The sequence below is a fragment of the Silene latifolia genome, chromosome 8 (assembly GCF_048544455.1).
Source record: "Silene latifolia isolate original U9 population chromosome 8, ASM4854445v1, whole genome shotgun sequence".
Taxonomy (NCBI): Eukaryota; Viridiplantae; Streptophyta; class Magnoliopsida; order Caryophyllales; family Caryophyllaceae; genus Silene; species Silene latifolia.
In genome coordinates, this window is record NC_133533.1 from 45,692,541 (window position 1) to 45,764,629 (window position 72,089).

Below are 72,089 nucleotides of genomic sequence, written 5' to 3' on the forward strand. Positions count from 1 at the left end.
ATTACAAGCTACAAAACAACAAAGAACAAATGATAATCAAGAAAAGAAAAACGAAATGAGAAAGACGAGAGACATGGCCAACTCACGGCCCAAACCACGGCCACCCTCACGGCCAAGACAAGGCCATCCTAGTTCCTAGGTTAGGTTCATTAGTTAGATCAATTGATTGCGAAACGAGCTCGAAACAAATTAGAAAACAAGTTAGAAACGACGTTGATCGATTTGAAAAGATACCTTGCAATTGTGTATTCTACACGGCTCAAAAAGGGGTCAAATTGGGTCAAGTTCGCTAATTAATTTAACTCATCGAGTGTTAATAAGAAGGTGCTAGTCACGCACTCTTATACTAGCGAGAAATTAGGTGAAAGAGAGAGATGCATTCATTAAGTTACAGAATCGTCGATTGATTTTAAAAGCTATGTCGAAGCCACCTATCGTGTCTAATTAGGTTATTAAATTGATCTAATGTCATCTAAATGAGTTATATGTTAACAATCAGAGGTCATACTAACATGCAACGGGTCCTAAGGTGGTTCGAATTGGCCGAGACAGCAAAGGGTCAAAAGCGAGGAACGGAAGTTAGAAATTCGTTTTATTTATGCCCTACATTGAACACGAGGATATGTAAATGAGACGGGGGTGTACGACCGACTGATGTAGCGGTTTCTTTTCCCATCTCAAGTCAACGCGGGTGTTCATGGTGGTACTTTAACTCATACTCGGACTAAACTAGTTTCATAGTTAATTTAAACGATAAATAAAAGCGATGAACAAACAAAAATAAACTATAAGAAAAACAAACATAAAAAACGAAATAAAAAAGGAGAAAGAGGAGGATTTGATGCACCCTCAACCTACATGTATCGTTGACACCGTCTTGGGTCATAATCGATGGTAGATTTTATCTCGAGAGGCCGTCGTCGACGAAGAAACAAAGCAAACACGCGTTTTTGGCAAATCTGGACAGCAACTTTCAAACAATGGTTTCTCCCTCGTTTCACGATGAAAATTAGATTTAAAAGATGTTTTGAAAACTAGAAAGAGAGAAAAACAGAGATCTTAAAGCAACCCCTGCTCTTTTTGGGTTATTGGGCACGAAAAACGAGCACAAACAGAACTGGACAGACAAGAACAAACCGCGAAAACAGAGTGTATAACACTCTGTTTTTCGAGGGATTTCGTGTACTCTCAAGGGAAATTTGGCTCGTAAATCTTTGTCTAATGTGTAGATGGATGTTATGTGGTTAATTAGGAACAAGAAACTCGAGTTTTGATGGAGGTTTGAGGGAGGAACGAATTGTTTTTCGAGGAGGACACACAAACAGTTTCAGTTTGTATGTCGGTTTTGTGGAGGGTTTTTGAGAGGCAATTAGGGTTTGTTTCTGAGGTTTAAAGCTTGTGAGTGATGGTAGGATGTGGGGAGAACTTAGAGGAATGAATGTATGGTGAAGGGTGGGTATTTATAAGGAGTTAAAGTAGGGTAAAAGAGAGGGAGAGGCAGTCGGGCCTGCTCACGCATAGCTGCTGTCCAGCAGCTTTTGGGGGGGTTTGAGAGGGGTGTTCTTGGTGATTAAGCTAGGGTAATATGGGTAGGATACTAGGGTATGGGTTAGGGTTAATGGGTACGGGTTTTGGTGGTGTTTGGAGCGGGTTTTGGGCTCGGGATTGAGCTGCCAAAACAGGGGGGCTGCTCGTGTATATGCGGGCTGTTTGGGGGGTGTTTGGGATGGAATTTGGGCCGTGGATAGGGGGTTCGAACTGGGGTGGATGGGTATTGGTCTAGGTTGGTTAGTGTACTCGAGATTCGTGCCAATTCGCAAAGAAAACGGGCTCAAAAACCGAGCTAAAATCGAGCTCAAAAAAAGCATGTTTAAAACGAGTTTTCTTCGCTTTTAAAATCGATTTTTTAAATCAATTAACCCATTAAAATAAATGACTTTTCAAATCAAATATACTCATAAAATGATTTTTCAAATCAAATATTTATTTTATTTTCAATAAAATAAACTTAAGAAAATAAATTCAAAATAAAATAAAATAAATTGAATTCACCTCAAAAAAAACCATAATTTAAATATCATTTAAAATAATAAAATGAACTCACTAAAAAAAACATTAATTTAAATATCATTTAAATTAATAAAATGAATTCACTTAAAAAAAAACATTAATTTAAATATCATTTAAATTAATAAAATACTTCAACGACGACGCCCATTCTACATCGTAAAACGAGCTCCAAATAATGACAGTGACAACTAAAGAATACATGTGTCCTATCATCATCGGGTGTTTGTCGGGTTCTCTATAAATTCCAATATCGACGGATACGGGTATCTACAATATTAATAGACTTATCCCTAGTTTCAAATAACCCACACAAGCCAATATTATTAAGATGCAAGAGATATCTAACATCTCCTTGCTTATTGGGCTTGTTTATTCCTCTAACATTCCAGAAGGCTAAACTAGTCATTTTCAACAACCAATCTATTCCTCCTTATCCCTGTTCCATGACCATTACTTCTCCCCAAGCTCAAAATCACTTTATCCATGAAAGATCTACCTTCCCCTGGTGCCCTATCCTAACCAGGCCTAAGTAGCCTAGTGAGAATACGTGCATGAGTGATAGTGTTCAAAATATGACCATTGACTGGCATAGGTGTAACAATAGCAGTAGGGTCAATAGTAGGTAGTTGTTGTTCTTGTTGTTCCTTCACAGGAGCAGAGGGAGCAGAGGGAACTTAAGGAGGTATGACAGGTTTTGGTCTCCATACCATCCTTTGTTTGCCCTCAGCCTGAACCACCTCCTTCTTCTTCCTGCAGACCATTGCATCATGTCCTATACCAGAGCATTCAGTACAATTCACAGGTTTCCATTCATAGTGAACAATCTGTCGATGAAGAACATCCTTCTCATCCATGAATTCTATGATATCAGGAAAAACCTGTCTCATGCTTACGTCCACCATAACCCTAGCAAAGCCTAAATAAGACTTTGTTTGGGTAGCAGTATCCAATCTCACAGGCTTACTCACCAGACTAGCAATCTTATTCAAGGCAAGCCCCAAAATTTCAGGTCCAACCCATAAAATCTAATCCAGATAGGTACAACCTCCAATTCAGACTTAACCATCTTAGTATCAGGAGTCCAATCTTTAACAACCAAGGGTTTGTTGTCAAAGAACACTGGTCCTGGACGTAAAACAGTCTGTTTACTAGCAGCAGTCTTAAATCTAACAACACATATCCCATTTGCAAGAGTGGAAACAGTGTCAATGTCATGAAATTTCCAGGCTCTTTGTACAAATCCCCCCAGAACATACCCAGGCGGGTTTGCACCCTAAACATAACAGTAGATAGCATTTGACCAGTACTCAATTTCCGATTGAACATCCTCTAAGTCTAGTTTGAGAGTTACCTTATCAGACACGCTAGACGAAGAATTCTGGGGAGGAGAATGAGTCTCCTGTTCCCAATCCTCTTCACCGTCAACGATTTCCTCAGAGATCGTTTCCATTTCTTGCTGCAAATCAAAAGGCTGAATCACAGAAGCTGGGTTATCATTCTCCGAAGAAATCGATCGACTCGATGATCCTGGTTCCGAAATTGATTGATCCTGCTGATTTATAATATTTGACGTAATAGTATTATTTTGTGAATTATTAGGAGATGAACTATTATTATTAATGATGTTATTCTTATTTTTATTTTTTGTATTAGGTGAATGTGTAAGAGAAGACTTAGAATTGCCTTTTTTTTAATTTTAGCCATTGCTGAAATTTAGGGATTCTCTAAGCTTTCTCTCTCTATCATTTATCTCAGCTAATCAAATTAACTAGACTATTACATATTCGGAAAACAACTCCTTGGTCCCTAGCATCTTTATTGGAACATCTTCCAAGCATGCACCGTCTTGTGGGATTTGGAACCTCTTCCAAAATAGACTCCGTCTCGATGTAAATTCTGTCTTTTGGAAACGCCGGTAAAAATAACTATTACAATAAAATTACCTAGCTATTCTTATTATAAATTAATTAATTAAATAAATGAAAACTATTAATTAATTACAAACCGACGATACGAGATCGTATTTAAATTACAAACAAATCGTCATTCCCGTACATTTTGGGTAATAACGATTAAAATAAAATAGGTCATACTAGGTACAAAAATTTGCATAAATAATTAAATAAATGACGTTCATTCATTCAACAATAAAAATAAATAAAATGCTGTAACTTTCATGGCTAAATCGCCCCTTTTAGCATAATCTCTTAAAAAGCTCGGTTTTGCGGAATTTATCGATTTTTACCCGTTAAAAATCAATAATTAATACTTAAATCTCATTTAAGCTCAAAGTAATTGTCTAAATTGATTTAAAACTCAAAATTAGTCCACACTAATTTCTTAATAAGAATTAGTTTGAATTGATATTATACATGTGCTATATAAATCGGTTTTTTATCACGACCTTGATAAACAATTCAAAAATAATTTTAACCATTACAAAATTTTGACACAAAAAATTTGTACATTCTGGAACTCTTCCAGAGACCTAAAAAGGTCAAAAAATAAGTCCAAAATTTCGAATTAGTTTTATGAACAAAAACATCCATATTTATCGGTTTTTATCGAATAAAATCAAATAAACATCAAAAAGTGTGAAAACGTTTTTTAAATTTCACTTTTATCATATAAAACATATTTTGGAATATACCAAAAATTTTCATACCCATAAAATTCCGTTTATTATTTTTGAATCAAATAATCGATTTTTAACCATTAAAAATCATTAAACATGCAAATCTTCATAACTTTTTACGAAATTTCACAGAACATTTGTAAATATTGCATGTGATAATATATAAAAATTCAAGGTCAGAATCCAAGTTTAACTATTTTAGTTAACCTCTTAACCAAAATACGGTATTTTCGACTCGGTTTTCTATAAAAATGATAATAAATAGCAAAATAATTCCACAACTCACCAAATTTGACCAAAAATCATTTGAAATCAGAAGGTATGCATGCAAAAAATTTCATGCAAAAATATTCATTTTAGCACCATTTTTGATTTTAAAATTATCTCATAATTAGATTAAAATGCTTAAAATTAACATGCATAATACAAGCCAAATCTCTGATACCACTTGAAAGTCCATAACCCAAAATTAAACCTCTCTAATTAGGTTATCAAAATTTCTTTATTTTAGAAATCTTTGGATCTATGCATTATGCATGTAATATATAAGCCTATTAAAATAAAAGATGAGGAAAAACAAATTCTCCTTACATTGAGAAATGGTAGTATTTGGGCACAACAAGATCTCCTATCTTGTTGTTCTTGAGCTTAAAATAAATGACAAGATCCTCCATCTTCAAGTGTCCAAGATAGAACACCTCCTTTCTTAAGCACCCAAGAACTTAGCCCAAAATCTTACTAATATTAACTAGATATTATGTAAGATTGCCCTTGAAAAATATACAAATCTATTACTAACACTCTTAGTATTATTTTTTGAATTATTAACTCTTAATAATATTCTTTTGATTTTTAGACAGATCAACTCTTTTATTTTTCTCCACATGCAAAAGATAAAGTGAAGTCAAAAATTAAAAATGAAAGTGGAAAAAGAGGAGTGTGGGACGGTTGGAAGATGGAGGGTGGAGTGTCAAACTCGAGACACCGTTTCCAACCATAATGTAAGCCATAACCCATTGGCCTTAGCACCAAAAAATGAACCTTCAGAATGACGGTTCACAATTCAAGCTTTTTGTTGCCAAGCTCCACATCCCTGAAAATCACAGCCTCCTGCACCAACCTCAGACACGGGATTTGACGGTACCTTTAAAGGCTAGGACGGGATATAGTATGATGTCTTAGGTGAAACCTTTGAGTGTTACAGACAAATCAAAATGACTATTTTATGCACCTGTTCGAACTACGTCGGATTTGATTTCGCTCCACGCGAATACGTAGGCAATCCTTCAGAATAAGGGATTCAATCCACCCATCATCTAAGTCGTCATCTTCTTGGTTTCTTTTGGGTCTTAGACAAGTCCAAATGAAGCCACCTTTATTTGAGTTAGTCTTAGTACTCGGTTTAGGCTAGGAGAAAAATGTAGATTCACGATGAGTAGTTGTCATGTCTCGTAATGTGTTCTATCCAATGATGTTTGCAAAGATGCTTGGTCACCCGTGCAGAGTGTTGGGTCCATTTGAGTGAATTGATGAGGATTGTGTCGAAGACCGAAAAGACGAAAGCCCGCTGAAAAGAAAGAAGGCGGAGGCAAAATTGAATAAGCCCGCTAAAAAGAAAGAAGGCGGAGGAAAAAATGATATGAAAACCCGCTGAAAAGAAAGAAGGTGGAGGTGAAAGATGAACGATGGGGTAAATGATGGTTCCCGATAACATTGATGAGTGATTATGCAGATGTTGTTTCCATTCGGAGCGATAAATAATGATGTAGAATCTGTTCTTGAGGGAAGAACCAACGATGTTGTAGTAATGATGGTGTAGAATCCGTTCTTGAGGGAACAATCAATGATGGTGTAGTTTTAGTTTGGGCCGTAGTAACAGAACGCTCAGTGCCAGCTGTAGAGGTTCAAATTTGGGTCAGTGTCTTTTTAGGCCAATGCTAGTAGTCGAGAAGTTAACCATTCATAAGCGATGTTGAAGAGTTCTACCCCATTGAGTCGATGTTTGAATTAAAACTCGTACACACTTAAGGATTTTTTATTTTGAGATCGATAGCAGGCTATGCCCTCTCTATTTGTGTCTATGGGTCAAATGTTCGAGTCAGGTCATGTCTATCCATCCAATCCAAAATGTGAAATTTCAAAAACTTTTTTTCAAAATTGTTTTTGAAATCTTAGACTTCGATGAGGGTCCATTTCAAATGTATGCGGGTTAGTTAACCCATTTCAAAGATATGCAAGGATCGGGTGGGCAACCCACTTCTTTTCAAATGTTTAAGTTTTCGGGTCGAAGGCCCATTCAATCAAGGTTTTCGCGCTATAGGCCCATTCAATCAAAGTTTTCGGGTCAAAGGCCCATTCAATCAAAGTTTTTGGGTCAAAGGCCCATTCAATCAAAGTTTTCGGGTCGAAGGCCCATTCAATCAGAGTATTCGGGCTGAAGGCCCATTCAATCAAAGTTTTTGGGTCGAAAACCCACTCAATCAAAGTTTTTGGGCTGAAGGCCCATTCAATCAAAGTGTTTGGGCGAAAGGCTTATTCAATCTAAGTTTTCGGGGCTGAAAGCCCATTCAATCAAAGTTTTCGGGCTGAAGGCCCATTCAATCAAAGTTTTCAAGTGTCACGGGAATTTACATGTTATTAATTTGTTATGATATATGCATGTATGCTCCAACATGAGGCTCTAAAGTTGGAGACTTTATAACCCATTGCAACTGGAGGCTCTGAAGCCGTTAGCTTCAGAGACTATTTTTGAACAGGAGAGTTCTCTGCCAAGTAAAGTGATCCATAGCAGATAGCAACAGATACAGATGAATCGCCCGACAGCGGAGCACACATGGAAATGTACCCCGACAGAGATGCAGTCGATCAATATTCAATTTGGTAACGTTGCTCGGGTTTGAGCATCGATAGTATGGAGATGTATCTCCAATGTATAACGGCAACCTCCTTTTGGAAAGCTTCGTTTTGGGCCGGGAAGTGCAGAATGCCGAGACCACATGGTTGCCGAACTACGATGCGAGTTTGATTTCGTCAAAAACAGATACGTCGGCCGCCTTAAACGAGGCCCAACCCACCTTTGATTCGAAATGAAAAGAGTTTCGTAGAAGTTGAGGCGTCCAGAACCGTGTTTTAGGTATGATCTCTACTTATGGTCGGCGAACTTATGTACACAAGTCTAATGGACTATAAACGATCCGCGGAATCCTGAGGTCGAGAGAGACTTGGGCTATACTTTGACTTTTGCCTTGTCCAAGTCTCAGTCAAAGTGGGGGCTTTGTAGATACCTGTATCTGTCGATATTGGAATTTATAGAGAACTCGCCAGCCACCTGATGACGATAGGACACACGTATTCTCAAATGACGTGCTCGTGATACGGATACGTCACATGGATGCCAAGCAAGTTTACGTCAACGGTTTCTGTTAATTTAAATTGTTATTTAAATTGGCATTTTGATTTGTTTTGAAATAAATGGTTGTTTGTTTCTTTACATTTGTGCTTTGGAAATTTATGAAAAAAAAGTTTTTATTTCATTTATTTAAGATTTGATTGGTTTTGAAATAAATGTAATTTATTTCATTCGATTTGAATGTAATTCCAGTCGGGAGTTTTTATTTACGATTTATCGTTATACATTGTTTTTAAAAAACTTTTAATTGATTTTGTTTTAAAAATCAAGTTTGCTTATTTTGATTTTTTGGTTTAAAAAGATCAAATGTGATTTTTGTGACGGATTTTATTTAATTCGAAAGTTCGAGTTTTTTAAAGCGGTTTTTAAACATGTTTTTGAAGCGTTTTAAGAAGCGATTTTTGACGCGATTTTGGGCCGAGTTTTGGAAGGAATTTCAAGGCAACCTTTGACCCAATCCCTTCCCCCATGGTCCAATGTTTGAACCCCACCATAGCCTAGCCAAAACCCTTCTTTTCTCCTCTCCAAAACACGTCCCAAGCAGCCCCTCAGCCTAACTCGCGTGCTCTGTTTTTCGAGCCCAAACCCGCACCAATTCCTCCCTTATTTGACCCAAATCCTAAACCCTTACCTAGCCCAAATATCTAACCTTAACCATGCTCCATAATCCATCTAAACCAACCCCAAAACCATGCCCAACGAGGTACAACCAACCAAACCCGAGCCTTCCCCGTGCTCTATTTTTGCGTGAGCTTTGGAGCTCTTTCTTGAGCTCCAAGCTCTTTCCTTTCCTTTCCTTGCCCATCAAGTAAGAGATTCCCTATATCTCTATACTTACCATTTTCAGCCAAAAAGATTGGAAAAAGATAGAGAAATTGTGCATTAGATAGGTTACCAAAACCAAGTTTTTGCAACTTTCCTAATCTTCAACTCGTCTTTGAACCCTATTACCTAGCTATATAAGCTGCGTTTGCCTCATTCAAAAGGGGGGGACAAAATTGATATATCATATATCACAAAGAACATAAGCCATAGCCTCAAGCATTGATAAAAACTCAAGGAAGATCTTCATCTTATTCCTTGAGCACGAACCAAGAAAACAGAGCACATCACATGTACCCATCGAAAAATGCCTCGAAACCACCTCCAATCTCCATTACAATTCACCAAATTTTGCATACACAATCTAGATAGTGCCCTTGATTGATACCTGACCACTTACAACAGCATAGGTAACGTTTTGAGCATTAATTTGCTCGATTCTTGACCCTTGCTCGCGTTTCTGTCAACCCTTATTCATCGTTGTTTTTAATCATTTTAAAAGTAATTTAGGTATTGGTTTTTGCCAACGTTGTAAACTTTGCTATTCATGGATTTCAAAACATCTTTCGGTTTGAAAAATAGTTGAGTATTGAAGTCGTGGTGATCGTTTGAAAATTGCTGCGCAAGTTCGGGAAAACACGTGAAACGTGCTTGTTTATTTCAAAATTGGATTTCGATTGTTGATTTGAAAACCGTCGTAGGCGTACCAAGAAGCTTGCATCCGAGTTACATGTAAGCCGAGGGTGCCAAAATTTACTCTTTTCTTTTTTTAAGGTTATTTATTTTCATTAATTATTATTAATTATCACTTTTTATATTTATCGTATTAATTATATTTAATTTACAGTAATTATTTTATTGTTGATAATTATGAAGTAGAACGGGATTATAGTATAGAATATGCCGATAGATGTCCTCTTAGTTGTGTGGATTAATTTCTGTTAGTAATTAGACGATTTATATTGTTATATGAATTGTTTTCACATGATTATAGTTAATTACGCTAGATTTATTCGAATATTTAAATCTATGCTCAGTTTAATGTTAATGTTTAAATCTAAGATTATAACATGCTTTTTATGTTTAATTTGTATGTTTATAATTAAAGTTTGCATCTTTATATTATTTTGTTAATTTATGATTAATTGAATTAAATAATGAAAATTGTTTAATTTTAATTCGTATTTTAGCATGATTTATGAGATGTATGCATGAACATGAGGCTTACTTGCTTGAATTAGATTATGCATATTTGTATGATTTAATTTGGTTGTCTGTTCACATGTTAGTTTAATTAATTAGAACTGCATGAAATCGCATGAATTAGAATTGTTTGTGTCGATTTATTTGTCATGCATGTATGTCGTGAGTTTATCATGTATGGCTTGAATTTCTAGGCTAAGATTTAATCTATTTTATGTATGATAAGTATAATTCACATGATTAGATAAGCATGTTTAGATTTAATTGTTTTAATTAAGAATTAATTAAAACCGTTAGCATGTTTGTTCAATTATCGTCAGGCTTGTTTGCTTTGTCAATTGATGTCGTGTATGATGTCCTTAGGCACGGTTTTATAGGCTGTTTTAGACTAAGAATTAGTCCTTTAATTTGCCTAGTACATATGCCAATCGTTTGTGAAACAATTGTTTGATTTGGATCCATGTTTGCTTCTTTTTCATTTGCATATGATTATGTCATCGCATGTCTCTTGTTTGAAACCCGACTTGACTTAGAGTAGGTCATGTATGCACCCTTTCGAGGCCAAGATGGCCGTGTGTTCTATTTGGCCAAGAGGCCTTGTTTTCGTTGCTTAGGTGTTTGTTTATAATGCCTTCTTTGTTTGTTTACGGTTTTATTGCAAATGTTATTGTGATCTAACCCATGTTTGTTACAGCGCCGCTTGAGTAAGAAGTTTCTTTCTCTCCTCTTTATTTGTTTGTTTGTTTGTTTGTTTGTTTGTTTGTTTGTTTGTTTATGATAGAATAGCTAAATGAACTCACATGTTTAAATCACTTGACGAAGTTACGTGTATTTAAACCACTAGAATTGATTGTCACATGTTAGAGTTTAATATGAATGGATGCATATCGACAAATAATAGTTCAGTTAATATTGGCCAATGTTTGACATTACTAGAGGCCGTTGTTTACAACTGGCGGAGTTAGGTGTTTGGACGAGCTTCCCAACACATAATTTCACACGAATCCTTTTTCTCTAAAACGGTTTCTGAGTTTTCCTTAAAATTCGGTGGCGACTCTTTGTGTTTGAAAAACCCCAGTGGATACATAAAAACCCCACATCCACATTTTGGCCTACATAATAGGCTTTATTCGCATATTTTACACCTAAAGGGAGATCTAGGGAATAAAGAAGGAGAAACTTAGCTTTTATTATCATCTCAAGGTAAGATCGTCTCGTAATATAAACTCATGTTTTATAGCTTGTATTATTTATGTTTTAGACCACCGTATGACTAAGTCGTGACTATGACCTTGACGTGACCTTGTCCGTGACCACCGTCTGACTGATCGGACCTTCTGTTGACCACCGTTGACCGTTGACCGGTAAAGGAAAAACTTAGCTCTAAGTACTTTGTTAATTAACCTTATTATCCAAAAAATTATTCCTAATTTCTGGAGAAATAGGAACATATATCGGATGTATTACCTCAGTGCTTATTAGTTTTTTGAGCTTATCTGTATTTTTTCTAAGCTTTTTAAAGTTTATAAGTTACATTTTAATTTTTTTCCACCAAAACTCAAATTTAAGTAAGCTTATATGTAATGTTTTTGAGTTATATTGTAATTTTTTGAGTTTAATGTCTAATTGAATGAACTCGGAAACTTTATCGTAAAACTCATAAACTTTAAAACAAAACTCGAAAACTTTTTATTATAATGTTCAAAAACTAAGCAATTGGTGGTAATACATAGGATATAATCCACCAAGTGTAATTTTTATTGCTCTACATCTTATTTTTCGTCTTTGCCATCTTCATCATTTTTGATCTCGTTTATTTTGGGATTTTGCTGTATCCATAAACCCTAGAATTCTCAAGATTAATTTCCATCATCAATTGACTAGTGGGAATACTAATGACCAACATAAACTCGTCCCTGAACATCTAATTCATGACAACATTTTGCCAAGACTTACTGTAAAATCCCTGCTTCGCTTCAAAACTGTATGCAAATCCTAGTTTGTTTCAATTTCCACCCCTGCATTTCCGAAATCCCATTTACGATTCTCGTCTTCTGCCCCTAAATTTATTTTGTTTTATGGTCAAGATCATACCGATGATGAACGCAAGATATTCTTGCTATCTTATGATGAATCCAAGACAATTGCAAGTGATTTGGTACAACAACAACAACAACATCAGAGCCTTAATCCCAAAATGATTTGGGGTCGGCTGACATGAATCATCCTTTCGAACCGTCCATGGGTGAACGCACGCCTCAAAATGCGAATAAAAAAGGGAAGATGAAAAACAAAAAGGAAGAACGAAAATGTAATGGAAAGTCAAGGTAAACTTAGGGGGTTTTAAAATCGAATTCCGGCTTTCTTTTATAAAAACTTAAAATTTAAATCGAGAGAAAAGATTAAAACGATTTTTAAAAACCGAAATAGAATTAAAGATCCGAAATGAACCAGGTAAAATCTATAAGAAAGTGGTTGGTAAAAAAGTGTAATAAATGAGAGAAGAATAAATAATTTAATTTCTTTAAATTAGATAAAAAAAACACTAAATATGTCAAAAAAACAACAAATATTAAAAATCCACATGTATCCTTTCCCTCCATAGTGCCCTCTCCGTCACCATACTCTCCTTAAGCCCCAGAACTCTAATATCGTGCTCTATCACTCTCAACCATGTCTGTCTCGGTCTTCCTCTACCTCTAGGGACCTTTTCTGTTCTCCAAGTATCCAGCCTCCTAACTGGTGTGTCCATAGGTCTCCTTCTCACATGGCCAAACCATCATAGTCGGTTTTCCATCATCTTGTCCTCTATTGGCGCCACTTTTACCTTTTCCCTAATCACCTCATTCCTTAACCGATCTTTCCTTGTATATCCGCACATCCACCTCAACATGCGCATCTCCGCCACACTCATATTTTGAATGTGACAATGCTTCACGGCCCAACACTCGGAGCCGTAAAGTAAGGCAGGCCTAATTGTCGTGCGATAAAATTTTCCTTGAATCTTTGGGGCATATCTTTATCGCATAGAAACCCTGAAGCACTCTTCCATTTCAACCATCCCGCTCTAATTCTGTGAGCCACATCTCCGTCTAACTCCCCATCTTTTTGAATAATAGATCCTAGATATCTGAAGAAATCCGAACCCTCAACAACATTCCCATCGAAAATAATACTCCCCGCCTCTGTCGATCTCAACCCCGCCACCTTAGTGAACTAGACTGTAATTGTCTTAGTGAAGAATCTGATTACTTTTTCACAGTAGGTTCTCAGAATGGGGTCTTGTGTTGGTATCTTGAGGCGTTGGATTCCTTTACTGTTTGGAACCCTGCTACCCATCAATATAAGACAATCCCGCACTATAGCGAAACCATCAAAGATGTTACTTTTGAGTCGTCTCTTCAAGCTTCTGGATCCGGTTATGTTTCATCTACCGATGATTATAAGATTTTTGCTATGGATTTGAGCTCGCCCATTGATGGATTTGTTAGAATTGTGCCCCAGAGCAATCGTTAGTTATGTAACATTTTGAACATATTTCATACAATGTAATTATTAATGGAGATTATAATTAGATGGCATTTTCTTATTATCTCATTATGGTATTAATACGATGATAAGTCCTTGATTAAACCGGTATATTTGACATCATAATGGAGATTATGATAATGAGAGTCGAGTATTATAGAGTTTAGTCTAAAAGTGTTCTTGGTCATGTGATTATCAGAATGGGACTATGATAATCCGGATAGACCAATATATTGATAACGGTACTCATTATATGAGTATTAATGGATCTCATTCATTAAGTTATAATATAGATAATGCATATGTGTAACACCCCGGTTTATGAAGGAGCCTTTAGCAAGACATTCCCTAATAAACCGGACTGCTACCATCCCGGTTTCCCGAGGTAGTGAATAACAAATTAAACTCCAAGGCAAAATTATATAATTACTTTAACTTAATTATTACAAAACCTCTTTTATGTCAAATTACAAAGAACTAACATAAATAAAAGTGAAAGTCTTCTAGATGATGATCGAGCTACTAAGTCTTCTGATCCAGTGTCTCACGCCCACCAAGCTCCCGTTCTATCTCTTAAACCTGTCAAGTCTGCTCGCCAATATTTGGGTCATCACAGGTGTTCACGAATACACAAGGTCAACCACGAGGTTGAGTAGGGAAAACAATGAAACAACAAAAATATGATATGCATGCTCCTCCGTCACCTCCATCTCCATCTCAACTCATATCTCATATCTCATTTCTCATAACTCATAACCCGAACGCCCACCATACCGATCCCCCTTAGACTATAGATATCGACCGTAGCCGATCTGCCCTCGCACTGAGGACACCAGGGCAAGTCCTGCAGAACCCGCCTGGGCCTTATCACAACATCGTCATCACCACACCACACCACCACAACATCCTCCATCTCCAATGCATATGAATGCTCAAAAGAAATTAATGCAACACAATATATATAAATCATCGAATCGATAAATCATAAAATCATGCCGGTTACCCGATGTGATATCATACTCAATACAATCAATTCAGTCAAACACCTTCCCGTATATGAATCATAACGTAAATCAAAGAACCATGAATCAAGTCAAGACAATTTAACAACAACGATAATAGGTCAAGTGTATTTCCCTACCTCAAAGTGCCAAAGAAATCCAATTAAGCGATTCAAGCGAGTCCGAAAATAAAGCAATGAATCTGATTATCGATCCTTCACGAATCCGTCACCTAAAACAATTATAATATTTATAATTACTAACTACTAAATATAGAAATCTCCCAAAATAGAAGCTTTCCCGAAATACAATCCCGACACCAAACTTATGCCCAACTGATAACTAAAATAACCCGATTAGTATTTGCCCCAACTTCCCAAAATAGAAAGTTACTAAAGTAGAATTTCTTAGAATGGAAACTTTCCCGATTTAGTAGCTTTTTCATTTTAACAAACCCGACTCAAACCTGACTTGAATTACTTAACTGGCTCGGGAATTAAATTGAATAACTACTATGATAAATAAAAGATTACACGAATTATGCGATTAAGAAAACCGAATCAATCATTAATAAAAGTAATCTAGTGACGACAATTAATTTGTTCACTAATAATAATATTAACCCTTTATTTTATAAATGACAAAACCCGACTTATGCACTAATATTAAACACGTTTACCAACTATCACAATGGTTATCGTCCCGACTCAAATTACGAACTTGAAACAATGGTTTGTAACCCATTTCAACTCGGCCCCAACTACCCTTACCCATGACCGGATGCAGCCACCAGCAGTGGCCGCCGCCACTGCCACCGTGGTCCCCCAACTGCCCTGGACCCCACTGGCCCTCACCACCGTGGTCGACTCAGGCAGGTGAGTCTGACCACGGTCACCAACACCACCGGACGCAGACAACAACCCCACAACCACGGCCCAGACACGACTCCCCATGTAACCCACCACCACCGTGGCCTTGCCTGACACACGGAGGTTCTCACTACCCTGGCACGACCTTGTCGACCTCCCCCTAGTCGACGTTGGCACCACCCAAACCTAACCATCTAAAACACGTCTGAAAACCATATAAAAACCCGTTTAACTACCCCTGTCGACAACACCTCCTGCCGCCATTTCCACCGCCTATAACCCACCTAACCACTACCAATAGGGGCGACTCCAACCACCCATTACCATTACCCCGACACCAACCACCCTTATCCCCTCCCTAAGACACGAAACAACAACCAATCAACTCGACAGAAATGCGAAACCAGAGGAAAGGGTTGAACTCTTACCTTTTCTGCCACCACAACAGCCACCAGGGCCACCCACGGTCGTCGACAAACACCCTAAAGCCTTCTTTGCTGCGCCGTCTACACCCATGCTCTCTCTCTCTCTCTCTCGTTTTGCGTGAAGGTTGAGGTTCAGCTGATGATGTGAGGGAGGCGGGCTGAGGGAGTGTGCAAAAAGGGAGGCGGGTTGAGGGACGGTACTATTAGGGTTTAGGGTTAATTGGGCTGGACATGTTAATTGGGCTGAACCTGATATTGGGCCAACTCAAAAGGGTCAGCTCACATTTCGAATTCCATATAAACCCGTCTCAATTAACTTACGATAGCTTAACGTAATTATCGACTCAACAATTAACCCGATATAATTAGTAATATAAAATGTATAATAATTAATATATATGAATATCCGTTTAATTGATTATATAAAATACGGGGTATTACAATCTTCCCCCCTTAAAATGAACTTCGTCCCGAAGTTCGCTCCCGTACTCAAACCTCAGAAGGGTATTGTATATCGTACATACGGACGTCACACATTTCCTATACCGTTAACACACACTTTTGACACATCAGTTAAACATAACAGACACGGAATGTTACATTCTGCCCTCCTAAAAATAAACTTCGTCCCGAAGTTTTAGCTCGTCTTTACTTAACCCAACTAACTACAACTACAACTACCTGAGAACACTAATGTATAACAACTAAATATTCACCTGAGAACACCGTCATCTTCCATCTAAATTCCGATCTCAAACTCAAGTAACTCGATAACCATGGTCTCACTGGACCGTAAACGTAACACGGCACAAAGGCCCCACAACTCATAACTCAATACCAGTAGTTTAACTATACTCTTCTTTTACACCTCAACCAACTACCAGAGGTATGAATAAAACATATAGAACTAATTTGCATAGGTACCCCACAACGAAACATCTACTTGATCAAAACTACCATCTACAAACAAGTGCAATATAAACATTAAGATTTTACAATCCTACCCGACTAGAAACATGGTTACGTCCTCGTAACCTCTTTTCAATTTTCATATACCTATGTAACAAAATCATTATCAACCACATGTGACAGGAAAGAATACATGATAAGAGATTGCGCATCAACGTTAAGGTCGAAAAAGGTTTTATTAAGGAATTAACTGATTGTCAACAAGTAACATTTATTACTAGCTCATGCTTAACTTAAAAACACAACATCAAACTAAAAGAACAACAAGAAAGGAACCAAGGTTTACACGGTTTCACAACTAAACAAATTTGATGATCAATTATAGACTATGAACGAGCGAGAGCAAAATCAACAAAACAATTTAAGAACTTCTCACATTTGTAAACATACCACAGAAATAGATCTACCACTACTATCTATCACAATCACAGGATCTTATTGACATGTCCATACAACCATTTACTCACTCACTGGTTTAGGTCATGAATTAGGTCGATGAATTTAAGCAATTAACAACATACTCATAATTCATATTTTAAATTATAAAAATTGTTTGCACGATATCAATTCTGAAAACATGTTTCCCAATAAAAGTAACTACATATGATCTATGACAACGACAACATTACTTCCATATCACACCTATGTTTCACATTTAGCAACCATATCATTCAATTGTGTCCAGCCACTTAGTATACTCATTTTCAGCAAAACAAAAGATATCGTATAAATGGCTTAAACATATACATTTGCCATCATATACTTGTAGAACACTAGCTATGATTAAAGATTAGCAACTTGAACAACTTCTCTGATTTGCACGATTTGAATAATTAGGCAACCCGTAGGCTCAATTAAATGTAACTATAACGACTATCATTTAAACCAATGCATATCATGTGAATCATCAAAGGGTTATCCTATTATAATGGTCAACATAGTTATCATAAAATCTTTATTATAATATAATTCATAGTAACGACTCGAGAATATAGATATGTCAAATGTCGTGCTACAATTGTAAGAATCACTTTAGCATTTTATGACAATATAATAACGAACATATTCAATAAGGAATAACAACACACTTTTATTACCATGTTATAGGTTTTAGGTTCAACTGAAATAATTTAATGCAATGAAAGTAATATGTATGACTATAGGCACACAGACTCATATAAAAGACATTAGTACTCAGATGACATCCTACATGTGTGAACATTTAGACATAATCCTTACTACTATCCATGTGTAAACATTTAAACATAATTATTGTAAATATTCATGCGAGTATATTAGACCAATCAAATTAACATTTAACGCCATCAACTTTACCAAGATATGACAATATAGTTTTATATTTATATATATCCGACCACTATGCAACTATGATGAACACACCAGAGATATTACAACATGCCAAACGTATGTAAAATATGCAAACAACTGGACTCGTATAAAATATTTCACCCTTGATTAAGAATCAATTTAAGCTATTCAATTTTACTCATACTATCATGCCAATAATGTTATCAACTAAACTTTAATTTTATCATTGGTTAAGATACATAACTACTGAACATGCCTGCTACTATCATCATATAAGGACATTATAAATTCACATTACTAAAGCTCATGAATTAATCAAACAACTATATGAAAACTCAACCTAGAACACACATTTTACAAGTCATGATTCACGTTGTAACTTTCAAAGATCACGAATAAATAACCGTTCGATTAAAACTTGATTCCTATCATTTTTATAAAACACGGAGAGTTAAAACACAGGGGAAAAAGAATTAGGTCTAAAGCACAAGAATTCCATTTTTAAAGAATTTCACAACTTAGTTGGTCCAAACAAACATGTGACAGCAATTGGTCCAAAACTTGGGTCAGTTTGCAAAACTTACCGTTTAATATAGAGACATCGAGAATTTCCGTGGTTTATCAATTTGAAAACATATGCGAATATTCGGATCGATGGAGTTGGAATTATGCAAAGATTATTAGTATAATTTAAATGAGGATTTTTACAAAATTGTTGGTCAAAACATCACCGTACAGGAACTTCTTGACCACAGCCCACTAAAATATTTATTACTCCTAATCCGTATATCCTATAAGCATGAAACCAACGCCAAAGGAACATTAACTCACAAGGCTATCTCCCATAAATTTTTCATCCATAGGCAATAAACAGAAAAGAAATGGCAGTAAGGTCAATTAAAGAGTAAAATCAAGCAAAACGAGTTTCAGCACTAAGTCATTCATTTTCTATGTTCCAAACTCTTACAACCATACTATCGATACTAACTCATCCTAACTTAAATCTCACACTGTACTTACGTGAACATCTATCCCATATAATCCCTTCGCATCTCGATCTACTCCGTACATCTAATCACGATTATTATGACTATAAACATGCAATTCAATAGTGTTTCTAATTACTATCACAATACTATACTAGTATGGCTTCGGGATCACATAACCGCATATTACTAAACATAATAGTACTATCAGCACATCATTCAACATCCACCTAGATAAATATCATCAACTCGCAATTATTTTCACGCTCACGACTACCACAACACTTCATTGATTATTAACCTGAATTCGAAAATTTATTTCTCATCTCCACAACATCATATGATCACGTCATCATTCATACAAAATACTTACCGTAGCGTTGTCCTACAGAATGGTTAGAATATATGGGTCTCAAGGTATACATCAACTCGATTATGCAATAATCAATGTATCAATCAGTTAACACTTAGGCAACGATATATGAATTTCATGTTCAACCTCAAGCAACTTTTCTACCCTTTCTCTCATATACACTCAGGGTTTCCGGGTCAACTGAGAGGGCCACTGGTTCGGTGTGAGGGGGCCCCTAACTCATACCTTACCTTAGTGTGCTCCTAACAGTTCTATCCCGAGGTTCATTTTAATTAGACACATCCTAGGTTCATTGGGCTCATTGGTTTAGGCCTGAGGATCGTTCGCTCTGATACCACTTTGTAACACCCCGGTTTATGAAGGAGCCTTTAGCAAGACATTCCCTAATAAACCGGACTGCTACCATCCGGGTTTCCCGAGGTAGTGAATAACAAATTAAACTCCAAGGCAAAATTATATAATTACTTTAACTTAATTATTACAAAACCGCTTTTACGTCAAATTACAAAGAACTAACATAAATAAAAGTGAAAGTCTTCTAGATGATGATCTAGCTACTAAGTCTTCGGATCCAGTGTCTCACGCCCACCAAGCTCCCGTTCTATCTCTTAAACCTGTCAAGTCTGCTCGCCAATATTTGGGTCATCACAGGTGTTCACGAATACACAGGGTCAACCATGAGGTTGAGTAGGGAAAATAATGAAACAACAAAAATATGATATGCATGCTCCTCCGTCACCTCCATCTCCATCTCAACTCATATCTCATATCTCATTTCTCATAACTCATAACCGGAACGCCCACCATACCGATCCCCCAGTAGACTATAGATATCGACCGTAGCCGATCTGTCACTTTCGCACCGAGGACACCAGGGCAAGTCTGCGAACCCGCCGGGCCTTATCACAACATCGTCATCACCACACCACACCACCACAACATCCTCCATCTCCAATGCATATGAATGCTCAAAAGAAATTAATGCAACACAATATATATAAATCAACAACCGATAAATCATAAAATCATCTTTGGTTACCCGATGTTGTGATATCATACTCAATACAATCAATTCAGTCAAACACCTTCCCGTATATGAATCATAACGTAAATCAGCAACCATGAATCAAGTCAACACAATTCAACAACAACGATAATAGGTCAAGTGTATTTCCCTACCTCAAAGTGCCAAAAATCCAATTAAGCGATTCAAGCGATCCGGAAAATAAAGCAACGAATCTGATTATCGATCCTTCACGAATCCGTCACCTAAAACAATTATAATATTTATAATTACTAACTACTAAATATAGAAATCTCCCAAAATAGAAGCTTTCCCGAAATACAATCCCGACACCAAACTTATGCCCAACTGATAACTAAAATAACCCGATTAGTATTTGCCCCAACTTCCCAAAATAGAAAGTTACTAAAGTAGAATTTCTTAGAATGGAAACTTTCCCGATATAGTAGCTTTTTCATTTTAACAAACCCGACTCAAACCGACTTGAATTACTTAATCGCTGGGAACTAAATTGAATAACTACTATGATAAATAAAAGATTACACGAATTATGCGATTAAGAAAACCGAATCAATCATTAATAAAAGTAATCTAGTGACGACAATTAATTTGTTCACTAATAATAATATTAACCCTTTATTTTATAAATGACAAAACCCGACTTATGCACTAATATTAAACACGTTTACCAACTATCACAATGGTTATCGTCCCTACTCAAATTACGAACTTGAAACAATGGTTTGTAACCCATTTCAACTCGGCCCCAACTACCCTTACCCATGACCGGATGCAGCCACCAGCAGTGGCCGCCGCCACTGCCACCGTGGTCCCCCAACTGCCCTGGACCCCACTGGCCCTCACCACCGTGGTCGACTCAGGCAGGTGAGTCTGACCACGGTCACCAACACCACCGGACGCAGACAACAACCCCACAAAACCCCCTTGACCCCTTCTGATTTTACCATCAACCACGGCCCAGACACGACTCCCCATGTGACCCACCACCACCGTGGCCTTGCCTGACACACGGAGGTTCTCACTACCCTGGCACCACCTTGTCGACCTCCCCCTAGTCGACGTTGGCACCACCCAAACCTAACCATCTAAAACCCGTCTGAAAACCATATAAAAACCCGTTTAACTACCCCTGTCGACAACACCTCCTGCCGCCATTTCCACCGCCTATAACCCACCTAACCACTACCAATATGGGCGACTCCAACCACCCATTACGATTACCCCGACACCAACCATCCTTATCCCCTCCCTAAGACATGAAACAACAACCAATCAACTCGACAGAAATGCGAAACCAGAGGAAAGGGTTGAACTCTTACCTTTTCCGCCACCACAACAGCCACCAGGGCCACCCACGGTCGTCGACAAACACCCTAAAGCCTTCCTTGCTACGCCGTCAACACCCATGCTCTCTCTCTCTCTCTCGTTTTGCGTGAAGGTTGAGGTTTCAGCTGATGATGTGAGGGAGGCGGGCTGAGGGAGTGTGCAAAAAGGGAGGCGGGTTGAGGGAGGGTACTATTAGGGTTTAGGGTTAATTGGGCTGGACATGTTAATTGGGCTGAACCTGATATTGGGCCAACTCAAATGGGTCAGCTCACATTTCGAATTCCATATAACCCCGTCTCAATTAACTTACGATAGCTTAACGTAATTATCGACTCAACAATTAACCCGATATAATTAGTAATATAAAATGTATAATAATTAATATATATGAATATCCGTTTAATTAATTATATAAAATACGGGGTATTACAGTCTTCCCCCCTTAAAATGAACTTCGTCCCGAAGTTCGCTCCCGTACTCAAACCTCAGAAGGGTATTGTATATCGTACATACGGACGTCACACATTTCCTATACCGTTAACACACACTTTTGACACATCAGTTAAATATAACAGACACGGAATGTTACAATATGGAGATATGATTATTGAACTGACCAACAGTAAGATTTCCCAAATGGTTATTATTACCTATGCACTGTCAATGTGGAAATTCTCTTAAGGAGTAGTTGTATATTTTATCCTTTGACCTGAGATCATCATTGTAGTTAATAGACTACTTATTTTACTTAGATACCGGACACCTAGTGTGTAAAAATGCTAGTTGAATGGTCATTGGGTATAATTAAGTACCTATGTAATTAGTGGTGAGTCAAGATGGAATCCGTCAACTCAGGGTAATGAGTTTGAACTCTATGTTGTCATTAATCTTATTGGTCATATACAGACCTTGGCCAGGGCATACGAATGTTTTAAGAAAGGAGTTTCTTAAAGTCATTCTTGACCGATAATAATTGACATGTAACATAGTGGTCGTCTCGTGGGGTTTGACAGTCAAACCATACCCTAGGACGATCCGGAGCTAGAACGACGGAGGAAAATAAATACAGTATCCTTTACCAGGTTCGAGTGCAGTGAAGTACAGTGAATATTGGTATTCACGTTATCCGGCCGTCGGGGAGTGTTGTTAGACGCCAACCTCGATTAATAGTTAATGAGATTAATTATTACCGGTTTAGCGATGAACCTATGTGGTCACACACTTACGGTGTGATATTTAACGTTTACAGTTATTTAATTTATTATGAGATGATTAATTAAATAATCTCGACGGCATATTTTTATATTGTCCGCTTACACGGAAATATAGTTAATATCGAAAAGACGTTTGTATGAGAGACAGATCGAAACGAATCAGATTGGCATTAAGATTTACACGTCCTTTTTGATAAACATGATTAATTCAATGTTTATCAAAGTTTTGCTATGTTGCTTCTCACTAATGATTGCTTAGCAAAGTTTTCACGTGAAGAAACTTAATGACCAAGTTATTTTTTACCTATAAATAGCCATGCATTCATGCTCTTTATACGTACAGAAGTAACAAGTTCGGATATCATCTTACTCTTATACTTACACAATAAAGTGAGAAAGTGTTTCTCTATATCCGAGGTCGTCTCAAGGGTTGAAAACGTTAGTCTATCTACCGGTGTGGATACACTAGAGACTCCGTATTTTCGGGGTTGAACCAATTTCTTATCTACACATAAAGTATGTGTACCTTTACTCGGTTTTTTTACAAGTTTTTAAATGCAATAGGTCTGAGAAGGACCGCGTTTTTGTCTTTCGCTGCTACATGTGATGTACCGCGGTCCCTTCAATTGGTATCAGAGCCAATTTTGCATTTAATTGTATATTAAGTCGGGTCTTGTTTTAAGGGTTTGTATGAGAAATATTCTCATTAGTTGCTATTTGCTCAATTGCACTTTAGCAAAATGGACGTTATGCATTTGTTTTAATCCATAATGGGTAGTTACTACTTACTTGTGATATATCAAATATGCATGGAATAACTCTTTCCTTTAAATGATTTGGATTATCATTAAGCATGCATATGTGTTTCACGTTAATACATCAACTTTACATTACGTCCGTATAATCATGATAGTTATTACAAGTGTTAATAACAGTTGATTGTGATTATGTTATGTAGTTGTTACTATTATTTGACGATTATATACGAGATATAATTGTTGCTTGGTTATATACGATATGAACACTTGTGAACACTTATGTTATTCAATTTGTTTGAATAGCATTAAAACTTGACCAATTAAATATTATTGGGTTTTAATTGATAAAATATAAGATATTTTGTCAAAGGTTGCCACTCAGGTTGACAATAAAATTATTTTATTTTGTTTACAAGAAGCGACCTGACAACCAGGGGGCTTGTAGTTCGGAGATATAATAATATTGTCTATTGCGGATGATACAGGGGTGAAGAAAAGTTAACTAATCTTGTACTTTTAGTCTGGACAACCCAAAGGATATGACATTTATTAATTTTCTGTCACTAGAGTGGATAAACTCAACTACACTGATAGGTACAACCTGACAATCAGGGGACTATGTAGTGTAGAGCCTGAAATGATTTTATAAGATAAAATCAGATGAATTTTAATTATGATGAGAAATGACCTAACAACCAGAGGGCTCATGCATGTTTTAAAATTTTTATATAACTTTTTGATGAAGTCCATATCATAATGATGTATGATTATGTTCTTATTTGGATTGTTTTCTTTCAGAATAAGATTTCTCAAAATGGCTGCTATAACACTGCGTGACATACTTGATGCTAAGTTGGGCAATAACAATTTTGATGATTGGTACCGCAACCTGAGAATTGTTCTCATGCATGAAAAGCTAATCGATGTGATCGATAAGCCTGCTAAGATAGAACCCCGTGAGGGAGAAGATGATGCAAATGTATTAGATACATATGCTAAGTACTTGGAGCAAAGTACTACTGCAAAGTGCATTATTTTGGCCTCCATGACTGCTGATTTGCAGAGACAACATAATGACATGAATCCACCATAGATTATTGAACATCTTAAGAAGATGTATGGGTCTCGGTAGTAGGACCGCAAGGTACCGTTATCTAAGTCCTTGTTTGAGTCTAAACTGAAATCTAAGGAGCCAGTGGGTCTCCATGTTCTAAAGATGATTGATCTGATAGAACAGCTTGAGAAGCATGGATGCACTCTTGGTAAAGAGTTATCGCAAGATTTGATCTTGAAATCTCTTAATGATACTTATTCACCGTTCATTGTTAATTTTAATATGAACAAGATGGATTGTGATCTTCATGAATTGCTCAATCTGTTGATCGATTTTGAAAAACAAATCACATCTGGGAAGGTGAATGTATCTGGTTCTGTGAACTTGGTTGGGAGCTCTTCTAAGAGCAAGTGGAAAGGCAAGAAACGGTCTAAGAAAAATCCACTTGCACCCAAGGATGTTGTGAACAAGTCCAAGGGAAAGAAGGTGCAGCTTGACCAGGCGGATACTGAATGTTTCTTCTGTAAAAAGAAAGGTCATTGGAAGAGAGATTGTCCGGAGTACAAAGCTACTCTGAAGGGCAAGAAACAAGGTGAGATATTCGTGAATAATGTTTTCATGATTTCTTTAGCAATTACTGATACTACTAAATGGGTATTGGATACCGGTAGTAGTTTTAACATCTGCAATATGTTGCAGGGTTTAAAGATCAGTAGATGGTTGAAGAAGGGAGAAGTCACCCTACAAGTTGGGAATGGAGCACATGTTGCTGCCATAGCTGTAGGAGAAATTTCTCTTGTAATGCCTACGGGCAAGACAATGTTGATAAAAAGTTGTTATTATGTTCCTAAGTTTGTATCGAATGTAATTTCCATTTCGTCTTTATACAAGTGTGGTTTTCGAACAACTTTTGATAATAATCAATGTTCTGTATTTCATGGTAATGAATTATATGTACATTGTTATTTACAACATGGTCTGTATATCTTACTTGAATTGACAACTTGTCCTATCATGACTATTTATGGCCAAAAGAGGAAGAGAAATAATCAAGAAAATCAAAGTTATCTTTGGCATTGTAGGCTTGGTCATATTGGTGAGAAAAGAGTAAACAAATTACACAAGGCTGGTTGCCTTGGACAGTATAATTATCAATCATATGAAATTTGTGAATCTTGTCTCAAAGGAAAGATGACCAAATCTCCTTTTTCTGGAACTAGAGAGAGCCAGTGAACTTTTAGGACTTATACACAGTTATGTATGTGGACCTATGAAAGTTCAAGCTAAAGGTGGATATTCTTACTTTATAACCTTCACAGACGATATGTCAAGATTTGGATTTATATATCTAATGAGACATAAGTCAGAATCTTTTGAGATGTTCAAAAATTTTCGTAGTGAAGTTGAGAAACAGACTGGTAAGAACATCAAAGCATTGAGATCTGACCGTGGCGTTGAGTATCTCAATGATGAGTTTGTTGATTATTTGAGACAAGATGGGATCTTGTCACAATGGACTTCTCCGGGAACGCCACAACACAATGGTGTTTCTGAAAGGAGAAATCGAACCTTATTAGATATGGTACGATCCACGATGGGGTTCACTGATCTTCCGATCTTCTTGTGGGGATATGCTTTAGAAACTGCTGCATATTTACTGAATAAAGTTCCCACTAAGGCAGTTTCTAAAACTCCATATGAGATATGGAAAGGACGTATGCCCAACCTGAAACATTTGAAGGTTTGGGGTTGTCCGGTTTATGTTAAACGACTGTAGTCAGACAAGCTTGATGCAACGTCTGACAAGTGCAGGTTTGTTGGTTATCCTAAGGAGATAATGGGGTACTATTTTTATCACCCTTCTGAACATAAAGTGGTTGTGGCCAGAACTACAACCTTTTTGGAAAAGGAATTCCTTGAAAAAGGAAGCCATCGTGTAGAAATTGATCTTGATGAGATTCGAGATACCAACGAATCAGCATTAGCTCAAGAGCATGAGATGCAAGTTGAGCAGCCTTTACTTGATATCTTAAAGTTGCCTCCAAGGGTTACAACCTCAAGTGTTGAGATAAATAACGTGGTTAATGAACCAGTTCAAGAACCTAGGCAACAAGAGGATCAAGTTGTACATGAACCTCTTAGAAGATCCACTAGGGAACGTCAGGCACCAGATCGATTGAATCTTATGGTGCAGAATGACGATGATCATATGGATGATATCTCAGTAGTTAATGACGATCCTAAGTGTTTCAAAGAGGCTATGACATGTCCAGACCATGAGAAATGGCTTGAGGCTATGGAATCCGAAATGGAGTCCATGAGAATCAACGAAGTATGGGATTTGGTTGATTACTCTAAGGACGTTAAACCTATTGGATGTAAATGGGTTTTCAAGAAAAAGATTGGAGCGGATGGGAAGGTTGAAACCTATAAAGCTCGTCTTGTTGCTAAGGGGTATAATCAAAAGGAAGGTATTGATTATGAGGAAACTTTTTCTCCCGTAGCAATGCTCAAATCTATTCGGATTCTATTGGCCATAGCTGCATACTATGATTATGAGATATGGCAAATGGATGTGAAAACAGCTTTTCTTAATGGAGAGTTTAAGGAAGAAGTCTATATGACTCAACCTGAGGGTTTCACATTACCATCTGCTCATAATAAAGTACGTAAGTTGCAGCGACCCATTTATGGGTTAAAGCAAGCTTCTCGTAGTTGGAATATTCGCTTTCACACGACAATCAAAAGTTTTGATTTTGTGCGATGTGAAGAGGAGCCATGTGTATACAAGAAGGCTAGTGGGAGTATAGTAATTTTCCTAGTGCTATATGTGGATGACATATTGCTGATAAGAAATGATGTGCCAGCCATGCAAAAGACAAAGATTTGGCTATCTGAACAATTCTCCATGAAGGATATGGGAGAAGCGGTTTATATTCTTGGAATAAGAATCTATAGAGATAGATCCAGTAAGCTGTTAGGGCCCTCCCAATCTTTGTACATTGATACTATCTTAAGGAGATATCGCATGGATAACTCCAAAAGAGGCTATCTGCCGATAGGTACTGGTATATATGTTTCTAGGGAGGATAGTCCTACAACCCCAGAGGAAATAGAACGCATGAGTAGAATTCCATATGCGAATGCAGTGGGAGCTATCATGTATACCATGACATGTACAAGGCCTGATGTGGCCTACGCGCTAGGAGTAGCGAGTAGGTATCAGCGAAATCCTGGTGAGGAACATTGGAAAGTGGTGAAAACCATCCTTAAGTACTTTAGAAGGACTAAGGACCAATTTCTCATTTTTGGAGATTGTGAGCTAAAAGTGTTTGGTTATACTGATGCTAGCTTTGCATCGGATAAAGATGATAGCAAGTCTACCTCTAGTCATGTTTTCACTTTGAATGGTGGAGCTGTGAGTTGGAGGAGTTCCAAACAAGGTACAGTAGCCGACTCAGTAACTGAAGCAAAGTACATAGCCGCATGTGATGCTGCTAAAGAAGCCGTTTGGATAAAAAAGTTCTTAACTGAAGTTGGTGTTGTTCCCTCTGTGGAGGAAGGTGTTCCTCTAATGTGTGACAATACGGGAGCTATTGCACAAGCAAAGGAGTCAAGATCACACCAACGATCCAAACACGTTCTTCGGAAATTTCACCTGATTAGAGAAGTAATTGAACGTGGAGATGTTCAAATTCAAAAGATGGAAGGGAAAGAAAACGTTGCAGATCCTCTCACTAAAGCGCTTGGATCAAAGGAGTTTGACAAGCACAAGTGGAATATAGGATTAAGGTTCATGACCGATTGGCTCTAGGTCAAGTGGGAGATTGTTAGAATTATGCCCCAGAGCAATCGTTAGTTATGTAACATTTTGAACATATTTCATACAATGTAATTATTAATGGAGATTAATAATTAGATGGCATTTTCTTATTATCTCATTATGGTATTAATACGATGATAAGTCCTTGATTAAACCGGTATATTTGACATCATAATGGAGATTATGATAATTAGAGTCGAGTATTATAGAGTTTAATCTAAAAGTGTTCTTGGTCATGTGATTATCAGAATGGGACTATGATAATCCGGATAGACCAATATATTGATAACGGTACTCATGATATGAGTATTAATGGATCTCATTCATTAAGTTATAATATAGATAATGCATATGGAGATATGATTATTGAATCCCGACCAACAAAGTGAGATTTACCAAATGGTTATTATTACCTATGCACTGTCAATGTGGAAATTCTCTTAAGGAGTAGTTGTATATTTTATCCTTTGACCTGAGATCATCATTGTAGTTAATAGACTACTTATTTTACTTAGATACCGGACACCTAGTGTGTAAAAATGCTAGTTGAATGGTCATTGGGTATAATTAAGTACCTATGCAATTAGTGGTGAGTCAAGATGGAATCCGTCAACTCAGGGTAATGAGTTTGAACTCTATGTTGTCATTAATCTTATTGGTCATATAAAGACCTTGGCCAGGGCATACGATTGTTTTAAGAAAGGAGTTTCTTAAAGTCATTCTTGACCGATAATGATTGACATGTAACATAGTGGTCGTCTCGTGGGGTTAGACAGTCAAACCATACCCTAGGACGATCCGGAGTTGGAACGACGGAGGGAAATAAATACAGTATCCTTTACCAGGTTCGAGTACAGTGAAGTACAGTGAATATTGGTATTCACGTTATCCGGCCGTCAGGGAGTGTTGTTAGACGCCAACCTCGATTAATAGTTAATGAGATTAATTATTACCGGTTTAGCGATGAACCTATGTGGTCACACACTTACGGTGTGATATTTAACGTTTACGGTTATTTAATTTATTATGAGATAATTAATTAAATAATCTCGACGACATATTTTTATATTGTCCGTTAACACGGAAATATAGTTAATATCGGAAAAACGTTTGTATGAGAGACGGATCGAAACGAATCAGATTGGCATTATGATTTACACGTCCTTTTTGATAAACATGATTGATTCAATCTTTATCAAAGTTTTGCTACGTGGCTTCTCACTAATGATTGCTTAGCAAAATTTTCACGTGAATAAACTTAATGACCAACTTATTTTTTACCTATACTAGTCAGAAACCCGCGGCTTCGCACGCGGCATTAAACGCTTGTACCGATGACGATACACTGTATCGACGAATTGTAGTGGGAATAATACTAAACTTATTGCGTCCCATGAATACTTGTGGAATATAGCGCTGAAAACGTGATGAATTCACCAACGGTTCACCCTAAACAGTCAGTATAGGGACCTTCTTGTATTTAGACCACTTGATCTCCTTCTTGCTGAAAGGATGGACCTCCACAACTTTGTATGGAATGTTGAAGTAATCCAAGAATGCTGAAATAAAGAGCAAGTGTTGGGATATGCGATTGTTAAATACCATTACTTATTTTCCACAGAAAAATGAACTCATATAAATTGACCGTATATCTACGCTTACAACTATTGCAGTTATCTTGTCTAAAAGATTACTATGTCTTAGAGATGATAGTAGTGAGATAGGGCATACGACAAATCAGTAATATCAAACAAAATTGAGTAGATAAAAGAAGTAGAAAGGATAAACTGCCAAATTTGTCAGCTACAAGACACTAATTAGAGCCAAACAATGAGTTCTATGAAGATACGAGGGCAATAACTGCAAGAGGTAAGATGTAGCCCTATACAGAGGAGGGGGAGCAAGTAGCCCTCTTACAAGCACACAAGAGTTCCAACTCATATCTCACACACTCTTGATATTTGTTTGAATACGAAACAAAGTCACCTACTCTTACCACATACTCCGTATCTGTAGATCATACCAACTATAGACTCAATACAGTAAGAAGTCCATAGATAGTACTCGCTACCACTCAGGTTTGAAACATAAAACTCTGAGGCCCTCAAACATGTAACAACAGCATAATGACAAGCATAATGAAATCTTTTCAACTACGGCAGCAGCATAATGATAAGCATCAACAACATTAGCAATTTGAAAAAAAAGATGTGAAATAATCCAAATCTGAATGACAAAGAAATGGGGATGAGAAAGGAGGCAAATGTGATAGGGACGAGTATATTGGAGACAAAATGAATGAATTAGTGAAAGAAATTCTACTATGTATTTAAAACGGTGTAAGGATGAAGGACCATCTTCCCCTTTCTTTACCAGTTTTCGGTTTTCCCCTGCTTAAACGAAATTGTAAAATTCCTACATTCATAAGGACTAATTTTTTTGGGAGAGGCAACAAAGATAGCAAAAAATAATCTAAACGCATAGATGGACGACACGAAAGCAAAGAATCGACTCCGTGCACCATATAATAAAAATCCCCTTAACTCATCAGTCACTATGTCATTACTTTGCATTTAAATGAAGCTTTGTTCATTACCTCCAATGGTAGTCCTTGAAGTATTGGAGTGCATTTCACAAACTTTGTGGCGTAGATGGTAGTCCCGACATTTCATTTACTAAGATCTGCATTACATCCATCAACCAAGCAATAAACCATCTTTCCACTACTGAGGGTTCGTACCAATTTATACTGAACTTACTAAATCGATAGTATATCACAAAAAATATAAAACTACCATGATGTAAACATTTCGTGTAGAGTTTTTCAGAAGCAATACAAACTACCACTTGAAGCAACTAAATGGTGTAAACAATATAATACATTGTTTAATACACAATAGCGCAGCCAATACCATAAGCTAAACTTACCAGTTTAGCATAGTCATAAGGTAAACAAAAAAGCTAGATAAGCATAAAAAAACCGCATCGACAATTTGTTGTTGGGTTAAATCTTCAACAAATTCACGCAAGTCGGACATTTTAAATATTTGAGAAAGCAGATTTATCCAAAAATTTAAGAATTTTCATCGTTGGGAAGAGCAACTCTGACTGCTTTACTCACATTATTACACCTCTAATCCCAAAAACACCCATGCCACTTTCTAACAAAGCAAATTCGGAGCCTTAAAAATTGGACAATATAAAATACTCCCTCCAATTCACAATAAACCTCCCATTTCATTTTGGCACAAAAATTAAGGAAACACACTACCCCACCATATAATTAAATTTGGACCACACAAATACACTACTTCAAAGAGAACGGAGAAGGTTCTTTGTTTTATTGTTAATGGAAGTCAGAGTTAATCCAATGAATTAAATGATGGTGCTGAAGGGTGTCTAGTCACTGTGGGCTGTGGCCATGTTGGATCCAACTGTAAAACTAATAACAAATGAGCAAAAGCAAGGATGACAACCCTAAAGACTAACCATACTTGCATCAGCAAATTTGGCTCAATCTTTTGGAATTGACAAGTTCTTACAATCCTACTTGTCTACATTCTGTTTCAGCATGTTGTTTAGGTTCGGGATTGACGCCATTTTTTGTTCACAGTTTTCTATCTCGATTACCTAATTAATTGCTGCGATTTCCTATGAGACATATCAGTGTTCACTTGGTATGGCTATAATATAGCAAACTCACTGTATTCACGGCAGCATAAACTACAATTCTACTATAGTGTTTTCGATTTGCAGTTTGGAAAGTAAATAAGAAAGCACAAATGGATTACCTCATATAATAAATCTCTACCAAGAAATACCCATAAAACATGGTAACCCTTCATCAGCGTCTGAAGACAAAGAAGCCCGAAGTGGCACCATCACCCGCGCATCCAGGAAAATAAAGTTAAAAATACGAATAATAGGTTAAAGATGATTATAGGAAGATAATAATAGGATTAAGATAAGAACCTCGTAATCTTCAATATATATAATCACCGCAAAGGATGAGGACCTTCTTCTGAGCTTTGTTCTCCGCCATTGTTGGTCTAATTGTTCTCGAGTTCAATTGTTTGTGCTTATACATAAATTTGAAAGAAGTGACAAAATTAAATTACTATTCTCAGTAATCTGAAATCAATTAAAAGAAAGTTAATGTTTACATAGATAACTAAAAAAAATTAAAAGACCAAAACCTAACCCACCAAGATCATCGACAGTGCTTTTCATCATTCTAGTTTTGAAATCAATCACAGCTGAATGTTTATTTATTTATTTTCATAAAATCCAAATTGTTTATGAATTCATGCATGATTAAGGGATCATCAATAACATTTTTAGGATTGTTTGTAAATTACTCATATAGTAACAACAATTAAAGCATGCAAATCATGAAACAATTAACTAAAAATCAAACACATACATATATATCAACAAAATTTCCAATCAAATCAAACATCATTAACAAAATCAGATCAAAATAAAAATACCATCATGCTGTATGATACAACCCATCTACAAAAAAGTGAGTAATTTCAAAACTTACCCAAATATTCCTTGAAAATTTGATGAAATTTTATTATTTTGATTGTTTTAAGTTACAATTGAAGTGTTCAATTGTATGTAGATGGTAAAGAACAAAATATGTGCCAAGGCGGTGGAGGAAGTAGAAAATAAGAAACAAATAAAATAATAGAGAGTATGTGGCATTGACTGTAAATATATGTACAGTCAAAGGGTATAGGCTGTGCAAAAATATCAAAACCCCCTATTCTCTTTTTATATAAGATATAAGAAATCCAAATTGTTTATGAATTCATGCATGATTAAGGGATCATCAATAACATTTTTAGGATTGTTTGTAAATTACTCATATAGTAACAACAATTAAAGCATGCAAATCATGAAACAATTAACTAAAAATCAAACACATACATATATATCAACAAAATTTCCAATCAAATCAAACATCATTAACAAAATCAGATCAAAATAAAAATACCATCATGCTGTATGATACAACCCATCTACAAAAAAGTGAGTAATTTCAAAACTTACCCAAATATTCCTTGAAAATTTGATGAAATTTTATTATTTTGATTGTTTTAAGTTACAATTGAAGTGTTCAATTGTATGTAGATGGTAAAGAACAAAATATGTGCCAAGGCGGTGGAGGAAGTAGAAAATAAGAAACAAATAAAATAATAGAGAGTATGTGGCATTGACTGTAAATATATGTACAGTCAAAGGGTATAGGCTGTGCAAAAATATCAAAACCCCCTATTCTCTTTTTATATAAGATATAAGAAATAGCCATGCATTCATGCTCTTTATACGTACAGAAGTAACAAGTTCGGATATCATCTTACTCTTATACTTACACAATAAAGTGAGAAAGTGTTTCTCTATATCCGAGGTTGTCTTAAGGGTTGAAAACGTTAGTCTATCTACCGGTGTGGACACACTAGAGACTCCGTATTTTCGGGGTTGAACCAATTTCTTATCTACACATAAAGTATGTGTACCTTTACTCGGTTTTTTTACAAGTTTTTAAATGCAATAAGTCTCAGAAGGACCGCGTTTTTGTCTTTCGCTGCTACATGTGATGTACCGCGGTCCCTTCAGGATTTGCTTACTTTTTCTTGTTCTCACTGAATACTGGGACATGGAGGAGGCTCAATTACTTAGATGGGACGTATTACGGGCGTTCCTTATCTGGTGGCTGTGCCGTGTATATGGGTGATACCATGTACTGGCCTTTCAGAAATCAAAACTCCAGGGCCTAGGTTGGTATCGTTGGTTTTAACTTAGTACATGAACAAATGAACAAGGTTCAGAATGTTCCGTGGCTCTGTAACTACAACATCTTTAAAATGAAAGGGTGTTTGTCATTGTGCTGCAGCAAGGGCAGGAATCTTGATTCAGATATCTGGATGTTGAAGCAGCAAGGCAGTCCAAAAACTTGGTCGAAGTTGTTCTCTATTGATTGCAAAATGACACCTGTTCTTGATTTCACTGAGAATGGCAAGTATTTGGTGCAACATTCAGGGCAACTCAAATTAATTGATCCTAATGAGCATGATAATGATCATTTGACAACTGCGGTTGATTGTGATGACAAGATTTTGGGAACAGGAAGTAAATATGTTGAGAGTCTCATCTCCTTTTAGATCCAAAATACAGGATTTTGTCCTAGTCTGATAATGGTAAGTTCATTTCACTGTAAATGTAAATACAGGATTCTAAGGGAGTATTTGCGCACATTTGTTGAAGCCAGGAGCTGATGTTGGAAACTTTGCTAACATGATTCGGCGATGTTGGAACAATAGGGGAATAAGAGTTGTTTTTGGGGTATGCGGTAATGGCAAATAGGAATTGAATGACTTTGGAGTCGAGTATCTATTTGGCCCGCAATTTATGTTTGGTCAAATATCTAATTATTCGACCAAAATCATTATTTGTGGCATGTATCCGTGATTGGATATATGGCTGAACTTCTCAACTGCGGAATAGGAGTTGTTTTTGGTATATGATGTGTTTAGAAAACAAGGGGTATCACATAGACTTTGAAAAACTTAGCGTGCCTCGTAGAAAAACTCTAAAAATCAGTTATTTTTGCCCTTCTCTCAAACGTCCCTTTACTACTCCCCTCACCAGTTCTAAACATCTTTTATAATGACTCAGTTAGTAAACCACTATCATGTAATTTGATCATTGTTTACAAATATTAGACTTGTTAATTTAATAGGATAGATGAATTAAAACATAAAGTATTTTTGTGCTAGCATACTATCAAATAAGTCTAAGAGAAGCACTTTAGTATTAAATTGGTACAATTTCATTTTATATAAGGATTTAGGTAAATACGGTGCAATTCATTCATTAACAAACACATTTTCATGCTTAAAAATGAGCACTATTTGAGTATTCATTAGCGTCCTCGCTTAAATGGACACTTCACAAATGCTGATGCGCGATTTTAGTAGTCTAATTAAGTACGTGATAATTCAATTTGACGACATACACCTTTTAGCATGTCGCACTCCGTGACGCTTTATCACTAATTAAATTTTAGATGGGGTTTATCTATTGTGCCATTGTTGCTTCTGGCAACACGAAAAGGACCACATTCCACAAATAATGGCAGCAATAATCTAGTGTCCCACACAAAAAGACGACAAACCAGAAAACAAATTACGGGAGCCGTGCCAGTACATAATACATCCAAGCTCTACTTGTGGCGCTCGACTTTCTTTGCTGGTTTCTTTACCAACACCCAAATTTGCATTGCATAGTTATCGTCTTATTGATAATCCAATAAAACTGACACATACAGTGACGCACGTCTGATTCGTGATTATATAAGACCGTCTCACCCAATAACTACGTATAAACTAAACCAACATTCTCCACATACACTGTCTGTATAACCTGTTTTCAAATAAACACTTCTGTAGTTAAGTTGAATTTCATCCATGGGCAGTGAAACTCAAAGGCTTCATGTCGTCCTCTTCCCACTTATGGCTGCCGGTCATATGATCCCAACCTTGGACATTGCTAAGCTTTTCGCGGCTCAGTATGTTAAAACCACCATTGTCACCACCCCTCTAAATGCTCCCTTCTTCATTAACCCTTTACTAAGCTACAAAAACATCGGTCCAACTATTGACGTCGAAATAATTCCATTTCCCTCTAAGGAGGCTGGTCTCCCTGAGGGAGTCGAAAATTTCGACCAGTTCACTTCAGATGAAATGTCCCTTCAATTTCTAAAAGCCACTGAATTACTTCAAGAACCGCTTGTTCAGTTACTAGAGAAATTGAATCCTAAGCCGAGCTGCCTTGTGGCTGATATGCTTCTTCCTTTTGCCACGGATATTGCTGCGAAATTTAATATACCCAGGTTAGTTTTCCATGGTAGTTGTTGCTTTGCACTTTGTGCCATGGACGCTGTCATGAAGTACGAGCCCCATAAAGCGGTTTTGGACGATTATGAAGAATTTGTCATCCCACATCTTCCTCATGAGATTAAGATTACGAAAATGAAGTTAAATGAGGAATTTAGACGCGACAATCCGAATATGGAGTGGGTGCAAGTCTTAGGGCGTGCCTTGGAATCTGAGATTAAGAGCTTTGGTGTTATAGTAAATAGCTTTTACGAGTTGGAACCGGATTATGCTGATTATTACCGGAAAGTTATGGGAAGGAAGGCCTGGCAAATCGGCCCTGTTTCGTTATGTAATCGAGAGAAAGAATCCATGTTCCGAAGAGGGAAGGATTCTTCAATTGATGAGCATGAATGCTTAAAATGGCTTGATTCAAAGGAGGCTCATTCAGTCATTTACATAAGTTTTGGTAGCTTGACCGAAGTCTCACCGGCGCAACTCCATGAAATTGCGAAAGGTCTAGAAGCTTCGGAGCAAAACTTCATATGGGTGGTGAGGAGAAACAAGAATAAGGAAGAAATAGAAGAGTGGATGCCAGAAGGGTTCGAGGAAAGGATACAAGGTAAGGGACTAATTATAAGAGGATGGGCTCCTCAAGTGCTGATTTTAGATCATGAAGCCGTGGGTGGGTTCGTAACTCATTGTGGGTGGAACTCGACTTTAGAAGGGATTTCATGTGGGGTTCCTATGGTTACTTGGCCGGCTTTTGCGGAGCAATTCTATATTGAAAAGTTGGTGACTGAGGTGTTGAAGACGGGCATTGAAGTTGGAGCGAAAGAATGGAATAGAACGGTAGAGTGTAAAGTAAAATGGGAAGAAGTAAAGGAGGTTGTAAGAAGGTTAATGGTTGAAGAAGAAGGCGTGGAGATAAGAAGCAAGGCAAATAAGTTGAAAGAAAAGGCAAGGAAGGCTATTGAGGAAGGGGGCTCATCTTGTTCTGAGTTGTGTTCATTGATTGAGGAATTGAGCAATTATAATTATAATGCTTAAGACTAATGTTCCTTTTAGAAATTAGCTTTGTATTTGTTTTGCCTTTTGAAATTTGGTGATGGTTAAACTGCAAAATTCATTACTATATGCTATTAAAGTAGAGTTAAAAAATTACATATTAACATTGTATAAGATAATCGAATTATTGCCGTCCTATGACTTCTAACTGAAATGTTGGGTTTTGCCAATTTTTTAAAACATTTGAAAATGATTCTGAAAAAATAATTCTTTTGTTAAATAAATACAACATTATCTCGGACCTATAATTGGTTGGGTCAATCGATTGCTAAAAGTAATTGGTAATGAGGATATTTAAATGAGACGCAAATTTAAAAGAAAATTTAAATGAGATTGCAATTATTTTTCGAAAGCATTGAAAAGAGTATCAAATAAATAGCAATAGTAAATCAAAAGCAACTTGTGTATCTGTTTTGTCCATAGTTAGCGTCGGGCTGGAAATACGACCATGGTAGAATAGTATGTGGGTTAACTAGTATCATCCTATTATGATGTTATCGTGATCGTACCTTTGCATGTTTGATTATAATGTAAATAGAAACGAAAATAAAAGTAATGAACAATAAAAGAAAACATGACACGTAGATTTATACGTGACAACTCTTAAATGGGAAAAAACCACGGGCACCAAGACAGGAAAAGATTTCATTATGTTAGGGAGAATATAAGTATGATAATGATAATGCTTGTAATATTATATAAGTACTCTGTAGCTTGTAGTATGTATGTTTGTGTGAGATAATGTAGAATGTGTTGTGTATGGTTTCCATCGAATGTCTTATCTTGTGATGCCTGCTTCTCTTTATATAGCCTTCTTCAAACAGTAGAGTAAACTTCACCATTAAGAGCAAATATTCTCTTTTAATTGCGTCATTAATTGCCTCCTTAATTGCTGTCTTGATTGCTACTTAATTGCATTAATGCCTATTAATGCTCCTTCTATATGACCAAATATTTCTCTTAATTACCATATTTAAGTGGTAATAATCTTATATAATTATCCTTGACTTGATCAAATGTTGACCTTACATTTGACCGTTGTCCCTCCTGCTTAGTGTCAGGCTCGAGCTACCCTGACAATCCTGCCCTGATTGTCAGACCAGGGTTAAACTTGATCCTGAAGATGATGAGGGAGTCTAGGCTAAGCGACTGGTTCAAAACTTGAACTACCCTACCCTGATCGTCAGACCAAGGTAGAATTCTATCCTGTCAGTAGTGGGAAATTGCAGGATTAACAATTGCCCTTTATCTCCTTATTAACGCTGGGTCAGGGCAGTAATGGGGAGATAATCTTATCTTTTCATCTTTAGACAACTTCTCCAGGACGATTCAGCGTGCTTCATCATTAAGAAAACGACTAGTTGCAATAAAACCCTATTTTTACCGTTTATAAGTAACTTCTTCACTTCATGCTTTATTTTTCAACAAAAACCGATTAATTCTCTGAAAATTTTTCGAATTATTCTTTAATCTTCATCGTAAAAACCTAGAAAACACCTAAAACTTTCATCATGGTTATTAAATCCACCAGGGATGTTGTTTCTCCTAGCCCTTCAACGGTTCCTAATCATGTCGAAGCAACTTCTGAAAATGAACCCATCATTCTTGGAGATGCATCCTCTGTTCTACCTGTTGATAGGGTCACCATCTTCAACAAAAAAAATGAGTTTAAGCCGACGAAGGCTCTCGATGAACAACACCATTTCCCCAATCGTCTCAAACCTGTGTTTGAGAAAATTTTGAAGGATAAAGGGATCATTCCCGCTGATTCTGACGTATGGATTGCTGAATATTCTCCCATCAGGGCGGACTGGCTATATATTTATCAGGACCAACTCGGTTGGGCCTGACCTGGCGTATCTCAATTATGATGCATGTATCGCTGGTACGTATTTTGTTCGCTTTTTTCTTCCCTGCAAGATTTGTTAGTAAAAAGACAATAAATATTAAACATGGTATATCTTTTTTGTAGTTGACGATTGGTTGTCCAATATTGATTATACCTCTGAATGGGTAACTACTTTCTTGGAAATTCTTCTCATGGAGAGGTCGTGGCTATTCTGCTGCGGGGTGGAATGTTTTCTTCGTTGTTTGAAGGCTGGAGGCTCCTTCCAGTTCCCTAAGCATGTTAAGACTGTTGGGGCTTTAACTTCTGGCACTAAGACTTTCTTTTCTCTGACATTTTTCGTTTTTGATTTTAATGTGGTGCTTTGTTATATTGCTAATTTAGTTTAATGCGTTCCAGTCACCAGATCTTCTACTAGAATTGTCAATTTCGGCATAGCAGATTTGAATGTCAGTCTTGCCAAAGTCAAGGAGGAAGGTTCACAGGCGGTGGGCATGTCTCCAGTACTGGGACTGATTCTGATAATCTAATTGATCTGAATAATGCCCCCGCCATTCCTTCTAGGTATATTCAACATGTTACCATGTACGTCGGATTCAGTCACGTAGCTTGCGTACAATTGACCTGGCTTGTCTTTGCCCCAGTATATGAATTAGTAATGTTTGGTTCCTGATCAATTGTATTCGCGGAGTGTGTGTGAATCAATGTTCATTTGCTGCGACAAGGCAAGGTAAGACAAGGATTATATAGAAAAAGTATCCTGAGTCGATGAAGGCTAATGTGTTTCGTGAGAAAGAGGAATTATGGTGCTCGGTCAGGCGAGGAATAATTTCTGATCAGTGTTAGTATCTAGCCCTGATGAGAGGGATGTTATTCACAAAAATGTTAAACAATGGTATTTTATCCAACCAAGTAAAATGTCCTTAGTAGAATCATTAATCAGTTTGTACGTTTGCCCTAGGGGAATGTCCCTGTAGAGACAATTTTATGATTTGTTGGTCTTGGTCAGGGAGGTTATCCCTGATAGGATAGATATATATTTTGCTACCTTTGCCCCAGAAGGTAAGGGTTTTATTAATGATATAAAGTTCGTCTTTCAAACTTGCTTTTTTTCAATCCTATCATTCTTTTCAAACTTGTTAACCTGTTTCTTCAAACCTGTTAACCTGTTAAACCTATTTTCTTCAAACCTGTTAACCTATTTTCTTCAAACCTGTTAACCTGTCTAGTGTTTTAATTCGGTGTTAATCTTCAATCATATAAAGTTTTTCTTCCTGTAATGATTGAAGTGGGTGGGATCCGGCTTGACTGGAGGAGATTCGGCATGTCTGGAAGACATTTGGACGTGTCGTCAGGATCTTTCACCTTTTTACCCGTCACAGTGTTGCGTCCAGCCGTTGTAGAGGTGTGCAACAAATAGCTGGGTCAAACAATTATTTCATGCCTGATTGGTCCCGTATTTGCCGTAAAATGATATTCTTGGCTGCATCTCTTGGTTCTTCAATATGTCAGGGTCAAGCTGACATTTTATTCAAAGATATTCAAGCCATAACTACATGGATTTCAGTAGGGATGACTTCTTCACAACCATAAACCAATGAATAAGAAGTTTGGCCAGACAGACATTTGTTTTTTGTATTTGTTTTTTTTACGACCACCTTTTCATTTAATTCAGCTTGATCATTTGTTTTAGGGTAGCAATGCGCCACTTCATGAATGGCTAGGGTGTAGAGATTGGATGTAATAACTTAGACGGTTGATGAATAATCGGAGCATGCTTATGGTAGGCTTCACATTTCGTGTTGTAGTCCAGGCAGTCAGCCCTCAGGGTTAGCCAATAATAACCCGTCTTGAAAACTTTGCCCTTCTTCAAGCGGTACGTGAAATCTCATGTATGGTCTGGCCTTAAATCTTTTAAACAAAGTGTCATTGATGATAAAATAGGTAGAAGCTATAAGTCTAAATTCTCTAGCCATATGCCTGCCCTAAGATAGTATATCTCACAGGAACCAATCATAATAAAGCTTAGTCTATGAATCATTGTCAGTATTTACATCGTTCACTAATTCAGGCTTGTTGATGGCAGGTTCAAGTAAATGCACATTGAGTATTTTATAAAAAAATGTAGGGATAAAATTTGAAACAAGGCTGGCCAGAACATCAGCCTGGGTATTCAAGTGTCTTGGTATTTGTTCAATATCAAATGAATGAAACTTAGCGCAATGTTTTTTTTAACATATTCTAAATATAAAATTATTTTTGTATCCTTTGTTGTATAAGTTCCTTTTATTTTATTAGCAATTAAAAATGAATCAGTTTTTACCTTCAAATTTTGAACACCGAGGTCTATACTTACGTTGAGTCCCGCTATGAGGGCTTCGTACTCAGCCTCATTGTTGGTAGCTTTCAACTCACAACTCACATCATGGGTTATTATGTCCCATTGTGGCGATTTTAGCACTAATCCTAACTCCGTGTCCCGTACATTAGATGCCCCGTTTGTGAACAGTATCCATTCCAAGTGTGAGCTCTTATTCTCTAATTGGTTGACTTCCTTGACCAGACCTAATTTTAGGTTAGGGCTGAAATAAACCACAAAGTCTGCTAAGGCTTGTGATTTGATTGTTGTCCTGCGTTCAAAGGTAATATGATAGGTGCTAAATTGACCGACCATTTGGCCATTCTCGCTTGATAATTCAAAGCTTAGTAGGACATATTTTATGGGTTGGTTGTGTAACACACCCGCACACCGAGATGCCTTACCAAGGACAATCCCGATATATAAAGATGTTACCATCTCGGTCACCCGAGGTAGTAGATCAAATAATGAATAAAAGAATATTTATATTATAATACGTTAAGTCTTTACAACCAAAACTACATAACGAGATACAAAGTGATAACTATGATAGTTACTAAGCTCATGCGACGGAACATCTATTCCGGTAGCGTGGTGACTTGACTCCCTTCCAAGCCCATCAAAAACAGGCCAATCGTACTCGCTAAACCAACTGCTCACCATCCCGAATGGATCACCACGATTTTAAAACACATCACGGGGTCAGTTACTGATTAACAAAAGTAAGACAAGTACAAAAGATAAACGATGACCATTATCCATCTACGGTCTTCCGACATCACGCAGTAACCGACTACACACCAAAGTGTATAGCCCTGCCAGATTACCCATCGCAAGAGATAATCCTCGCCGCAAGTGGGGGACTGCAGCCAATCCCCACCTAAGCCCCGCTCATCAACGAGCGATAACCCTGTCCATTAATGTGCACATCTCCTCCTGTGGCGGGTTCCACAGAGGGCGAAACTAGGGCGAAGCCACTCCCGCAAATAACTCCAATCAGCCGAGGAAGCACCTCGCGGACATCATCAACAACCATCACAACTCCAACACCCAACTCCAACTCCAAGATCAACCGATAATCACAATATCAATTACAACAATCACAATAAAATCTTAAATCAATGAACAGTAAACCGAGTAGGAAAACCCTACCTTATCGCCAAACCATGAAAATGCATCCACAATTAGCCAAGCAAGACTCCGAGACGCATCCTAAAAACGGTAACCATATCATATTACAAGACTACCCCAAAAGCCTACTGAAAAGGACAACAAAACAGCGACTTACCTAGTGACACGGACCGACGGTGACAACAACGACATCCTCACACGCATCCTTCATGTAGAATCCCGTCCCCTTCCATGGTTAAAGTATAGGCTAGATGCGAGTGTAGGGAGAGGTGGGTGATAGGTGTGAGAGAGATACATTAGGGTTAGAGTAAAATGAAACCGTCGAAAAAGAAGTAAGACTTGCGAACTTGCGTTTTATAATAACACTTCAACATCACTCATACTCGGTCGAGTACTCTCATACTCGGCCCAGTGGGCTCTACTCGGTCGAGTGTTCAAACTACTCGACCGAGTAGTCTCTACTAGGTCGAGCCATCGTTCACGTAAGACACTTATCTTCACTTGGCCTCTCACCTATCCCCTCCTAGGGTCTTTCGTGGTCAAATGGTCAGTCAAAAAGGTCCTTAAACATTGTGGGTGTTACAATTTTCCCCCCTTAAAATGAACTTCGTCCTCGAAGTTCAATCCCAAACATCCCAACCGCCAGGACAACCACCTAAGAGAATTTTGATATGACACAAAATATGCACAAGACTCCGACCGCCATAGAACACATAAGATGCACCAGGTTCCGACCACTACAAAGTTCGCGACAACATAGAAGGAAAACATGGACATAGAAAGAAGGTGAAGCACAAAGGAACTATGATTTAACTTTGGTTTATATGAACTATTATATCGCGATATGTTATCTACCCCTCTAAAAAGAAACTTTGTGACACCCCGCGATAACGCAGAAAATATAAACTTATAAATTCAAGCGGAAATTAGGAAATTTTTAAATTTTTAATGTTTTAAGCGCGGGTTCATTAAAATCTAAAACATAAATAAATAATGCGGAAATAAAGATTTAAATTATACAAACGTGATAGTCAAGGTGAAGGAAAATATATCCCTCGAATGACAATACAATAAAAGGTGAGTCTAAACAATCCTAATAAACCAACTACTAGGCCAAAGCGCTCGCTAGCTCACACATGTCTTCACCCCATAAATGCACTAACTAGTACCATCATTCATGTAAACATGAACGCCACGATCGATGGAGAGTAACTCAAGGTTCTCCCAGGCATAAAATGTCGAAACGAACATAACAAAGAACTAAAACAGTAAGTCATATAAGGTACTTACAAAAGATAAGAATATCAAGTTTATATTTAAACATGACAATTAAATGAGATGGAGTAAGATAGATCAACATTAGCATAATAAATACTCAACTATTCATGTGAGACAATTAAATAATATGAAAGGTAAGAACGCATTTCAAGGAAATATAACATAGATATGAGATTAGAATCCGAATCATGTGAAGCAGTTAAGTAAGGGATAAATCAATGCAAGTTACAAGAATAGAAACTGTAGCCATTACTTGGAAAACCACTTAGCAAACATTGCACGGGACGTGGCTACTAATGTCACATTCATACTTATGGCTTGCATCTCAGCATAAGAACGGATGGGAACATATATCCCGACGATCATATCGCAACTAGAGGGTTTATAGCTCACCTCTAATATCCGATAGGACCAAGGCAAACAACACAAGGCAGAACTCTTGCCTTGAAAGACAAATACAATTATCTATAACCAAGGAAGACCTTTACTACTCATATATCAATATATAATTCCCCTGGTAGGATGACAATGGTACTCCCAAGACTCAGTCCTAGTCTAAATCTGACAAACTCTCGGGGCAGAACGGTCCCTGATACGACATGCGGCAGAACAGTCCGCATCCAAGACTCGAAGACAGATCGGAAATCGAGAACCCACAATCGGCAGGACAGTCCGAAAGAGATGGAAAATATTCTCTCTTAATTGCTTTATTAATTGCCTCTTTAATTGTTGTCTTCATTACTCCTTAATTGCATATTAATGACTATTAATGCTTATTCTTTATGGCCAAATTTTTCTCTTAATTAGCATATTTAAGTGGTAATAATATTATATAATTATCCTTGACTTGGTCAAATGTTGACTTTACATTTGACCGTTGTCCTCTCCTGCCTGGTGCCAGGCTCGAGCTACCCTGGTCAAATGCTACATTTGACATTTGACCGTTGTCCTCTTATTCTGATTGTCAGGCCATGGTTGAACTTGATCTTGAAGATGATGCGGGAGTCTAGGCTTAGTAATTTGTGTCAAACTTCAACTAACCCGCCGGACCTATCCTGATCGTCAGGCCAGGGTAGAATTCTATCCTATCAGGAGTGCGAAATTACAGTCCCAACAGTATCTAGTAGCCTATTTGAGGTAAAGTCTTACACAATAGAATCATAAATTATTGATAATCATAAACTTGATTCCCAAATGTAATATTAAGTTTAAGTGTTTTCCAAGCAACATCTATCAAGCTTTAGACACGAGTGGTATGTTCTGCCAATGATGTCGCTTGTATTTCAAACAACAATAGAGTGGGTTTATGAACCTTACAAGTTAATATTTGGTTTAGCTCAACAAAACTATTAAGAAGTGAAGTCTCGGGTTTTGAAAAAAGTTGGTATATTAACACGGAGTTATAAATATGTCAATTAAGAGTTATAAGCTGTTATAATAAGTAATAAGTTTAAACCCATTTATTATTAATTAAAGTTCAGTATTCCTCAAGTATTATGACAACTTTCATATATTCATTATTGTAACGAGAAGCTCATCTACTCACAGTCGAATTCTATAGTATATAGTGTTCGTTTTAGGAACCCTACTCTTAATTTATACGAAGTATTCACTACTACAGATACAGGCTATAACAACGGTCAAAAACCGTTGTTATATAAAAAAGCGGACGTTGTTAAAGCGTCCGTTGTAGAAGGTTTTAACAACGGTTGGCTTACTTAAGGAAACCGTTGTTAAAACTATTAACAACGGTTTTAAATATAAAAACCCGTTGTGGAAAGTGTGACTCAATTTTGGGGGGAAAGTTATAACAACGGGTTTTAATATACAAAACCGTTGTTATAACTAAAGACAACGGGTTGTTATAAAATAACCGTTGTTGTTTGTTCTTAAAAAATAAAAAAAAATTAAATTAAATATTACTAGATGCATGCATAATTACGGCCTGTTAGAATTCCGATGCATGCATTATTACTGACATCACTGTACATATGAACGGATAATATGGAATGAGAAGGGTTAGTAATAGGATTTGAAGCAGCATTATTGAGAGATATGATGATGATTATGGCACAACTTCCTAACATATTTATTAATTAAAAAGCAATTAACTCAACCCACACATTGCTTAGTATAAATACATTGCATATCTCAACTAACATTTCCATTATCTCATATATTCATCTCCAAACTCTAACTGTTAAAACAAACTCTACTTAATCTTTCAAATCAAACTCAAAAAACTCTAACAAAATGAATGATTTCATCCTAAAGACTCTTACCATGATCGAGAACAACAACAACTTCATCCGCCGGTTCCTCCATATTGAGGAAAGTTTCAGAGCTACCTTGCGGAAGCTCGATCCGCACATCGAAGCACGCCAAAGAAGATGGCTTGACGGAGGAGCAAAGATTGCGGCTATATGACGATATAGCAATGGCCGAACGGAACCTCAAATAGCCAAGGAGGAGAGGATGGATACGATAGAGCACAATAAGATCCTCCATGAAAATATAAGAACTGCATTTTTACATATGTAATTTTTTTTAATTTATGTATTTATAAATATATATATATATATATATTAATTATGTTTATCTTACTTCTTCATCTTGCTTCTTCATTGTTTTAGTAACTAATTATGCGAACAATACTTAAACAAATAACATAATGGTCGATAAAAACACATATATGCAAAAGAAATAAATAGAAAAAGAAAATAATGACGATGAAACTAACAGTGACGGCGAGATTTACCTGATAAATACAGAACGTAATAGACGATGAAATCACAGTGACGGCGAGAAGATAAAGCGACGATGAGAAAGAGAGAAATAGAGAAAGAGAGTGTGTATGTGTTTTGTGTTTGTTTGTCTGCTGTGTTTGTGTTTGTGTATTAAGGGTTGTGTTTTGTGGCTGCAGAAGACTTCTGTTTGTGTGGTTTATGGAAGGTATTGACAACGGTTATTAAACAACAACCGTTGTGAAATATGTTTTAACAACGGTTGTAAAAAACACCCGTTGTTAAATAAGTTTTAACAACGGGTTTCAAAAATAACCGTTGTGATTACTTTTCACTAACTTTGCGCCAATTTTGCGCCAAATTATTAACAACGGTTCCGCATGTGTGACCCGTTGTTAAAACTAATAACAACGGTTTTTATAACCATACCCGTTGTAATTAATTTTAGTAAAATTCGCGCCATACATTCTACAACGTCTATTGTGATTTTCGTGAATAATCGTTGTTAAAGGGGCGTTGTAGTTGCCTAAATTTGTAGTAGTGATTATCAACCGTAGAAGCAAGAATGTGAGCAGGAATCTTACTCTAAGATCAGATAAGTTACAAATATAAATTGTATCCCTCTAGCTACTATTTTGCACGTATAGTTTGTAAACGTTATATGATCGGGTTGTATTCCGCTCGTGTCATTTGAAATTATTTTACTTTACTTTTGGCATTTTCAATTTCGTATCAATAATATTCAGATGCTAGAACAGCCTTGGGACATTTAATTTGCAAATAATTTGCCATAGCCAATCAGTTGATTCAATTTTATTAAACATCATATTCTAAAACCTATGATTCACATAGTAGAGGCCGCTAAGTATAAGCAAGGTCGAGTGTCTTATTAAAGGGCTTCCTGATTCGTATCCTCGCCATTTACTCAAAATTTCTGGTGTAACACATTCATTTAACCAAGAGCCTTTAACAAAACCTTGCCAGTTAGATGAGGTTGTTACCATCTCGCTTGCTTGAAATAGTAAATAACAAAAGACAAACTATACAAGGGATTTTAAATAAAGTACGTAATTACATAATTACATAAATACTGATAAACTGTCTCAAGCTTTCTTATTACATAGTTTAGTGTTATAAGTCTAATTAACCAAATAATTATGCGGAAATCTTATAGACTAAATTAAACTAAGTAAACAATTTCATAAAGTAGTCTATCCTTCAGTATACTTGAATCGTCCTATTCCCTCGTTGCAATCTAGTAAAGTTCACAAATCATTACCTGCTTGGCTCAATCCTCCCAATTGCTGGAAATATCAAATGGTTAATCACAGAGTTGAAACTAATTTTGACACAAGGACAATAGAAATGTCAACCAAAGGTTAAGTAGGGACATTCAAAGAAACTTCATTAAGACAATAACACAAATATAAAGACAACAATGGTAGAGAAACAATAATAACATCAATAAAAACTGGTCTTACGTCTACTCACGTGCTGATGAAGAGTGTCGTTGGGGCTCTCAATCAAACACATTTATATTTCTCAACAAACAACTAGTTAGTGGTTAAGTCGAGGTCGATCCATGGGACGGTGTGCTTTGGGTTCTAAGTCTATCTATCTTAATTTATGCTAGTGTCACAATTGATTTGGGTTTGTAGTTGTGTTCCAGACTAATGCAAGCAATAAAGTAAAACAAGCAATAAAAGGAAATATGTAAACAAATGACTAAAAGTGCTAGGATATCATGGGTTCATAGGGGATTCATGGGAGTAAATCATACAAACATGTTCTCAATTAGATGCAAGCACTTATTGTTGTGATGGGATCGAGTTAGTGTATATCTTACATTCCCTAAGAAGGTTTGGGTTCCGGAGCCGAATCGATTAGATTATACAACACCTACAAGTCGACTTAATCCTTCCTATTCAACTCTATGGATGGTCTAATGAGGCTCGAGTTGGTTTATATGCTTACAAGCCTCATTGAAAATATAGGTGATGGATAAAAAAAATTAACGATTCATAGGCTCGTATTTCATCAAACATAACATGTACATAAGTTGAAATCACAACAAGCAAGCAAATAAATTATGAAAACATATTAGATTAAGTATGAATCATTCTCCATGTTTGTTTCCCTTAATTCCCTATTAATCCTAGCTAAAGGACTACTCACCCATGATCAAGTTTAACATGTTAATAAGGTTGTCAATCATACTAACAAAGCAAAACATGATGAATAAATGATGTGATTAACAATAATTAAACAAGAGTAAAAGGGATTATACCTATATGAGATGATCCAAATAATAAAGCAAAGAATAATAGAATAAAACTTGATTGATTGATGAAGAGTTGTCAATTCTCCAATAATAACCCAATAATCTTCAATTACCCAATAATAATAAACTTGAACAATGATTAAGGAAAGATTGATATGTAATTTTGTGGAGTGGTTGAGATTAATCTATTCTAATCTACTCCTAATCTAATCTAAGAGAGGTTTTTCCTAAGCTAAGGGGACTTTCCACTATGGGAACTTAATTCCTTGATTATTACAAATGGAGTATATATAGTAGTACATCATTAGGTTAAACAAGGGTAAATTAGTAAATAACAATGCTTAAGTGTAGAGTAGAGAATTTTAAGTCCCTAGGGAGATGCGCATATCACGTAGCTACTCCCACCACGATTCGCTCGGATCAGCTTGAAGCACGGTTGGTTCTGCCAAGGGATCGGCCCGTCTTGCAGAGAAGACGCTCGGATCATGGCATTTTGAGACGCCCGACTTGGGAGCAACACGCTCGGATCATGGCGTTCTGAGACGCCCATCTTGGGATAAAGATGCTCGGATCAGGGCATTCTGAGACGCCCGTCTTGGGAGCAAGACGCTCGGATCATGGCGTTCTGAGACACCCGTCTTGGGAGAAAGACGCTCGGATGATGGCGTTCTGAGACGCCCAGATCGTGCTCGATCCGCTCGGATCCCTGGGCAGAGTGCTTCTCTTTTTTAATGTCTAACAAACCGCTCGTCTTGTGTTTGGCACGCTCGTCTTGAGTCTGACACGCTCGTCTTGAGTCTCGGGACGCGCGGATTGGCGGACAACTAGTCTATTTAAGCGCGGATTGTAAAACGGACGTCATTTCCTCATCCGGACTCCTATTGGAGTGATTCAAAAGCCTAGACCACTTGATTTTCAACCGCCATTTCATATAGCATAATTTCAGAGCCAAACAAGCAACTCTTGGTTTGGGTTCCGAGTAATTTTTTATGTTATGGCTTCCTTCTCGTCATCCTTGCTTTTAAGCTTATGAACCTTCTATATACTCTTTATTCCTACATCTTTGGTCATCATTCTTACCTCCTCTTCATACTAATCCATCCAATATCATCAACAAGCTTCCAAATATGCACGGGAGACGGGAATTCAGCCTCATTATCTTATTTCCTACAAGACCATATACAATGCAATAGGAAAGTGAAATAGGATGGAATTTACGAATAAAATGGTCATGAAATGTTATAATAGTATGCAAAATAGGTTCAATTAAGGGACTAAATGTGCGCAATTAAGAGTCACATCACGTGCCAACCAACAACATTATTGTCGCACAATCCCCCTCGACACTGTCCTATATTCAAGTGTGGTACAATATCCCTCGACATCGTACCAAACCACAACTTGGCACAACCCCCTCGACACAATGCAATCATCAAAATCGATAGTACAACCCCCTCGACACCTTACTGATCGAAAAACACCATTCACATCACCTCTCGTTCGATATTAGCAGCGATACTAATAATTACATATATAATTCAACGTATCGTAATAGCATTAATATACATAAACCATCTCTAATTTAACGTCAACAAACAATAATGAGAAACTTGTCGCATGACAACATATTTTAAGACAACCATAGAAACAACCTTCCTAACTTTTCGCAACCTCACTAATTCACGCCTAGCAAGGATTAAAAGCGCTTTTCTTGTGGACAAAGGCTACCTGCACACCAATCTATGACATGCGATAGTCTTAAAGCCACGTTCGGTGACGTATAATTGCTTTCAACTGGATCGCTTTAGATCGGTCGGTTTCGTCTCGATGAAGGTCTTAAAACGATGTAGAGATGTTCGGAGTCGCCACCAAGCAATTGTGGGATGCTTGAAAACCGTTCGAATCCACTTTCTACCTCGGTCAAACGAAGCAAAAAGCGGACATAGGTACTAAAGATAAGGACTCGTCCCTCTTTAGCATCCTATCTGTATAATGACAATAGTTGCCATAGATAAGCTCGTCCACTTTCCAAATCTTTTGAGTAAGAGGTAAGATATGTATTGGGAAGCCCTTTAATCAGACACCCAATCCTGTCCGCGTTGGCGGCCTCTACTGATAGATCGTGGTTGCTAGTGCAAAAGTTGATAAAACGGGCAAAATGCATGAATGCGCATCACATATTTAACCTATCATGTGAGAATTTGCTAGTCGATTTATTTATCCAAATATCATGTAATTGATGTCGATATGGATTAAAATTGATTTGCATGCAAAAATAGAAATTAAACATTCATTTACAAAATTCGGGCTATGGTGCTTAACACGATCCATTTGTTTGAAAAAAAAAGCGTGTTTAAATGATAAAGTGTGAGATGTGAAATGTAAAATCGTCAATATGATTCGCCAGGTATTCGGAATAACCGAGGCAAGATCGTCCTAGACAAGTTCCAAAATAAGACGGGACAGTGTCAGGCAGCCCCATTGGGGCGCGAGCCATAGAGCAATGCAAAGGGCTGCCCTTGTTTTGAAATATGAAAACAGACGGCCTCTTAGGGTGACCAAAGAGGCGTCTCCTGGTTGTTTAAAAGGTTGTAAAAACAGCTTTTGCGTTAAATGTTTGAAATTTGGTCTGCATGACTTGGAGTATTTTCCATTTTATTGGTAATATTCCGCGCGAGGTTCGGATGTTTGAAGAGTATAGTTTACAAATAAAAATGTAAAATGTGTGTGCTTAACCGTTTTATCACCGTACTCGAATTAAATCGACATGGTATTTATTTTAACCAAGGTTGATTTCCATTATGGTCAAGACAAGGATGAAAATAAAATGAAATAAAGAGAAATGTTTGATATAAACTAAATATGTTATGTTCATTTATTTGTAATTAGTCAATATTTATCAACGTACTCAGATTAAACCGACATGGCATAAAGAACCAAGGATGATTATGAATATGACTAAAATGCTTGCAAATGTGGATAAGTGAGGATAAATGCAAAGTAAAAGAAAAGGGTGTTAAAATACCCATTATTTTGTAATTGACTAGTAATATCATCGAGACACGGAATAAACCGCTACGGTATAATTTACCAAAGATGACTTTTGGAGATGGTTAAAAACGATCGATTGTAAAAAAAACGGTAAAATAAAATGGTAAAACCGTGATAAGAAAAATGTAAAAAAAAAAGGGAAACAAAAAAGAATAAAATAAAACGTAAAGAAAGAACGAATACAAACATGACCCACTCAAACCAGAGAGATCCTTGGGGGCACGAGTCAGCGTGCGAGACAATGACACCCCTCACTCAGGTAAGAGTCGAGTTTTGACTCGTTTCTTGCATGTTTGAATCATGTTATGCATTGTTCATGTTTATAATATCATAAAAGCAATAAATAAATGAAATAAGTGGGATATTTACACCCTGAAACTTACATGTTATGATGTTTGCGAGGTAGATGACTTTTGAGACAATTTTCTCGTTATGCAACTACTCGGGATCAAAATGAGTTTAAAATAGTGCCTTAAAAAAGGATTTTGTTTTGAAAATATGTTCTTTGAAAACAAGTTGATTAATGTTGAGTTGGTTGAATGGGTCAGTCGAATGCATGGCGACGGTACCAAACAAAATATGTAAGGCTTGTGTTCTCGATTGGTAGGTCGAAAACACGTATCGATTTTTTGATTTAGTAAGTTGAGAGGTCTAGAAGTTTAAGGGAGAGGTGAAGGGGCGGACGTTCGCGTGCCCTAAAGAGGTGCAAATGAGGGGATATTTATAGACAAATGCGGGGTGGTAGGTTGGTTGAGTTTGCTTCGATCTTAAGGAGGGATTCCATTGAGGCACGATCAACCTAGTGCCTCAATGGGGTGTCCTGTCCTTTTCGCAAATTCGGATTTTCTCTTTTTTCTAACCATTGTTTTAGTTGGTTGTGTTTTACGGCTTATGTGATTGCTTAGTCGTCTAAGCTTTTTTTGGGTGTTATTTGGGGTGGGTATTTTGTGTGTTTGACTTGGGTTTGACCTGTGTTGAGTCGGGATTTGAATATTAAGTCGGTTTTTAACCCGGTGTTGGTTTTGACTCTAATTAGTGTCATTTTAATGAAAATGGCATGCTAAAACAATTTATGGCATTATTTTTGATGTTCGAGACTCTGGTTGACTCGGGTTGCTGGTGTCTTGGTCGGTTTTAACTCTAATATGTATTGTTTTTATGCAAATGAAGTTAGAAAACCATTTTTGAAATTCTTTTTTCAGATCCGAGTAATGCATTAAACCGCCCCATGTATAGCCAATCCACGCACGCGTATCAAAACAAGTTGTAGTCTGATCATCATCGGGTATTTTTTGGAAGGTGCAGATATCGAGTATCTACAATTATACGAACTCGGTGCCTATATCAGGCATATAATAACATACAATCACCACATCGCGCATTTAACAATAAACACAATCTAAATCTCCCAATTCCTAACATAGGGTTTGGTCGATTCTGCCTACTCGGTTCTAGGGCAACTGTACAATGATTAAAACGTAATTTAATGATTAGAAATATAAAATAGAATACTTACCGGGCACTTAACCAGAACGGAATTTTAGGTGGCGCCGAAATTAATCTTTTCGTCTTTAATTTAAATATATCGACGAAATTAAAATACCTTATATATCTCTAATTTTACATGTTACCAAGTTTCAAACTACACTTATCTGCCAATATGTCTCAAAATCTATGAACGCAAATTTATAAATTATTAAATAAGTATTATATGAAAATATGTACAAAATAACAAATTATTAAATAAGTATTATATCAAATATTGACAAATTAATAAAGAATGTGTATGGAACAAGTAAAAAATAGCGTAAGGGTAAACAATTACATGAATAATGGTAAAAGTGGTAGGGTCAACTAATGGTATAAGAGTATAAGGGTTAAATAGTTCTAGTGGATGAAAAAAAAAATTAAATGGTGCTTCTACATGTAGTCGAACACTAGGCCTCTAGATTACATTCATATCCTAGAACAACTTTGGCCAACTATGCCACTAGAATAAGATGTTACATTTGCTATTTTCTAATGTATATACCAATTCAGAAAGCACCTATAATACACGTACCTTTTTTGGACCCGCAGATGCACCTTGGGATAGGTTAGAGGACAATTGAACGAGATAAGATCTACTCGAGAGTGAAAGTATGACCATATACTTGAGCAAGTGTGACCTAGACTAGACCTAGTATGATTGTAGTGGACCGACTAAAGTGTTTACTATGAGACTCCTATATACCAAAGTGCCTTACCAAGGACCACCTTAGCTTATAAGGGTGCTACCATCCCGGTTGCCAGAGGTAGTGCGCATCATATGAACCATAATGAAATAACTTTATTGATGTGACACTTAATTGCGCACATTTAATCTCCTAATTGAATCTATTTTGCATATAATATAGCATTTCATGGCCATTTTATCTGTCAATTCCTTCCTATTTTGCTTTCCTATTGCATTTTATATGTCTTGTAGGAAAGGAGATAATGAGGCGGAATTCCCGTCTCTCGCGCATATTCAGAAGCCTGTTGACGTTCTTGGATGGATTATATTAGGACCTATTTGTTGATGATGACATGCCCAATTAAATCGTGTTTCTAAGTGTACCATTTCAGGAATAATGCAATCTCCTCGAGCAAGAATTAATCAATATCAAAGTCAAGAATGGTTGATAAATTGTTCACCCAAAGATTTAGAGTCAATTGTGTCATCTAATGTACAAGTTAGGGAGTAGAGTATTTAAACGCAATAACAACGATTAAGACTATCATGTTACTCTTGCAAGTAACGATAGCCTCGACTGTTACCATGGTCTGTAACACTTGAAACTCGATTTCATCTTTCGAAAATCCTTTTTATCTTTTTAAATGGCTTGGATTTAAATGATGACTTTCATATTTCATTTTAAGAGTTGGGTTTCTAGAAAAGAGGTTTAGCTAATTATCAATTCAAATTGTTTCCTTCTTTATGCCAATTTGTTTCCTTGGTCTTTTATGAAACAAAGTTTGCTTTATGCCATTTTTGTATAAGCTTGTCATCTTATGACTTGTTTTCTACTCTTTGTTTTCTGAAAAATCAAAGGCTTATTTTGGATAAATTACAAACCTTCTTTTCTTCTTTTGCTTCTTAAAAGAGTGCCTTCTTTTGTGCAAGTTTGGGAAAGAGTTAGTCTTCATCACATGTGAAGACTTTTGACTCACAAACCCTATCTCACCTACCTTGTTTACCCTCTCTATAAAAGGAACCCTTCTCCTCACTTTAAAAGCAAGACTTTTCAGACAAATCAAAAGTATTTTTGCAAAATCAGTTTTTAAGAACTTGAAATTTTCTTTGCAAAAAATCTTCTAAGTCTTCAAGTAAGTCAGTCGAAATCACTGTTACTTCACAGTGTTGTATCCTCTCATCTAGAAATCATTTGAACCAATAAGTTGTCCTTCTCAATTCTTTTTAAGAATCAGTCTAAGGAAACTTGGTTTGTGAACATTCTAGTTAGAGTGTAGAGTTTGCAAAATTGTTTTCAAGTTTTCAAATCGTTTTGATATTTTGCAAAGCTTTCAAAGTCTTCAAGTGTTACAGTCATAACAAATGTTGCTTTAAATATTAAACTCTCTCACTTATGAACCGTTTGATCTTGTAAGTTGTCGATATCAATTCTTGTTAAAGAATTAGTCCGTGGAAACTTCATCCTTGTAAACGTTCTAAGTTAGAGTGTAGAGTTTTAGGACGGAGTAGTCCTTTAACTCTTGTGGCAACCAGAGTAGGTTGTGAGTTGTTGAGTTCTAGGACGGAGTAGTCCATTAACTCTTTTGGCAACCGGAGCAGGTTGTGAGTTGTTGAGTTCTAGGACGGAGTAGTCCTTAAACTTTTGTGGCAAACGGAGTAGATTGCGAGTTCTTTTTATTGTACGGGTTTTTAGTAGTCGGAGTAGATCACTAAATCAATCAATAAAAAGTAGATTGGACGTAGGCACTTGAGTTCTTGCTGAACCAATTCAAAATTCATTGTGTTGATCTCACTTCGCTTTTAATTCCGCTGCAATTTATCTTATTTGTCCTTCATTCACGTTTTAGTTAACAACAGTCCTGAATACTGTTACTTCTTGTCTGTAGCTTTTACTTCACTTGCTAAGACAAACAAGTAATAATCAGAACAACTGTCGCTTCCTGATTTCAACAACTTACTTTGGGAATCATGATACACTCTTAATCATTCAATTTATTTGATGTATCCATTTAACATTCATATTGTCAATCAACTTACTTTAAAACAATAAAGATTAAGTTGAAATTTTCAGTTAAATTCATTCCTTGTTCTTAAGCACAACTGTCTGCGATACTGTCGGTTTGGTCTGTTGCTTACAACATTTGCAAAGCCAACTAGTAACAGTCTGTCTAACTGTTCCTCTAGTCAGGTCAACAATATGCCTTTTAACTTTCATTTAAAAGGGGTGTTTGTTAGATACTTGAGATATCATTTCATTTGACTAATTTAAATCAATTAAGTTTAGTTAAAAATTTTAAAACAATACCTAATTCACTCCCTCCCCTTCTTAGGTACTTAGAATCCATAAACTCTTCAATTGGTATCAGAGCCTTGTGCTCTTGTTCGAGGCTAATCGCCTTAGAGTTTGATTCTTGGGTAATGGATTCCGAAAAACACTCCAAGATCCCGGTCTTTACCGGTGCGAATTTTGGATGGTGGAAACTCAAAATGGAACATTACATCAAAAGTATAGACTATCAATGTTGGACCATCATCCAAAATGGACTTCTTGTTATTGAGGAAACCGACATGCTAACCGGTTTCACCAAAACCAAAGAGGAAAGAAATTACAATGAAAATGATTTCAAACTTGCCGAAAAAACTCCAAAGCAATGTCGATTCTTCAACGTTGTGTTGGTGAAGGGGAAGTTAGTCAAATCTCTCGATGTCCTACGGCAAAATCTATTTGGGACTCTCTTGTACTTGCTTATGAGGGGACTTCCCAAGTTAGAAAACACCGTATTGACCTTCTCATGCAACAATATGAGATGTTTAGAATGTCAAAGGACGAGTCCATAAATAGCTTTTGTTCACGTTTTTCTTGTATTATTAATGAGCTAAAAAGTCTAGAAAGGAATTTCGAGTTCGAGGACATCATTCGGAAAATCCTTCGTAGTCTCACCTCTAAGTGGCAACCCAAAGTTACCGCTATAGAGGAAGCCAAAGATTTGTCAACCCTATCTCCTCATGGACTAATGGGATCCCTAATGGCTCACAAGTTCAATCTCGACAAGCATTCGAGTGAGTCTTCAAAGGGAAGGAGTCTCGCTCTCACGTCCTCTCCAAGAGATGGAGAAGAGGAGGAGGAAGACGAGCTTGCTATGTTCTCAAGGAATCTAGCCGGGTTAGTCAATGGTCAAAGAAAATAAAAGGTTCAATAATAATTACTCGAAAAATCGCTTTCCTAAGAAACGACCTAGTTCCACCGTGGGAAGCTTTAAGTGTGGTGATAAAACTCACCAAATTAAAGAATGTCCCACGTGGGATAAAATCAAATCAAAGGAAAAACAAGATAAAGTTAAAAAGGACTACAAACATAGAGTCATGAGCGCTATTTGGGTAATGCGACTCCGAGGAAGATGAGGAACTCATCGAGGAGCAACTAGAGGCTAAAATGTGTCTTACAAGTCATCTCAAGGACAAAGTCTCAAAACGTCTAAAATTGAACATCTTTGTCTCATGGCTCACCCCGATGATTCCGACTCGGACTCCGACAATGAGGTAAAACATCTAAAAGTCAAGGTTAGATCTTACTCCAAAGAAAAGGTATGTAAGCTTCTTGACAAACTCTTTGATAAGTGTCGTTCACAAAACGATAAGCTTGATGTCATGCAAGACTAAATTGAAGAAATTGCACAAGAAAACTTTAACCTTAAAAATGAACTGAAAGCAACAGACAGTGTCACTGTCACCTCTAAGGCTTATGATGAATTAAAAAGAGTCAACAAATTGAACAAACAATTGACTAAAGAACTTGAGTGTCTTAAAATGATCCCCACGGATGTATCTGACCTTGAAAATGTCAACACCACCTTGGTGATGCAAGTTTCCTTGCTAACCAAGGAACGTGATGACCTTTTGAAGGACAAAGATGTTCTCAAAGATGAATTGGATGACCTAGTGGTTGAGATAATTGACTTAAGAAAAACAGTATCTGAAACTGTTGCTTCCAACAAAGATCTAGCCAAGTCAAATGAACATGTCAAACATTTTGTCAATGAAAAGGAGCGTCTTAAAATTGAATTATGTGATCACAAGAAAGAAATAGAAGTTCTTCATGAAAAGCTGCCTTTTTCAAAAAGGGTATGCCCGAATGTAGCACCTCTAAGTCAAATGCTTACAAAAGATCCGAAGAATTCGTTGATCTAAACAAACGTCTTGATAAAATGACATCTAAGTATGAGGATTCTAAAGTAAGAATTGGATACCTTGTGTCGAAACTCAATGCCCACACTCATGACTTCATAGTGGAAAAAAGATTGTCTATAGAAGTTGAAAAGAATGATGAACTTTTAATAGAAAAATCTGTTTTCAAAGGCGTCATTAATGACCTAGTTGATAAGGTAGAAGAACCTAAAGTAACAGTGTCTCTGACTGTCACCTCTGACAGTAACAATGAAGTCTCAAATGAACTTGTCACTAAATTATCCAAGGAGAATGAATGTCTTAAGGTTAACATAGATGCCTACAAAAGGGAAATTAGAATGCCTCACAAAAAATTTGTCAAATTTCAACATGATTCTCCCGAATGTAGTTCATCTAGTTCTAAAATCATTCACCTAGATAAATGCATCTCGGGTCTTAAGCCTAATGTTCAACAAAAATCTGAAACTTTCATGGAGCTTAAATCCGAGTATGATATAATGAAAAGGGAGCTTGAAAGCTCTAAAGAAAGAAACAAGTATCTCACCTTCAAAGTCGAGGAACTAAACAAGGAACTTATTGGGACTAAGAATGTTTCAAAGAATTAGGAAGGTGGCCAAAATGTTTTAAACTTTCCAACAAATCAGCCCAAAAGATGTGATAAGGTTGCCGGTCTAGGTTTTAAATGGAACAGTCATCCATTTTACATACAGAAGCCTAAACCCGACTTTAGGAGAAGGAAATATGTTGGTCTTCCCGAATACATTATTCGCAACTATTGTGGTAAGAATGGTCATGTCTTTAATGCTTGCAAGAAAAGACATAATGACATTAACAAGAACATTAAAGTTGTAAAGCAAATGTGGATTAGTAAAGACATTGTGAGATATGTTGATCATAAAAGGGGACCCAAGTTTGTTTGGGTTCCTAAACTCAAAGTCTAATCTTGTGTAGGGTTTGGTGAGAGGCGGCCGCAATTGGTACTCTGATAGTGGATGCTCTCGTCACATGACGAGTGATAGAAGCCAATTCCTGTCACTTAAAGCTTATGATAGTGGCACGGTAACGTTTGGTGACAAAAAAAAGGTGAAGTAATAGGCATTGGAAAGGTTGGTAAGTCATCGTTACGTTGTGTCGACAACGTGTGGCTTGTCAAAGGTTTGAAGCATAATCTCCTTAGTATTTCTCAACTTTGTGATAAGGGTAATATTGTTGAATTTAGTGCTAATTTGTGTCGTATTGTTGATACTACAACCCATGAGTTGATTCTTGAAGGTAGACGTGTCAAAGATGTTTACTTAACCGATTTGAACATGCTATCCTATCATACTATGTCTTGCATAAGTGTAATGAAAAATGACTCTTGGTTGTGGCACAAAAGATTTGGACATGTTAGTGCTAAAATTCTTAATACCCTTAGAAGACTTGACCTAGTTGAAGGTTTTCCTAACATGAAGTTTGAATTTGATAAGTTATGTGATGAATGTGCTAGATGCAAACATGTTAGAAGCTCCTTTAAATCCAAAAAGTGTACAAGTCAAATTTGATGAATCTACCATTCTTGGACAGGTACAAAATAAGGATGAAGATGATGAAGATGATGAGGATGAATTTGAGGTTGGTCTTGTGAGAAAAGACTTTGTGATTGCGGATGATGAAACTCCAAACAATGACGCCCTGTAACAGACAGACGGACTGTTACTTGCCAATGTCAACAACAATTTAGGGGGAACAGTCAGTAACACTGATACTACCTGTTCTTCCTCTCAAGCAGTAACAGACTCTACCACTGTTGCATCCACTTCCAGAATTGCCACAGTAGAAGACACTGTCACCACAGGCGAGCATCCAGACCCCATTGAAATCCCAAGCTCTAATCAGCAAACAACAGTCACCGAGACTGTCACATCTGAGGGGGAACAAACCACCATGGTTTCAAGAAGGTGGAAACATCAAAGCTCCCATCCACTCTTAAATCTCACAAGTGATCTCAATTCTGGAATTCGAACAAGAGCCTCTCTCAACAATCTTGCCCATCTTGATGAGTATTGTGTCCACAATGCTTTTCTTTCTCAAGTAGAACCAGCCAATGTGACAGCCGCCCTGACTGATGCTGACGGGTTAATAGCTATGCAAGAAGAACTTAATCAATTCAAGAGGAATGAGGTATGGCACTTAGTCCCTAGACCATCTAATCGTACCGTCATTGGTACTAGATGAGTCTTTCGCAATAAGCTTGATGACTCGGGAGAAATCATAAGGAACAAGGCTAGACTAGTAGTGCAAGGTTATAACCAACAAGAGGGTATTGATTACGATGAAACCTATGCACCGGTAGCTAGACTTGAAGTCATACGATTACTTATAGCTTTTGCGTCTCACAAAGGCATTAAACTTTTCCAAATGGATGTCAAAACCGCTTTCTTAAATGGATATTTGGAAGAGGATGTATTTGTAAAGCAACCTCCTGGCTTCAAGCACAATGATTTGCCTAACCATGTTTTCAAATTAGAAAAAGCTCTTTATGGTTTAAAACAAGCACCTAGGTGTTGGTATGATAGATTGTCTAAATTTCTTATTGAAAATTGTTTTAGAAGAGGCTCTGTTGACAAAACATTATTTTTAAAGTCGCAGTATGCTGAGTTGTTGGTTGTCCAAGTATATGTTGATGACATTATATTTGGTGCAACAAACGAACTCCTTTATGTGTACTTTTCAGAACTAATGAAATTGGAGTTTAAAATGAGCATGATGGGTGAGCTAGGATTTTTCCTTGGGCTCCAAATCAAGCAAACAAAGGATGGAATCATGATCCATCAAAAAAAGTACATTAAGGAAATTCTTAAGAAATTTGGGATGACAAATGGTAAGTCTCATGATACACCTATGGTAGCCGGGTCCAAATTGGACAAAGATGAACTCGGTAAGAATGTTAGTGCAAAGGTGTATGGAGGTATGATAGGCTCACTTCTTTACTTGACCGCAAGTCGTCCCGACATTCTCTTTAGTGTTTGTTTGTGTGCTAGGTTCCAAGCAACTCCGAAAGAATCCCACTTTAAAGCCGTCAAACGAATTCTTCGGTATTTGATTGGAACACAAGATCTCTACTTGTGGTACCCCTTATATTGTCCATTTGATCTTATAGGTTTTTCCGACGCGGATTATGCGGGTTGCACGATAGATCGAAAGAGTACATCCGGGATTGCAACATTCTTGGGTCCTTGTCTCATTTCATGGGGCTTAAAGAAACAAAATATGGTGGCTCTTTCAACGGCCTAAAGTGAGTATGTTAGTGCCGCACATTGTTGTTCTCAACTTCTTTGGGTAAGACAACAACTTCTTGACTTTGGAATTATTTACGAGTCCGTTCCCATCATGTGTGATAATACGAGTGCAATAAATATTTCCAAAAATCCGATTCAACATTCTAAGACTAAGCATATTGAGATTCGTCACCATTTTATTCGTGATCACATAGAAAAAGGGCATATTAAACTTATTTTTTGCAAAGTCGAAAATCAAATTGCCGACATATTTACTAAACCACTTGCATGAGAACAATTTGAAAAACTTAGGTTACAAAATGGTTTAATTAATTGCATGTAGTCTTTGTGTGAATTTAACTAATCCCTCATATGATTGACTAGAATGAGTTTGCTATCTTTTATTCTAGTTTATTCATTCCATGTTATGTCCATAATCGATAAACTGTGTATGTGCTTAATAATCACTCAACCGCATGTCTAGTCTTGTGTTTAATTGTACATACCCTATTAAATGAGGACACCTCCCCTCTCAAATCAATCCAAATACCAACCTTTTCAACCACCTTCAAATGGATATCTCCTATACTCTTCAAATTGCTCAAAATCCTTCATTTTCAATACCCAAAGACCTCACCCCTTCACATTCAATTCACTTATGTTGCAAAGGTGGTCTATGTGAAACAAAGAACCAAACAACTACATGTTGTACATATGCATCAAAGAGATGATTGGAAAGTTGGTTGGAAAATTGGAGAACGAAAAAAACAAAAGGTGGAAAGAAATGGGAAGGCAATATGCGAAATGTCAAAGTCATTATTGGAAACGAGATAGATGAAATTGAAAAATGTGACGGTCTTGAAAAAAGAAGTAAAGCAAAAATTTGGAAGAAATTGAAAGGAAGTCACAGTGTATGCCACTGTTGCTGTGCTCAAAGGTCAAGATCAATTCTTGTCAAGAATTTTCATGAAATGAGAGCAACATATAAGAAGTTGATGATCCCTCATCACATGTTGTGTACTAAGAAAAATATAAGAAGTTGATTTTCCTTCATCACATGTTGAGAACTTATTTGGTGCATACCTTGGTGGTTTCAATATACAAAGCCCAATGCAACAGTAGAGATGACTGTGACTCAGACCTTCATTGTCAAACCTCAATCATTTTGCTATCTTCTTCATTATCCTCAAAAACGATGACCAAACTTCCGCACCCTAAATTTAGCATAATTAAACTTGTCTTTTGCCTTACACCTCTTGTCCCTCTCTCATTATCATTTGGTAGTGTACTCATTAAACTATGGTTTAGCCTTGTTGAACTTTGTGTTTGAACTCATGTTTAAACCTTTGCTTTGTGTTGACCTTGTTATTATGATGCAACCATGGTTGTCTTTCATGCGACGTCTCATGCATGACTATTCTGTGTCCGAGGGTAGCCTTTTACCTTTTTGATGATGTCAAGAGGGGGAAAAGGGAAAATTCATGTTCTTTCTACTTGCTTATTGATTAAATTCTTGCTATGTGGTGGACTATATATGCTAGTAATCTTGTTCTAGGCTTGGTGTGTTTCTTAAGTCTACATTGCTCTTGTTTCTACCCTCATGATTTATCTTGGACTGACCACTTAAGGGGGAACTCAACGGGAACATTAATTTTATGGGGCTTGTCATCATCAAAGGGGGAATTTGTTAGGACCTATTTGTTGATGATGACATGCCCAATTTAATCGTGTTTATAAGTGTACCATTTCAGGAATAATGTAACCTCCTCGAGCAAGAATTAATCAATATCAAAGTCAAGAATGGTTGATAAATTGTTTACCCAAAGATTTAGAGTCAATTGTGTCATCTAATGTACAAGTTAGGGAGTAGAGTATTTAAACGCAATAACAAAAATCAAGACTACTGTTACTCTTGCAAGTAACGATAGCCTCGACTGTTACCATGGTCTGTAACACTTGAAACTCGATTTCATCTTTCGAAAATCCTTTTTATCTTTTTAAATGGCTTCGATTTAAATGATGATTTTCAGATTTCTTTTTAAGAGTTGGGTTTCTAGAAAAGAGGTTTATCTAATTATCAATTCAAATTGTTTCCTTCTTTATGCCAATTTGTTTCTTTGGTCTTTTATAAAACAAAGTTTGCTTTATGCCATTTTTGTATAAGCTTGTCATCTTATGACTTGTTTTCCACTCTTTGTTTTCTGAAAAATCAAAGGCTTATTTTGGATAAATTACAAACCTTCTTTTCTTCTTTTGCTTCTTAAAAGAGTGCCTTCTTTTGTGCAAGTTTGGGAAAGAGTTAGTCTTCATCACATGTGAAGACTTTTGACTCACAAACCCTATCTTACCTACCTTGTTTACCCTCTCTATAAAAGGAACCATTCTCGTCACTTTGAAAGCAAGACTTTTCAGAGAAATCAAAAGTATTTTTGCAAAATCAGTTTTTAAGAACTCGAAATTTTCTTTGCAAAAAATCTTATGTGTCTTCAAGTAAGTCAGTCGAAATCACTGTTACTTCACAGTGTTGTATCCTCTCATCTAGAAATCGTTTGAACCAATAAGTCGTCCTTCTCAATTCTTTTTAAGAATCAGTCTAAGGAAACTTGGTTTGTGAACATTCTAGTTAGAGTGTAGAGTTTGCAAAATTGTTTTCAAGTTTTCAAATCGTTTTGATATTTTGCAAAGCTTTCAAAGTCTTCAAGTTTTATAGTCATAACAACTGTTGCTTTAAATATTTAATTCTCTCACTTATGAACCGTTTGATCTTGTAAGTTGTCGATATCAATTCTTGTTAAAGAATTAGTCCGTGGAAACTTGATCCTTGTAAACGTTCTAAGTTAGAGTGTAGAGTTTTAGGACGGAGTAGTCCTTTAACTCTTGTGGAAACCGGAGTAGGTTGTGAGTTGTTGAGTTCTAGGACGGAGTAGTCCATTAACTCTTGTGGCAACCGGAGCAGGTTGTGAGTTGTTGAGTTCTAGGACGGAGTAGTCCTTGAACTTATGTGGCAAACGGAGTAGGTTGCGAGTTCTTTTTATTGTACGGGTTTTTAGTAGTCGGAGTAGATCACTAAATCAATCAATAAAAAGTAGATTGGACGTAGGCACTTGAGTTCTTGCCGAACCAATTCAAAATTCATTGTGTTGATCTCACTTCGCTTTTAATTCCGCTGTAATTTATCTTATTTGTTCTTCATTCACGTTTTAGTTAGCAACAATCCTGAATACTGTTACTTCTGGTCTGTAGCTTTTACTTCACTTGCTAAGACAAACAAGTAATAGTCAGAACAACTGCCGCTTCCTGATTTCAACAACTTACTTTGGGAATCATGATACACTCTTAATCATTCAATTTATTTGATGTATCCATTTAACATTCATATTGTCAATCAACTTACTTTAAAACAATAAAGATTAAGTTGAAATTTTCAGTTAAATTCATTCCTTGTTCTTAAGCACAACAGTCTGCGATACTGTCGGTTTGGTCTGTTGCTTACAACATTTACAAAGCCAACTAGTAACAGTCTGTCTCACTGTTCCTCTAGTCAGGTCAACAATATGCCTTTTAACTTTCATTTAAAAGGGGTGTTTGTTAGATACTTGAGATATCATTTCATTTTACTAACTTAAATCAATTAAGTTTAGTTAAAAATTTTAAAACAGTACCTAATTCACCCCCTTCCCTTCTTAGGTACTTAGAATCCATAAACTCTTCAATTGGTATCAGAGCCTTGTGCTCTTGTTCGAGGCTAATCGCCTTAGAGTTTGATTCTTGGGTAATGGATTCCGAAAAACACTCCAAGATCCCGGTCTTTACCGGTGCGAATTTTGGATGGTGGAAACTCAAAATGGAACATTACATCAATAGTATAGACTATCAATGTTGGACCATCATCTAAAATGGACTTCTTGTTATTGAGGAAACCGACATGCTAACCGGTTTCACCAAAACCAAAGAGGAAAGAAATTACAATGAAAGTGATTTCAAACTTGCCGAAAAGAACTCCAAAGCAATGTCGATTCTTCAACGTTGTGTTGGTGAAGGGGAAGTTAGTCGAATCTCTCGATGTCCTACGGGAAAATCTATTTGGGACTCTCTTGTACTTGCTTATGAGGGGACTTCCCAAGTTAGAAAACACCGTATTGACCTTCTCATGCAACAATATGAGATGATTAGAATGTCAAAGGACGAGTCCATAAATAGCTTTTCTTCACGTTTTTCTTGTATTATTAATGAGCTAAAAAGTCTAGAAAGGAATTTAGAGTCCGAGGACATCATTCGGAAAATCCTTCGTAGTCTCACCTCTAAGTGGCAACCCAAAGTTACCGCTATAGAGGAAGCCAAAGATTTGTCAACCCTATCTCCTCATGGACTAATGGGATCACTAATGGCTCACGAGTTCAATCTCGACAAGCATTCCAGTGAGTCTTCAAAGGGAAGGAGTCTCGCTCTCACGTCCTCTCCAAGCGATGGAGAAGACGAGGAGGAAGACGAGCTTGCTATGTTCTCAAGGAATCTAGCCGGGTTAGTAAATGGTTAAGAAAATAAAAGGTTCAATAATAATTACTCGAAAAATCGCTTTCTTAAGAAACGACCTAGTTCCACTGTGGGATGCTTTAAGTGTGGTGATAAAACTCACCAAATTAAAGAATGTCCCACGTGGGATAAAATCAAATCAAAGGAAAAACAAGATAAAGTTAAAAAGGACTACAAACATAGAGTCATGAGCGCAATTTGGAGAATGTCCGACTTCGAGGAAGATGAGGAACTCATCGAGGAGAAACTAGAGGCTAAAATGTGTCTTACAAGTCATATCAAGGACAAAGTCTCAAAACGTCTAAAATTGAACATCTTTGTCTCATGGCTCACCCCAATCATTCCGACTCGGACTCCGACAATGAGGTAAAACATCTAAAAGTCAAGGTTAGATCTTACTCCAAAGAAAAGGTATGTGAGCTTCTTGACAAACTCTTTGATAAGTGTCGTTCACAAAACGATAAGCTTGATGTCATGCAAGACGAAATTGAAGAAATTTCACAAGAAAACTTTAACCTTAAAAATGAACTGAAAGCAACAGACAGTGTCACTGTCACCTCTGAGGCTTATGATGAAGTAAAAAGAGTCAACAAATTGAACAAACAATTGACTAAAGAACTTGAGTGTCTTAAAATGATCCCCGCGGATGTATCTGACCTTGAAAATGTCAACACCACCTTGGTGATGCAAGTTTCCTTGCTAACCAAGGAACGTGATGACCTTTTGAAAGACAAAGATGTTCTCAAAGATGAATTGGATGACCTAGTGGTTGAGATAATTGACTTAAGAAAAACAGTTTCTGAAACTGTTGCTTCCAACAAAGATCTAGCCAAGTCAAATGAACATGTCAAATATTTTGTCAATGAAAAGGAGCGTCTTAAAATTGAATTATGTGATCACAAGAAAGAAATAGAAGTTCTTCATGAAAAGCTGCCTTTTTCAAAAAGGGTATGCCCGAATGTAGAACTTCTAAGTCAAATGCTTACAAAAGATCCGAAGAATTCGTTGATCTAAACAAACGTCTTGAAACAGTACCTAATTCACCCGCTCCCCCTCTTAGGTACTTAGAATCCATAAACTCTTCCGATTAGTATGAATAGGAGGCAAGAATGATGACCAAGGATGTAGGAATAAAGAGTATATAGAAGGATCATAGGCTTAAAAGCAAGAAAAAGGAGAACAACAGCTCAATCCGCGCGTGTCAAGCTGAAGTAGAGCGAGTTACAGTTCAACCCGCTCGAGACATTATCAACCCGCTCGGGTTAAGGCTCAGGATGCGCGTTTTTTACTCGGGACGAGCGGATTGTTTTACAGGATGCTTTTCCTTGCATGCTAGGACGCGCATGTCCCTCGGGAGTTGCAAAGCTCTATTCAAAGCATTGTTATTTACTAATCTATTCTTGCTTAACCTAATGATGTTCCATTATATATACTCCATTTGTAATAATCAAGAGATTAAGTTCTCTTAGAGTGGATTAAGTTCTCTTAGATTAGAATTAAGTTCTCTTAGAATAAAATCAATCCCTCTAGATTAGATTAGGAGTAGATTAGAATAGATTATTCATAATCATTCCACAAAATTAAATATTAATCTTTCCTTAATCATTGTTCAAGTTTATTATTATTGGGTAATTGAAGATTATTGGGTTATTATTGGAGAATTAAAAACTCTTCATCAATCAATCAAGTTTTATTCTATTATTCTTTGCTTTATTATTTGGATCATCTTAAGTAGGTATAATCTCTTTTACCCTTGCTTAATTATTGTTAATCACATCATTTATTCATCATGTTTTGCTTTGTTAGTATGATTGACAACCTTATTAGCATGCTAAACTTGATCATGAATGAGTAGTTCTTTAGCTAGGGTTAATGGGGAATTAGGGGAAACAAACATGGGGATTGATCTATGCTTAATCTAATATATTTTCTTATTTAAATTGTTTTCTTGTTGTGATTTCAACCTATGCAAATGTTATGTTTGATGAAATGTTAGACTATGAAACCTTGCATTTTTTACCATCCCTTATCTTTTCAATGAGGCTTGTAAGACATAAACCAACTCGAGCCTCATTAGACCATCCATATAGAGTTGAATAGGAAGGATTAAGCCGACTTGTAGGTGTTGTACAGTCTAGACGACTCGGCTCCTGGACCCAAACCTTCTTAGGGATTGTAAGATATACACTAACTCGATCCCATCACAACAATAAGTGCTTGCTTCTAATTGAGAACATGTTTGTATGATCTATTTCTATGAATTCCATTATAATCCCATGGCACCCTAGTGCTTTTAATCAATTGTTTACAAACCCCTTTAATTTCTTTACTTAATTTACATTCATCTTGTTGATTACATCTCATCTCAACTTAAATTGTGACAACCCTTAGCACAACTACAATTAGATTGAAGAATTTGATACCCCCGTCCCGTGGATCGACCCCGACGTGCTTTCTATGCTAGTAGTTGGGTATAAATGTATTTGATGGCGGACAACGACCCGCTCCATAAAAATGGCGTCGTTGTCGGGGACGGTGTTGTGTATTTGAATCGTTCTTTTGTCTAGTTTTAGTTGCGCTTCTTCTTGAGGGATTCCTTGAGAATTTTAATTCTTGTACTTGCATTATTTGATATGTTTAACATGTCTACATTCACTTTTTGGCAATATGAAAATGAGTCATTTGATAAATATATTATAAGATTTTAAGATTATATGACTTATGCTTGGCTTCATGGTTTTACTCTTTCAAATTATGAAGCCTGTTGTGTTGTTTATAATGGCATGAACCTTGAAACCCGTAACTTGGCATTTCACTTGAGTGGTGGTAGGATATGTGAGATGAGTTGTGAGGAATTTTGGGAGTTTGTTAAGTTCATGACCACCCAATGTCTTAAGCAAATTGTACATGACATCTCTGAGAGTGCCAAGGAAGGTATGGAAGCGATAAAAACCATATTTCAAAAATTCATTGAGGAAAATTATGATGAAAATGAGATTTGTGAGAATGATAAACCTTCCTATAACCTTGAGCCTACCGATTATGTTCACAAATTTGCCCCTCCTTTGGAAGATGGAGTGATAGATGAAGAGAGTGATGATGATGAGGAGTACATTATTTATTATGAAACCAATGCTTGGATGCCGTCACCTTACTCTTCTTGTGTAACAATGAACCCAACTTCCATGGAACTTGATGATTATGGGCAAAGTGAGAGTGAGATGGATGAGAGCTTGAGTGAAAACTCGCCCTTTGAGGATGCCATATTAGAGGGAGACAATTGTGTTGAACTTGGGGAGCCTTGTTATGATAACCCTTTTGATAATGGTCCTTGTTGGGATGAGGAATATGAGGACATTTGGGAACCCCAAATAGACACCCTTGAAATCACCTTAGATGATAATGAGAGTACTTGCATTGAATGCGGTGATTTTGACTATTTGGAGGACGAGTTGAGTGAATTGCCAACCAACTACCCATTTCATGTTCCTACCATCCATCACATCTCTTATGATTTTTGTCATAGTATTCTTGACATGCTTGTTCGGTCTATTATTTGGGCATTATTTCATTGCATAATCTTGTGTTGCTATTCATGCTTATTTATCTCCCACTCCCAAGAATTTGACCGACTTCTCGTGCTTTGAGTGCTAGTAATATTTTGGCATGAATTTATTAATTAACAATCTTTGGTTTGATGGAGTTTCTCAATAACCATTAATTTGTATATATATGCATTTAGTGTAGATTTGCATTCATTTAATAAATTGTATGAGAGATGCAAGGGAGGGATCTCATATTTTTAATTGAGCTTTTTGAGGAAATTGATGAAAATGAGAAGGTAGAAAATGTAAAGAAATGGAGATTTTGGGCTTGTGCACATCTTTTCCATCATCAAAAAGGTGTTGGGTCAAAATCGCTTGAAATCCGTGCGCCTCAAGCCCAACCCGTGCGTATTGAAGGCTAAGAAAAGAAAGAAATTTCCCTGCCCAAGGATCTGCGCGATTGTTTGAGAAAATGAGCATTCCAGACTTCAACCCGCGCGGGTCCAGTTTGACCCGAGTGAGACAACACCTAACTCGAGTGAGTCCATTTCAACTCGAGCGGGTTCAGGCTTAAATTGCAGAATTTTTCCAGGAATCCGGGCAGATCATTACCAACCCGCCCGTGTTGAGCTGTAAACCCGTGCTTGCTCCTTATCTCATCCGTGACATAGCTTTACACTCTCATCTCACCAAGCATCTTCATCCTCTACCTTCAAACTCAACCCCAACTCACAAAAATCAATCAAATATCCATCAAATCCAACCAAATCACCATCAAATTACTCTAAAAATCATTCTAATCCATTTCTACATAATAAAAACCAACTTTCCAACCTTCTACATACTCAAAATCACCCATTTGCATCACTTTAAATTTGGAGGTTCCAAAATCCGTGAGCTCCATCTTGTGTTTCGGGTTTGATCTTTGCCTTCTAGCTTCAATACATTGCTTCTAATGTTCTAATAAGGCATTTTCAAGGTTGTTTGGCTCTTATTTGTGGAGATTTCAAGCATTCTTGAGTAGTGATACTTGCTGGATTTTAAGACTACAACAAATGAGGTTTTGGGGCAAGAGTAAGACTACTACTACTAAGGGGTCAAAGAGGAGGAAGAAGAAAGTGAAGATGATGATAGCCTTAATGATGGAGGCCTTGATTGAGATCGTGATTGTAAGACCCTTTCTTTCCCTATCTCTTATGTATAGTTGCATTGCATTTTAAATTATCTTGCATTTAGTTTAAACCTCACTTGCACTTGTATTATATTTCACATTGCATTTCCATTAGTTCGTCCGTATAGTATAGTTGCATTGTAATATATCACACATGTCTCATATAGACTTGAATTCATGCATAGTCACTAATGACCAAACCTATTCCTATCTACATTAGAAATAGTGTTTAAATCGGTTTGGGGAGATTTGATCATAGGTGACCATAGCTTAATAGAAAGCATGCATCATTTAGTGTATTTTATATTGCATTCATTTGTTATATATGCCATATAGAATTGCATTTAGTTAGAGAATGCATTCATTCATATTTTCAAAAAAAATATCAAAAAAAAAAAAATCAAAAATCCAAAAACATGTATTTCCTTTTATTCCTACTCCTACATGTACATTGAGGACAATGTCCAAAATAAAGTGGGGGATGAGAATTTATATTCCAAAACACATAAAAATTGAAATATTTCGAAAAATCCCAAAAATATGTTCTTTAATTTCACAAAAATATAATCCATAAAAATTTGAAAATTTCAAAAACCAAAAACATGTTTTTTAATTTAGTAGTGTAGAATTGTATATACTTGTGTTTTTATTCTCTTCTCACATAGATACAACACTACATTTGAGGCATTGTCAAGGGAAT

The 72,089-nt window shown here is 36.8% G+C and overlaps 2 protein-coding genes and 1 long non-coding RNA gene across 3 annotated transcripts; 2 read left to right on the plus strand and 1 right to left on the minus strand.

Moving 5' to 3' along the window:
- The first annotated feature begins 25,121 nt into the window (after positions 1-25,121).
- Positions 25,122-25,990, plus strand: LOC141594318 (uncharacterized). Its single transcript, XM_074414416.1, has 2 exons — positions 25,122-25,608; positions 25,716-25,990. Exons 1-2 carry the CDS (start codon positions 25,179-25,181, stop codon positions 25,730-25,732), a joined length of 447 nt encoding a protein of 148 aa, XP_074270517.1. The 5' UTR covers positions 25,122-25,178; the 3' UTR covers positions 25,733-25,990.
- A 5,433-nt stretch (positions 25,991-31,423) lies between these two features.
- LOC141594319 (uncharacterized) lies at positions 31,424-33,270 on the minus strand. The gene is made up of 3 exons (XR_012522120.1): positions 32,812-33,270; positions 32,631-32,690; positions 31,424-31,521 (listed from the first exon to the last, which is right to left on the minus strand). It is a non-coding gene; the product is annotated as an uncharacterized LOC141594319 (long non-coding RNA).
- Positions 33,271-36,127: 2,857 nt separating this feature from the next.
- LOC141596788 (scopoletin glucosyltransferase-like) lies at positions 36,128-37,926 on the plus strand. Its single transcript, XM_074417034.1, has one exon. The coding sequence runs from the start codon at positions 36,315-36,317 to the stop codon at positions 37,770-37,772; it is 1,458 nt and encodes a 485-aa protein (XP_074273135.1). The 5' UTR covers positions 36,128-36,314; the 3' UTR covers positions 37,773-37,926.
- Positions 37,927-72,089: the final 34,163 nt, after the last annotated feature.

Coding starts and splice junctions, on each gene's coding strand:
- LOC141594318 (XM_074414416.1), top strand. CDS start 25,179: ATGATTGATCTGATAGAACAGCTTGAGAAGCATGGATGCACTCTTGGT.
- LOC141596788 (XM_074417034.1), top strand. CDS start 36,315: ATGGGCAGTGAAACTCAAAGGCTTCATGTCGTCCTCTTCCCACTTATG.